Source organism: Octopus bimaculoides, chromosome 2 (assembly GCF_046866305.1).
Source record: "Octopus bimaculoides isolate indiv1 chromosome 2, ASM4686630v1, whole genome shotgun sequence".
Classification (NCBI taxonomy): domain Eukaryota; kingdom Metazoa; phylum Mollusca; class Cephalopoda; order Octopoda; family Octopodidae; genus Octopus; species Octopus bimaculoides.
In genome coordinates, this window is record NC_142929.1 from 108153249 (window position 1) to 108225337 (window position 72089).

The 72089-nt window shown below is 35.2% G+C and overlaps 2 protein-coding genes across 8 annotated transcripts in view; both read right to left on the bottom strand.

Moving 5' to 3' along the window:
- Positions 1-3257: 3257 nt before the first annotated feature.
- Positions 3258-52669, bottom strand: LOC106868118 (exonuclease mut-7 homolog). 7 transcript variants are annotated; one of them, XM_089347451.1, is made up of 18 exons: positions 51885-52669; positions 41751-41847; positions 36859-36947; positions 34566-34702; positions 32712-32800; positions 31671-31744; positions 31420-31455; positions 30490-30644; positions 28559-28733; positions 26722-26789; positions 24099-24235; positions 22901-23004; positions 20357-20486; positions 18203-18339; positions 12020-12238; positions 8342-8395; positions 6123-6251; positions 3258-3843 (listed from the first exon to the last, which is right to left on the bottom strand). In XM_089347451.1, exons 3-18 carry the CDS (start codon positions 36925-36927, stop codon positions 3418-3420), a joined length of 2139 nt encoding a protein of 712 aa, XP_089203577.1. In that variant the 5' UTR covers positions 36928-36947; positions 41751-41847; positions 51885-52669; the 3' UTR covers positions 3258-3417. The 7 variants fall into 7 exon arrangements, with proteins under 7 accessions (XP_089203577.1, XP_089203573.1, XP_089203576.1 ...); XM_089347447.1 differs by lacking the exon at positions 51885-52669 and adding an exon at positions 45830-45933; XM_089347450.1 differs by lacking the exon at positions 51885-52669 and adding an exon at positions 45575-45696.
- A 2574-nt stretch (positions 52670-55243) lies between these two features.
- LOC106868116 (beta-hexosaminidase subunit alpha) overlaps positions 55244-72089 on the bottom strand; it is a 46315-nt gene continuing 29469 nt past the window's right edge. Inside the window, exons 5-12 of the mRNA XM_014913245.3 lie at positions 70752-70860; positions 68349-68553; positions 66637-66723; positions 64435-64507; positions 64099-64270; positions 60578-60668; positions 57755-57859; positions 55244-55847 (exon numbers count right to left, since the gene is read on the bottom strand). Coding sequence (XP_014768731.1) covers positions 55793-55847; positions 57755-57859; positions 60578-60668; positions 64099-64270; positions 64435-64507; positions 66637-66723; positions 68349-68553; positions 70752-70860 — 897 coding nt within the window. The 3' untranslated portion in view covers positions 55244-55792. The remainder of the gene's footprint in view (positions 55848-57754; positions 57860-60577; positions 60669-64098; positions 64271-64434; positions 64508-66636; positions 66724-68348; positions 68554-70751; positions 70861-72089) is intronic.

The following is a 72089-nucleotide window of genomic DNA, read 5'->3' on the forward strand; positions in this document are numbered from 1 at the left end:
GCTTCTTTATTCGAGACTTAAACATAATTATCTTCCAAATAATAGGTAACTTCGTTATAACATTTTTAATGCCTAGAGAATTAAAAACTTAATTAGAAGTAAAATATTTGGTGACGAAAAACGACATTAGTCAATGGTAATTATTGTTTACAGTGTTTGTTAAGTAGGGGAGACTACTTCATACATGTGTCGATATTATTTGCCCTCATCTAAGAAGCATAACTTGCACCGTTCTTTAAAAGGTTGACGCGCTGTGTGTGTGTGTGTGGGGGGTCATTAATTTATTTCTCACTATTTTTTTTTTAATCTTTCTTTTATTATATAGGTTTACAGTAACTTACCTTCAATTTTTATTTATTTATGATGCAAATAGTGCCCAGACAGTAAATGAAACAACTGGCAATTGTGATATAACAGAATATAATCCCTGCATGTAAGCTTTGATATGAAAGGGAAATATCCAGTAAACTTTAATGGGTTGATGGCAAGACAGTCAAGCAAGATACATCCTACTTCAGGTTATTGAGTATGAGAAGAAATTTTTTGAAATTATCTCCTTTTTGGGAATCTCCCAAAAGCTACAGCCTGATTTTTGCTTTCTTCCTCCAAGTAGAAAATGAAGTTTTTGTTGCTTTTTTTTTTTTTTGCATATGTTATTTACTACATCGACACTTATCTGATATATGTATATCAAAATAAGCAACAAGGATATCCAGAGGTAATGCAGTACAATCTTTTCATGCAACTCCATTTAATTGAACAATGTAATCATTACTTCAATTTAAAATGCAGAGCAATCCTCAGCTGCACAAAGACAAAGAATTTAATTAAATCGACACATTAGTATAATCATACCTAAAATCTCCAAGAAGTTAAGGAGATAAACAAAGAACATGTTGCCTCTACTACAACATAGAAATTAAATGAATTGTCAAGCAGACTCTGCCTGTCACTGATTTTACTTGTTTTTATGGGGTCAGTTTTAATTTATTGACTAGTTTATCAAACCTTGTATATCTAAGGCTGAGAGAATAAAGGGCATTATCTGCTAGGGGTAGGGCTGAGAGAGCAGACAGAAATCATAGTTGGTATAGTCATAAAAATCATAAGGCTTGGTAAAGGAAAACCTAAAACAAGATGTTGGCTGACAACTAAGTGGGGTCGCCCACTATCAGACCATTGATAATGAAACAGGGGAAGTCTTATCATGTAGTACTATAGTTAAATGTTGCTATATTGTATACAGATAAAGTTTATGGCTATTCAGAAGGTTATTAAGAAGAATACATTAACAAAAGGATAGAAAATTTATGGATACTTTTACCACAATAGAGGGAGGAAAAGAAATTATTCAGAAATAGTTTCATATTTATACATATTGTACACTTAAATACTAACTCATCAGATGGTATCTCTGAATATTGATTAATTGGTATATACTGGTATTAATAAAGGAGTATTGAGGTAAAAGAACATTCTAATTATATATTAATAAAATTATATTCTAAGCAGTTTTTTTTTAATATGTAGTGAATATACCAGTATAGTTTTATATAAGCTAAGTATGAATTTATAGAGATACAAAGATTAGCTTAATTTTATGAATAAACTAGCAGTATAACCCAATGTTGTCCAGGTGTGACTTATTACGCCATCTACGATAAGTCTTGCTACGTGAAAATCAACTAAAAAAGAAAGCTTTACAACGAAAAAACCCTTATAATGTAAATATGTTCTGGTAGTAAGTAAATGCACTTTAAGAAAGATATTAAAAAAATTCAGTTTGTAATGAATAAATGTTTGACTGTCAATCGTATTTGGAAGAGACTGACAGGTATTTGTATGTATGTGTTTATTTGTATGTATGTGTGTATTTGTACGTATGTATGTATGAGTGTGTAATTCAAAAAAATGTATATTTACACTTTAAAGTTGGTTTTCACACCCAACCCTGTTCTGCAGAATCAGTGTAGCGACGGGAAGTTTGTGCCTATCTCTACGTTCTGAGTTCAAATTCCGCCAAAGTCGACTTTGCCTTTAATCCTTTTGGGGTCTAAAAAATAAGTACCAGTTGAACACAGGGGTCGATATAATTGACTATTCTCCACCTGCCCGAAGCCGCCCTTGTGGGAAAAATGTTAAATAATTATAATAATAATAATAATGACCTCTGCCGATCAAAGTCCCAACCCACAACTAAGTCTTAAGTGTATATATATATGGGCAACACACACACACACTAAATAAAAAAATGTTAGTAAGTAAAAGTGTTTTAAAAAAGATTGTTAAATTTTCAGATTAACACTCGCACGATTTTCACTAGTGTTAGAGTTAGGGTTTTAGGGTCAGGGTTAGGGTTAGGTAGGTAATCGTGTGGGTGTTAATCTCAAGATTTACGAAAAGATTTATAGAATAAATGTTTGTGGATCGTATTTGAAAAAGATGTGTGGTTATTTTTTTTTTTTTTACTCTCCAATCTTCATCAGGTGTTCTGGTGGAATTTTGTACCCAATCCTTTATTTGACTAATGGGGTACTCTGCTCTCATTCCTAAGGTATTCTTTTTTGCTAATTTTATTTTTTTCTGTTGATATTATTTCCCAACTCCCTGTCTAGGATTGAACTCAGAATCCGAGGGTTAATTGTCTGTGCTCTTATCCGCTATGCTATATGCACGTAGGCAATTGTAGAGTAAATTTTGGGGTTTATAAACCTAATATTTTATCTTTTCTTAATACTGGTTCCAATATTACATTCATATCTGCACTAAGTCAGCTTAGGAGGTTGTTGTGTCCTAGCATGTGTGCTGCCTCTTTTAATTTTCACATTTTCCAGAGGTGTTTTCTGTCTATTATTTTAGCTTTATCCCACAGGGAGAGGTGGTCTCTGTTTTTCCATACATGATCAGCTATACCTGCTTTTTCAAAATCCCCTCATGTCACAGCTTTATGATGTTCCTCTACCCTTATTTTAAGGGAGCAGCATGTTTCGCCTTTATATAACCTACTGCAACTGCATGGGATTGAGTACATACAGTTTTTGGTCATATTCTCTTGTATGGGTGGTTTTACTCGGAGGAGATATTTGCGAAGTGTTTTATTACTTCTGAATACAAAAGGTATGCGGCCTGTATGGCATCAGGACAGTATTCAGAAGTAATACAACACTTCTCTAATTTATTAAGTGACTATTTTAGAAGCTGAGTAACATTCGAATAAAAGCATAACAAAACAACATGTAATTTTAAAAATAAAACACTTTAGTTTAGAATTATTTTATTATGCTTTAAGCATTTCCATTACATATATTTTACATCAAAGATTGTTTTACTGTGTAGAATTTGTGACAGTTTGTTAGCTTTAGTTTGAAGTAACATAAACAGAATCAATACTTTTGCTGAATCCAAAATTATTGTTGGTTATGTCTCATCATCAACAGAGAATGGAATTAATTCATTTATCTGTTCCAACACACGCTTATAATGGCAACCGTCCCAATAGACTTTACCACAGCTTATACAACAGTAGAATATTTTGTCTTCCGCAAATAAAGTATTTGGGATATGTTCCAGCTGAATAGCTACACCATTAGTTCGGTATAAGGCAGTATCCATGTCAATCAGTTCTTCATTTTCCAATATAGGATAGGATTCCAGCTTATTTACAGGGTGTGTGACCATACTGCTAAATAGCATATCTGGATCAGGAATACTTTCTACACCTTCAGAGCCATTGGGATCTGAAATCCAGGATTTCTTTTTCGTTGATGAGGAACTTGGCTTCACCTCCTTTAACACATGCATCTTCTCAGATTCAACCAAGACAAAAGTCTTACAATTGCAAATCTGGAAAAGAAGAAATCTTTCTTATAATTTATTGTAAATACATACAGATTTTTTCATTAAGCACATAGTCAAGAGGAAAACTGTATTAATTAATCTGATTTCAGTGTATTATTGGTAAGTTATTTTAACAATGTTAGAATAAGTAAAGAGAAATCAATACTGACACACTTTATCTGTCTGTCTGTCTCTCTCTCTATATATACATATATGTATGTATCTATATATCTATATATATATATATATATATATATATATATATATATCAAAATAAGCAACAAGGATATCCAAAGTTAATGCAGTATGATCGTTTCATGCAACTCCATTTATTTAAGCAATGTGAATATTACATCAAATGTAAAATGCAGAGCAATCCTCAGCTGCACAAAGATATAGAAATTTACTGAAATTTCATTTCACCAGAAGGACATATTTTTGTAACTACATTTAAACTGTCCAAGTAGAAAGGAAAAATACAAAAAACCATTTTGACTTAGCCAGAGCATACAGGCTAGCCTGTATGGTTTGGCTAAGTCTGTATGGTTTACAAATATCATTGTGTTATTTCAACTGCTTGTAAATGCTGAACAAAGATGGCGCACTGACCAACGGTTTGCTAAATTATTTTCACCATATCCTAACCACATTAGTTGATTGTAAGATTGCATTGGGTGAACATTTCTAGTCATTTTCTGCAAGATGACATATTCAAGAGCAGTAAGAGTGGAGATTGTGGAAGTGTATGTGAGAACAGGTTCTGTTAAGCAAATGTGTGAAATCTTTGAAAGGCTTCCCAGCAAAGAGAATGGTACAAATGTTGGTTAAGAAGCGGCACTTGATATGTCCATGGAAAATTACTGGGTAGTTGTTGGCATATTTCTAGATGGGACGAAACGAAACAAAAGCCAGTTAAATAGGTGAGCAGCTGAGCTAGTTGCATTTGTCCCAGGAGAGAGAGAGAGGGAGGGAGAGAGAGAGAGAGAGAGAGAGAGAGGGAGAGGGAGAGAGAGAGAGAGAGAGAGCGCAGGTAATATATAGAGAACAGCCCAGGGAGGAGGAGGGGTTGAGAGAAGAGACATCAGGTAATGGTGGTGCGGGGAGAAAGAGATCCAGTGTAGATGGTGGGAAAAGAGAGATAGAGATATCTGGTATTGGTGGTGAGGTTGGGAAAAGGCGGACGCACCGCGAACAAAGTTTTTTTGGGGAGATGGTATGAGGAATGAAAATAGTAGTAATAATAATAATAATATACATTCAGAGTGTTCATGGGGGATGAGAATTTAAACCAAAGAAGCAAGAAATTAAGCAAACCAAGAAACAAGTAATTATCTTAACGAAATTACATGAGAGTTGAAAATATAATATTAATATCTCTTGGATATTAAAATATAAAAGACATTATTACTAGGAGAAAGAAGGCGGTGAGCTGGCAGAGTCTTTAGCATGCTGGGCGAAATGCTTAGCGGTATTTCATCAGCTGTTACGTTCTGAGTTCAAATTCCACCAAAGTTGACTTTGCCTTTCATCCTTTTCGGATCAATAAAATTGTAACAGCTATGAACTGGGGTTGATTTAATCGACTTAATCCCTTCCCCCAAATTTGAGGCCTTGTGTTTCCAGTAGAAAGGATTATTACTAGGAGAAAGTGATTAGTCTAAAAATGTTAAGGTACCAGTTTGCATCTGTGAAAAGACATCAATGAAAAACTTTCAATGAAACATGAATTTTAGGATAGGATAACAAAATTTTTCTCAAAAGTTATGAAGGTTGATTTGTAAATAGCAGAAGAGGATTAAATAAATAAACAAGAGCACTCAGAGCACAAACCTCTGCCAAGGCAACACCAACGTCCTCTCAACGGTTAGCCAAGGATGATTTTCAAAATGTGAATATCTGAAATAAACTTGATTGCTCTAACAAACAAGAATACTAGAAATGAACCCGACCTCTCTCAAAAATTAAGTATAAAAACAGGAAAATAATCTAGAATCCTTTTCTGGTACCAGATCAATCCCAAAATCTAATCAGTTCATGCCAGTCACAAGGCCAAACATCCCTGAAAGTTTCATATGAATCCATCCAGCGGTTCTTGAGATATCTTGGTCCATGGATATCTTGTCCACAAACAAACAAACATAACTGAAAACAATACCACTACCTTTGCTAAGGTGGCGGTAATGAAGTTAAGTAATTAAATTAACTTTCAAGTTAATGTGATATATAGAAAAATATGGAGGATAACTTCATAGTAAAAAAAATATAAACAGGGCTAAAACGTTTACCTGACATCTACTTAGAAGATCTTCTTCTTTTATCTTCACTTTAAAATGTGTTAAGACCTCCTTCAGTTGTTCTTTAACATTCTGGCTAGATACACTGAAGCATTTACTTTCACCAAGTCTTGAAGCAAACTAAAAATTAAAAAAAAAACAAAATACAAAAAAAAATAAATAATTCCATGAAATAAGGTATTTTGAAAAATAATGTCAAAATAAGAATTTAAAATGTTAAGTAATTAAAAAGCTCTGCTTAGGTATATCTGAAATATTGTTATTTGCTTTTAGTTCTGTTTTACCTTTTACTACTTTCAGTCACTGGACTGTGACCATGCTAAAGTTATATTTCAAGGGTTTAGTCAAACAAATAAACCCAATACTTATTTTTTAAAGTCTGCTACATATTCTATTGGTTTCTTCTGCCGAGCCACTACGTTATGGGAACATAAACAAACCAACGCCAGTTGTCAAGTGGTGGGGGACAAACACAAAGATACATGTGTGCACAGACACTCACACAGATGAATTCCCATAAAGTTTTCACCTACTAAATTCCCTTACAAGACAAAATGCCAAACAGTAGAACTGAAATTGAAACCACATGGCTGCAAAGCAAACTTCTCAACCACATAGTCAAGCCTACATTTAAGCTTTGTTCAGAAAATTTTAAAAACTGATTGGTTTTTCTTTTTGAATCCCTATCAACTTATCCTGAGTAAAATAAAATAACATGTTTAACTTATAAGCAAAAGCAAACTTTGTATGATTTGCAAATGATTTCAAACAAAAGTATGTTTTGTTCAAAGTTGCAACATAAGCTATTGTAACAACTAGATCCACTACAGTTGTCTCACGGCCATAACAATGAACTTATAGTTCCAACTGGTCAATCAACTAGAGTCTTTTTTTTTTTTTACTTTGTATATGTTTTTAACAAATTCTTCCAAGTTCAGAGTATTACCATACAATATATAAGGATATATTTTCATTAAGATGGGAGGGGGAAAAGACTATGTAAGATTTGATATAAAAAGAAACAAAAACAAGTAAATAAATAATGAGTTTAAAATAACAACTGAATATAAATACTATGTACTATAAATGAAAAAATTTCTTGTTTCAGCTTGCTTGAAATATTGGTTTCAAATTTTGACATAAGGCCAGCAATTTTGGAGGATATGGTAAGTGAATTACATTAACCCCAGTGTTCAACAGGTACATACTTTATTTACCCTGAAAGGATGAAAGGCAAAGTTGACCTTAGTGGAATTTAAACCCAGAACGTTAAGACTGATGAAATGTCACTAAGCATTTCGTCCAACCAGCTAGCCACCTTAATATAATTAAATAAACTGAACCAAATATATACCACCTATGCTTTTATATTATATGCTTGCATGAAAATATTGCCATATGACTTCATTGTTGTTTCATTTAGGGGGAAAGAAAAATAATGCTGGCATTCATTCTGTTTAGTTTCTGCCTAAAAGAATAGTCATTTTCTTCTAAAAGTAGCTGCCCAATACCAACAATGAAAAAAGTACAATGATGGAAGTTTGAATAATAAAACAATAAACATGAAATACTAGTGTCATGCTTATACACATGCGTAAACAATACGGATACAGTTATATGGGGGGGGGGGGGAAGCATTGAAAAACAAAAAATAATCAACAGAAGTCTAGTTGAGAAGGAAAAGTATATTTAATAGTATATTTAACTGTTTAGATGTTGATGATTTGGCCAGGCTTACTGGACATTCAACCTGTTTTTGGAGAGTTCTTTTTGGTTCTGGAGACAAATACATAAACACACAAGTGCAGAAATATACACATACAGATAAAGAGAATGAGAAAAAAGAGAGCGGGAGAGAGACATTACATATAAACATCTAGATGCTCACATACATAAACACAGAGAGACAAAGAGAGAGAAATTAGCTTGATTGAACACAACTAACAAAAATACTTTCTCTCTCCTCACATACATAAAGGAAAATATAAAGACATCTGATGTCAAACAAGTCAGCATTGAATCAGCGATGCCAAAACGTCTCCTACCCATTTAATAGGGAGGAAGGGGTTAGTATTTGTAGACTTTTTCAAAGTAAACTTCTCCATCAAATAAGACAACCTTATTGGTTAAAGTGAAAATGCTTTTATTCTTAATAAAGTAAAAGAAAATTACAGACAGACAAAAAGACAGGAAATAACTTGATAACTTGCCATTTGGTATACTCTCCCTGCAGTCAAAACAATACGATTTCCTTGCAGTGCCAACTGAAAAACAATTTTTTTATGTAGACTGCCGTTTGACTATTAAATACATGTAATAAAGATTATATCATGCTTAATACAATATGTAAGGGTAGTAAATCTGGCTGAATTTGCTAAGTATATACTCTATAAGAAATATTTCTCTTAAATTAGATATTAGTTGATCCTATCATTAAGTAGTATTCACTAAATAGAATAATGAAAACAAACTCACAACTAAAATCAGTTACTTGGTTTTATTAAAGAGAAGTAGGCATTATATATTTCACCATCACCACTTACTTTTGCACATGCAGAAGTGTGATGCTAACATAATGAATTATAATGGTTTATACAGCGATGACAAGTTGCTACTTTAATTAGTGAAAATACACTTGGAATGGAAATTAGTGATAAGATAAGTGATAAGTAGAATGGAGATTAGTAATAAGATATTCTTCATGTTAGTCACATACAAATACTAGGAATTGGCAAGGTAAAATATATCTTACTCATGCTAGCAAAGATAATATAATGTTGGCATTAGGAAGGGCATGTGGTTGTGGCAACGACACCAAAACTGACAGTAAAGCTTGGTACAGTCTTCTGGTTTATCAGCTCCTGCCAAACTGACCGACCCATGCCAGAATGAAAAACAGACATTAAATGAGGTCCAACCAAAGCCGGCATGGAAAACAGATGTTAAATGATGACAATGATGATGATGATGAAAACAGCAGAAAAAGAAAAAACATGCTACTTTTGAGCAACAACAGTAGATGAAGATTTAGAAGCATAATTAGAGGCAAGTGTATAGCAAAAATACTGTTGATACTTATTCAAATAAGTAAGAATGTATTTAAGGGCCACAAAGTGTAGCTGCAGTTAAAAAAAGGAGAAATATTTATTAGCTGTGTATTGAATATTAGTTTTTGTTATCTTTAGGTCTGATTGTTAAAGTAAGTACTTGTCCAAGCGTAACTTCTAGCTTTCTATATTCCATCAAACAACTCATCAGTGAAGACATAACTATGTGATCACTAGTCGAGTACTTTAACTTTACAGTCACTATGGTCTAGAAAGTCCTGTGGCTCACAGGACTTTCTGAATACCTTGAATTTTTTTTAGTAGTGTGGCCTACCTGATGATGATCCTTGTCTCATATGATCTGCTTCTCAAAACTGGTTGCCCATACCTGGTCCAGATGTTTGTTTCTTTTTTACCTGCATAGCAGCAACATCTCTTTTGTTAAGAGGGTAGGTAGGTAAGTTTAGTAATGAGATAGTGTCTGGTTTTAGGGTATTCAATAGAATCAAGTACGAAAGATATTCGATTGTAGACTAATCCTTGTAGCAAGAATGAAGTGTCAATTAATTAATGAATCCAGAGGATGTCAGAATGCATACCATACAAGTGTATTTCATAGAAAATTTTGTTCCAATAACAATAAATACCAACAACTAAAAGAATTTATGTGTTTTTTCAAACATACTTAGAGGTAATGTTTAAAAGTGCTGGTAGATAACTTAAGTATCATGTATGAAGACTATATCTATAGGCTTCTTATTTGTGTGCAATTTTATCATATCTATTTGTTTTAGTCATTGGATTGCAGCCATGCTGGGCCACCGTTTTGAAGGTTTTTTAAGCCTGGTACTTATTTTATTGATCTCTTTTGCTGAACTAAAAGGTTCCAGGGTTATAAACAAACCAACACTAGTTCTAAAGCAGTAGAAGGGGACACAAACACAACACACATACATTTATATATAAATGATATATATGTATATATATATATTTCGTATGTGTATTTCGTGTGCAAGATTCTTGATGTGGATACGTGTGTTGAAAGAAATACAATTAAACCTTGGGAGAGGCATTATGGACTGAACCAGTGCGTGTGTTTATTACCGGCATAATGCCTCTCCCAAGGTTTAATTGTATATATATATATATATATATATATATATATATATATATATACATATATATATACACACACACACACAGACATACATACACACATATATACATGTACATACATACACATATACAAAGGTTTCATTTAGTTTCTATCTACCATATCCATCCAGAAGGCTTTGGTTGGCCCAAGGCTATAGTAGAAGACACTTGCCCAAGTTGCCCCAAAGGGGACTGAAACTGGAACCATGTGGTTGGGAAGCAACTTTCTTATCACATAGCCATGCCAAAGTACCCAAGAAGAATCCTGAAGTTACAACACATAGCCTCAAAATTATCCTAGTTGCTGACTATAGTGCCTCCAAGCTTTTTAATTAGATCACATTTTTAATGTCAAATAGCACTGAGGACATGCTGGAGCACCACACTGTTGGGTTTTCAATTACATCAACCCCAGTACTTATTTTAGCAATTATTTTCTGTCATACTGATTAGTTATGGGACATCATTTTTTTTTCAGTGTTAACACAAAGACAGGTATAAAAACAAATAGATACAAAGATATTCACACAAATATTTGTATACATCCACCCATCATCATCGTTTTAATGTCTACTTCCTCATACTTGCATGTGAGAGTTTGTGGTGGCAGAGTTTTCTCTGGCCAGGATGTTCTTCCTGACACCAAGCTCATCTGTTTCCAAGTGAGTGATGTAATAATCTCCTAGTCTATTGAACAACAAACAACCAAGACATATTTATGCAAAGAACTAGAAGCAAATGACACCACATCAACGAGCCTTTTGTTTATAAAGATCATGTAACATGTCACGAAGCTCAGACATGCTTTAGTGACAGACTGCAAGCATATGATATTGTCAGCAAGGCTATTGTTTACAAGCAGTAAACACATATAAAGATAAGGGAAATATGAATTAAGTCACATGCAAGCAAGCATGTACACACACATCTTATCATTGTCATCATCATTTAGTGTCTGCTTTCCATGCTGACATGGGTTAGATGGTTTGACTGCACCAGGTTCACACACATTATATATTTATACATGCAAAGGACTCCTTTCAGTTTCCTCCTATCAAATCCACTCACAAGGCTTTGGTTGGCCTACCTGTTCAATTTCTGTCTACTAATTCTATTTGAAAGCATTGGTTGGCTCAAGGCTATAGTAGAAGATACTTGCCTAGGATGCCAAACAGTGAGATCAAGACCATGAGATTGGAAAATGAATTTCTTAGCCAACTAGTTTATGACTAGCTATCAAATAGTATTTAACTGGACATTAAAAATAAAGAAGATAAATTGATTCTTTAAAAAATTATCGACACTGTTTACATCAACTATTACATGTTACCTGCAGAATCTAGCTACAACATTGTGAAACATTGTAATTATCATAAAACTAATATTAATAAAGAAATTAACATAATTAAAACATTAGTTTGTAATAAGTGTCTAAAACACTGGATACCTGAGGTTTTAGTCAGTTATAAATAGTTAGTTCTAGAGGAAGGTGCATTATTTTTGGCCTGACTAGTTTGAAAATAAGCATGAGATTATAGTCAAGAGATTGGATTAGAAAATAAATTTGTAAGACATCTACGCTAAATAAATTATGCAGAAGCAATTATGCAGAAGCAATTTAAAAGAGAAAACAGATACCAAATGGTAAGGATGAAAAATAAAGTACATCCATGTTAAACTACTTACAGCAATAGCATCTTTATGATCTTGGTTGTTTCTCATAATAAAAGTATCAACACCAACACTGCGGAGGTTCCATCCCAAACCTTGAAGCATTGTATCAACAATAACTCGCAAGTCATGAGGGGAAATTGGAGAATTATTGCATTGATTCAAAGACTTATCACTGTCTAGGGAGCACACCAAGTCATTTTTATCTATATCACAGTTGACTGATTTCTCTTCCTGGAGAATAAGTTAAAAAAGTATCTACTGGAAAGTTGTTTAAAAATTAAATATGAACAAAATTATTAGGTATTAAATATTTATCTTTAAAAAACAATTTTGATACAGTGTTATTCATATTATTTATTTACTTCTCAATGTAAACATCTTTCATTGAATCACCAAGTTCCTGTTCATTTGTCTTATATTTAGTCCCAGCTCAGCTCTGATCAAGTTGCCCTGATAGAAAGCATTCCAGCTATGTCCACCTCTCTTATTTTTAGGCACAATGTATATAGGACTACATTATCCAATGTATCCATCTTTTTTTTTTTAAAGTGTAATTCGAGGGATCTGGCTACCATTTTTAGCAGGTTGAGTGACCATATTTTATGGTTCCTCAACTGATATGCTTCAGTTTTGTACTGAGGTGTATGTCTGGATTCCTTTTTATGTATTGCTTCAGGCATTTGTGAATGAATGCATGTTATGTATTAAGATCTTTTTTTATTTTTTAATGTTATTCTGCTATTTTCAAACCAGGCAGCAGTTTAATAAGTTGCACTGTGTTAATACCATATAGTTGGATTCAAAAATCTCCAAATTATCTTTACTCATGAGTCTCTCTCACATAAATGGTTTGAAGAACTTTTCATAGACTTACAATATTTCAAAAGAGGAAAAATTTTGTTTTCAATTTTTACAACTCCACATTTTAGCAGTTAGATCTCCAGTCACCAAGTGTCTTATTCTTAGATGTGTATATTGTATTAGAATGGATCCAATACAAACTGGGAACCTTTATTTCTAAACTAAGAATAATAATGATCTTATACAATAAGCTTCTGATGCAAGTAGATAATAATTACGGTTAGTTCAAAACTAAAGGTACCTAGTGTGAATCCTATCTAGTACTATGTACACATCCAAGAATAAAACATCCTGATGATAATCAGTGATGAAACCAATTAAAACCTTAAGACGAGGTTAACTGTTCAACAAATATAATTTTATTAACAACAGCTCTTCTCAGACATTTAGAGAACTTTCCAGTAACTTGTGTTATCCAGCAATCTGCCAGTATTTTCCCTGAACTTTCCAGGCAGTCTGACAGTAGCAAATTCTAAGCCAGTCTTCATGTTTCATATCCTAGGGATTTTAATTTGCAGGATTCTGTAGTTGAACAGTTTCTTCATGTTTTTGTTTGAGATCTTTCTTCAGTTTACATGTTACTCATAATGGTATATGTGTGCTTTTGACATTTTCACATATAAATAATTAGTTTCCATTAGGATGAGTGAACATGTTCCACAGAGTGACGAGTAGATTGCTCTTGGTTACTATCCTTTCTTTGCAGATTTCATTTTGCAGAGATATTATAGCCATATGTTGCTAGCAACAAAGTCTACCAAAACACAGCTAGTACTGTGCAGTGAGCTAAATGCAAAAATATAAAAAAAATAAACAACAGAGAAACAATATTAAGCTATCAACAAAATTGCAACACCAACTTTTCGCAACTTCAAAACATCAAATTCACAATAGCAATACAGAAAACACTTTAAAAACATTAGCTATATTTAACAGATCCATTGTGATTCTGCTCTTGTAGTATTTTGAAACTGCTGTTACTATGAAGAGTGGTTATGCTAGCTAGCCAACTCACACATGAATGCAATAATGCCTTGGACATATTATGGAATATGAAAGATGAAAGTAAAATGTTTAAAAAGCACTGATTATCAGAAGCGACTAAAATGATACTCTTTTACAAAATAACAAGACCCTCTCAGTTTCTACCTGTAAACAAGTATTTGTCCACAGGTAGTGTACATGCAATTAGACACAAAAAGAATGAATAAAAATACAACAATAATACAATTATAAAAAGTTCAGCTTAATAATATGACAGTAAAATTGTCAAAATAATACTCAACAGAAGCATAAAAAATTAAAAGACTGACAAAGTTTTTAAAATGGTACTTGATCTGGTGATTATAGATATAGCTAAGCCTAACTTAATTATTTCTTTTAACGGTATTTTTAATCAATGTAGATGCAAATATTACAAGTTTTCTTTTTTAACCTGTCGTTCTTTTAGCAAGGTATTGATTCTTGTCGACAGTATCCACAGATTTTTATCCAATCTCTACCTAGTTCTATTCCAAATGCTCTTAATGCTTTTTTTCAGTCTGATAATACATTTTTAGAGTTCAGCTTTGCTATCTTTCCACAGAGTTAATATCATTAGCAAAATGGGAAAATTTGGCATGGTCTGATTTATAATGGAGTTTCATGAGTTTGGATAAGTTTCATATTCCATGAGGAGAAAAGGAATCTGATATTCTGGGACTGACACTTCATCTGAGAAAAAAGAAATTTTCCATTTGAAAAGACAAAGAATCAAACCTGAAATGTCAGTTACCCCTTCTTTTCCAGTATACAAACATACTTTTACTCATGAACTTCACTGTATAATTTTTACAAACACAAACCACCAATAGTTTCCTTGGATATTGTAATTTATGAGACAATCATAATGTTTTGCAAATTGACTTTAAGCAAAACAGGAAAAAATAACTTTTTTAATGCATGCTTATTATTATATTTTTTCAAAAAATCTATTACATAACTATTCAGGAGAATTGTATTATTTATATCTTCTTAGAATTATTCAATTGCATCATAGATGGTTCTTGATAAACTTTACAACACAGCCATTTTTCAGTCATAAGGTAGATGGATGGCTTGATAATGAAACATTTGGAAATGTACATAACTGAGAGATAATATAATTTGACTTTTAGTAAATAAATGTGTGTTGTTAATTGTTAGATTATACAGTTTGAAGTAAAAATTCAGCATATTTCATAAAATATTTTGACTAATAGATCTTTTTTGTTTCATCTAGCTAGCAAACATATTTTCTCAGTAGTATAGTGGGGGCCTTGCTTATCCAACCTCCCCATTTTAATATAACTGGTTGCCACTATTCCAACTATTCTGACAACATATGGCAATGAGGGAGCTTCTATGTGGTTATCTGTGAAGTCCTAACCAGAATGTCTTGAGATGTATAATGTCAGTTACTGTGAAATTAACCCATTTAGAAGAGCAGTAACTGAATTAAAAAAATCTGCACGAAGATGTGGACTGTGAAAGCTGCAGCAAATGCAACCTGTATAAGGGCAGTAAATCTGAATAACAACACACTGTACAGGGTATCCTTGAGTTCTGACAGACAACCTCTCTAGAGCTAGTGGCACAATAAAATGCACCCAGTCCATGCTGTAATGGCAATAGGGAAAGGGCATTCAGCCAAACAAAACCATGCCAAAATCATGACAGTCACAAATACAAAGAAAAACCTTAATTGTGTACATAGGACTGACACTCACCATGTTAGTGCTGCCCATAGAAGTGGGGTGGTTAGGTGGAAACATCCGGCCACGACTGAGAGCCCCTTGACTATCAAACAATCACACCAACTCGCCTCGTTTCAGATGAAGAAAACGGACATCAAACATCCCACCCCAGCACTGGAAACTTTCTTCTTCCTGTCAGGTGTAAAACTTTGGTGCTGTCACCATCCACATTGGCATGATGAAAGGTAGGTCTGGTAAAATTGTAGAGATGTTAAAGTAGAGGCAAGTGGATATGTACTGCATACAAGAGGTAAGATGGAGGGTAGCTTCAGCCAGATTCCTCATCGTTAACGAACACAGGTACAAATTCTTCTGGATGAGTAACAGCATTGAGCTGAGCAGAGTAGGCATACTGTTGGCAGAGAAACGAACAGATAAAGTAATTGAAATAGTCAGAATATGTGGCAGAACAATCAAGGGCAGACTAGTCATAGGCAACACGACAGCAAAGGATCTCTGCATATGCACTCAAATGAAGCCTGAGAGATGAGGTCAACTTGCAGACTATTTTGACAACAAATGATAGCGACCTCATTATCATAGTTGGTGACTTAAATGGACATGTTGGCTACTCTAATAGTATACATGGGGACTATGGATATAGTGCACAGAATGAAGAAGGAAATCAAATTACTTTGATTTCTGTGATGCAAACGACCTAATCATTTGCAATACTAACTTCAGGAAATCTGCCTGCCACCTGATCATCAATTAATCAAGTGAACATGCAAGCCAGTTAGACTTCATACTCACCAGGAAATGGATAGACAGCTGGCTGTGAATACTAAGTCTTTCCCCAGTGAAGAATATACCACTCAATATAGATTAATGATTAGTGACATCAGTGTAAGTGCTAGATGGATTCAGCAATACAGTCAATCTGGAAAAGGAAGGTATGGAAGCTGAAAGAACCCATAACCAAATGTTCAAAGAAGTACTAGTTGAAGTATATCATAAGAAGGAGGGAACAAGAGACTTAGAGCATAAGGGTCAACTGGGAGTTTCTATGTGACAATCTGCTGCAAGACTACATACAAGAAGTGTGGGTGAAACAAGGTCTAACCAAGATAGAGGGCAAAACAGTACATTAGATAGAACTATAATAGCTAAAATAAGTCTTATAAAGATTGGAAGGAAGCAGCAATGAACAATATCAGGTAGTATGAAGAGACACTAGATTTCAGGTATAAGTTTGAGGTTTATAGATTGTGAATCAAGATGTTATTGGGAAAAGGTGTGTATGGAATGAGAGTGGTGCACATGCCCTCATTCATGCCAAGAAGAATAAAACATGGAAAGGCTACTACAATAGATTGCTGATTAAGGAAAATGCAAAGAAGAAATAGGGTCCATTGCAAGTAGAAAATACAGAGGGAGCAAGTTTTGAAGAAGAGAGCTATAGAGTTACAAGTGCCATTAAGGATATGAAAGCAGAGAAAGTAACTTGAACTCATTAAAATGCCAAAAATATCTAGCAAAGCAGTATATGCACTTGTCACTCATAATCAATCAGGTAGTACAAAAGAGTTAAATTTCCAATGATTGATATGGTAGTAATATCATCAACTATTATAAAGACATGCAGTCTGGGTTTGTACCTGATGTCCTAAACTGAGCTGAGAGCAAGCCACTATATCTAACATTCACTACTGACCTGGAGATGGCCTCTGACAAGCAAATACCCTTTGTTGTCTAGCAGTCATTAAGAAAATAGATGTAGATGGATGACTTGTGAGAGTAATGCAAGTTATGCGATCAGCAAGGTGAGAACAGCATTGAGTTCAATAATTTAACATGCTAGTAGGTGTCTAGTAAAGCTTAATCTTCAGTTTCCCCTCCCATGCAAACTGTTTATTGTTGTACTCCAGCTATTAACACAGGGATTTAAAACCAAATCCTTAGGAAGTCTTGTATACTGATGATCTAGTTCTTAAATCTTGAAGATTTAAAGAAAAAAATTCTAAATGTCGAAGCAAAATATAGAGTTGGAAGACCTCAGCAGAAACTTAGTGAGGACTAAAATTTTAGTCAGGACTTAACTTAACACTTGGAGGTAGTTGTGCCCAATAAGCGGAAAAGAAGTAAGAGCTCTGTACTAAGTGCTACATGTAAATTATTGGTGCAAAAAGGGTGTAGTGAGAACAAAGTCAGGCTTAAGGCTGATCAATATGCTACTGCTCCTGGCTGTTAATCTTTACTCTCCCTCCAATATTATGTTTCCTAACATGTTATACAATCTATCATAAATTTTAAATTAATTATTTCTGTCATCCTATAAGTTTAAACTTAAACATTTCAACTATAACATATCAATATATTTACTATGGTTTACTTATTTTAAAACTAGAACTTAAATAATTGATTGACTTTTTCACCATCATACCATTAAGGATATATGTGTGTGTATATATATATATATATATATATATATATATATATATATAATGTAAACATAGACAAACACTTAACACACATTCACAAGTAAATACAGTACAGAAACATTCAACACATATTTGCTAGCAAAAATAGTAGACATAATTTAACAATGTATTTTAGTTACCTCTTTAGTATCATCACAGTCACAAGGTATTGTGGTTGGATCATCACTCAAGGTAAGTGAGTTAACCGGGTCAGATGATTCTTCACCATTGTTTAGATTAATTTTATGGAGCTGCAACAACACATAGGCATCTAATGCTGCAATGATGAACCATTCAAACAGTTCAACAATGAAAAATGGAAGTGAATAACAAAAACAAATGTCTAATATTTTCAATCCCTCAGATATTATCAATGTAATATATACAATCAATAGTGAATTTTAATTTAAGAAAACCCAACTAACAGCTGATCAATATTTGCAGTGAAGTCTAAGATGACCAAAGTCAGTATATCTCAGTGTAATCAACAGCAATTCTCAAACATTATCATCATTTTAACATCCATTTTTCCATGCCTGCATGGGTTGGATAAAGTTTCTATGACCAGATGCCCTTCCTGTCACCAACCTTTACTTGTTTTCAAGCAGATATGTTTTTGCAGGATACTGGAAATGAATGCTGCTACTTGTATAATGGTGATGCTCATTTACATCATCAGGCTTTGCCAAGATAAGTACACACATGCACACACAATAAGCTTCTATCAGTTTTCTGTCTACCAAATCCACTCAGAAAGTTTCGTTAGCCCAGGACTATAGTAGAAAACACTTGCCTGAAGTTCCACACTGGGACTGAACCCAGAACCATGTGGTTGGATGGGAAGCAAACTTCTTAACCATACACTATGCCTGTATCTATATATAATGTTACATAATAATAAACAATTGCTTGATTATTGCTGTTCTGAGTTCAAGTTCCCATATAGACATAAATAATGGTAAAAATATTTACATGGTGGCCTTGTTTCATTTCTATTATCAACACACCAGAAAGTACTCAAATTTGTTGACTTCAATCTTCTCATCATAAAGATGTGACCAATATGAATATTGATTAATGTAGATTTGAAGACATGCACTTACAGTACAATTTCAGTACATTCAGAATCAATTCATGTTAGGTTTTCTAAAAGGATTTCTAAAGAATGTTAAAGTCATCAAAATTAAGCTTACTATATGTGTGCGAGTGTGTGTACAAATATATACACACACATATATATACACATACATATATCAACATCCATGATTTCATGGGTCAGACTAGATTTCCTGAGGCACACTTTCTACATCTGGATGACCTTCCTGCCACTAACCCTCACTTGTTTACAAACAAGCTAATACTTTCTCATAGCCAGACATGTTTTCACAAGAGATGGGAAATAAAAGAACACTGTTTGTATGATAATGACACTTGTTTACAACTCTTGTGAGATATCAAGTCAAGGAGATACAAACACACACATACAAACCTCTCTATGCACATGCACACACACACACATAGGTTTATATATACAACTGACTTCTCTCAGTTTCATCCATGAAATCTACCTACAAGACATTAATTAGCCCAAAGCTGTAGTAGAAGATGCTCAAAGTGGCATGTAGTGGGATTGATACACACACATATAAAGCTAGATAAATAGATAGAGAGAGTGAGACAGACAGACAGAGACAGAGAATATAGATATTCTTTAATGGATTTTATTTTTATAACTTTAAATCTATATTATGATTCCACACTAGAATCTGAAAAGATGTTAATCTGAGTAGATTATGTGTATTCAAAGATGCACCAAATCTCAAATTTACAAAAAAGAGGAAATGACGAAATAAGATGCTAAACAGATTAATATCTGCCAAATCAGATTGGAGCCTGGTGTAGCCATCTGGTTCACCAGTCCTCAGTCAAATCGTCCAACCCATGCTAGCATGGAAAGCGGACGTTAAACGATGATGAACACTATGCCACATCTTTAATGATAGAGTTTCTAAATATGTGTTGCTATTTTTTGTTTAACCATATTGAACAAAAGCGTTATTAACTTCACCACTTTACCTTTTATTCAAACATAATGTATATAGGATTGTCAATGCATCTGCTTTTAAGATAGAATGACATTTCATTGTGCTTTCTAGCAGATCACATGACTGAAGCATAGACCTTCATTGCCTGCATATGTGTGTGTGCGTGCATGCGTACATTGTTATTATTACTACCAATATCTTCAAGAAGTTATTTAAGACTATTTGTTTCAACAAGTTATTATTACATACCTGCATAGATAACTTGACATTTTCGAAGAGGTCGCCTTTCCCAACAAGAAATTTGATATGCTTTATTTAGAGGTCGACTAAAATGCTGTTCTACTAGTCCGCTAAGGCCTTTATGTTTAACATTTGAGGACTTCACAATTTGAATGGAATTTGATGGAAATAAAAATGAAAAATGAAAAAAAAAAAACAATTTTTAAACAAACAATTTTATGCAAAAGATTATTCTAAGAGAATTGAAGTTGTGATGTTTAAGTATTACCTATTCACAAAAACATTAAATATAAAATTGAAGTGAAGTAATAATTAATATACAAAGTAATTGCTCACAAGTGTTTTATATTAGTCAATTTAACCAGTAGAGTAACTGATTAAATGTATGGCATTATGTAGGTATATCTCTTTATGCCCTGAGTGCAAATTCCACCAGATTTAAGTTTAACTTTCATTTTTCTGAGAATTATAAAATGCACACCTCTCAAGTACTGAGGTCATTTAAATCAACAATATTACTCCCTTAAAATGCCTATTTTAGAAAACAATTACTTATAACACTGTGCATCATGATTTTTGTCCTTGAATAGCAACTGTTATTTCCTATTTGCTTACCCCTTGAAAGTATGAAAATGGCTAATATTTCCTTCAAACTTTGCTTTTGTTATGATATTTATTCAAACCCTAAAGAATCCCTCTCAACACATGGCTATAATATTCTCCCAATACTTCTGTTCATGATCAGTGATGCACATATCATCAGCCACTAAGGGACATGCTCAAGTGGTTGATGTCAAGCAACTGACAAGCAAATCTATGGTATTAAGCAGAATATTTGCTACAATGGTATTTCTTTTTCAGCAACTCAGTACTGTATCTGTTTGAAATGTAATGGAAAATAGGTCAGTTTCAAAACATTGATGTCAAGGTCTCAAAAGCAAAGTTTGAAGGGAATAACAGTCATTTTCTTTGATTTCTAGATAGAAGCAAATAGGAAATAACACTTACTGACCAAAGACAAAAAGAAATAAAAATTTTGTTTTACAGTATAAATTGCTTTAGGCTCAGATGCACGGTAAACAAATGACATCAAACAACAACCAGAAGACATTTCTAGATTTACTAGAAATCATTGCTTGATTTATTTGAAATCATTAACATTATTCTCTAATTTAAACATCCAGGAATTACTGTGCAGTTAAGAAGTTTATTTCTTAGTCATTCAACCACAAGCTTTTGGGTTTGATATCACTGATAGGTACCTTGGGCAAGTGCCTTCTTCAATAGACCTTAGCCAAATAATGCCTCATGAGCGAATTTGGTAGATGGAAACTGAGTAAAAGAAAGCTCATTGTGATGTTTGTGTTTCTCAGTGCTTCACAACTAGTGTTAGATTGTTTGTGACCCTATAACTTAGTGGTCTAGCAAAAGAGACTGATAGAATAAGTACTAGACTTAAAAATAGGTGCCAGAGTTGATTTTATTGACTAAACCCTTCAACACAATACCCTAGCACAATCATACTCTAATGACTGAAACAAGTAAAAGATTAAAAATAGCTTCCAGGGCAAATTATTTGCTCAGACATTATATAACAGAATCCTCATCTTAATTCCAGCTGTTGTATCAACAAGCAATCAAAAGTTCTTTAATTCTCTGTGTAAAGCAATAGTATTTGCAATGTTACAACATTTGTTGGAACATTGGCAGCATACAGTAGCACCGGAGGTAAGCACTTGATCAGAGATACAGTTCACCAAGAACTTAGTTCAACATTATAGTAAATGTTCTGCAGATAGAAACACAAAGGGTTGCCTCAGTGTATGATATTCTTTTATTTGTTTCAGTCATTTGACTGCAGCCATGCTGGAGCACCGCCTTGAAGAGTTTTTGTTAAACAATTTGACCCCAGGACTTTATTTTTTAAGTCCTAGTACTTATTTTATTGGACTCTTTTGCCAAACTGCTAAATTACAGGGACGTAAATACACCAACACCGGTTGTCAAGCGATGATGGAAAAAAACAAACACAGACACATAGATACACACACACAATGGGCTTCTTTCAGTTTTTGTCTACCAAATCCACTCACAAGGCTTTGGTTGGCCCAAGGCTATAGTAGAAGACACTGAACTCCGAACCATGTGATTGGGAAGCAAGCTTCTTACTACAATCATTTCTAATTTATCTTTTAAAAATAAACTGGTGCCTTCTTCCAACATCTCAGTAAAAAGAATAAAAACAAAAAAATATGTGCACTTCTGCACCTGGCCATTTTGCTTATACACACACATACATACAAGTTAATTTTTTTTCTTCTCATTGTCAAAAGACTAATATTTGTAGGGAAAAGGTATTGTGAATTTAAATGATTTCAGTGTATTACTGGTACTTATTTAATTGAATCTTAAATGGTTGAAAGTCAAAGTTAACTAGGCATTTGAAATCAGAACAATTAAGGAAGACATTACAAATAGTACAATAGTTAGCCCAGCACTCTACAGTTTCAACTAACTCTATCATCTTTACACATAATATGAAAATAGTAATACCTTTTTAACTGTTGTCTGAAGATCAATGATGTTGGAAAATTCCTTTGTATCAATAAATGGGAATGTGACTGCAATTATATTTAAATCTTGTGTGAAACTATAACCTGAAAGAATAAAAATTTAAGAAGTTAAAGATATTTGTTTCAAGCAACAAGCACAAGAGGTTAACAGAGAATTATGACACACATTTCTTAAAGATGCAATAAAGCAACTGGAAATTGAAATCTGATTGCAGACTTGGATTGTCAATAATTACTTCTATTCCTTGACAATCATAAAATAAATTTAAAATATCAACAGTAATAAAAGAGTCACAGACAATGAAGAATCAAATATAAATGATAAAATGCTAAGGCTGAATGAGCCAATGAAGGAACATTTATGTTACTGAACTGCTGTAATGCAGCAACCAAGTCTTTGCACCAAACTATTTTGTATATTTACAATGAAATTCATATACTTTAAGTTTCAGATCTGAAGACAGCTTGCAACTGACCATTGATAACATATTGATTAGACTTTGGTCAAATATTTTAAACTATAAATGAACTCAGGTATGACTGATTAGGGATATTCAAAAACTCCTCTTTTCCCAGTCCACCTCACTGTAAATTAAATAACAGAAATTGTAAATTTGACATTCTCATCATCATTGTTTAACGTCCGCTTTCCATATTAGCATGGGTTGGACGATTTGACTGAGGACTGGTGAAACCAGATGGCTACACCAGGCTCCAATCTGATTTGGCAGAGTTTCTACAGCTGGATGCCCTTCCTAACGCCAACCACTCAGAGAGTGTAGTGGGTGCTTTTACGTGTCACCCGCACGAAGGCCAGTCAGGTGGTACTGGCAACGGCCACGCTCAAAATGGTGTATTTTATGTGCCACCCGCACAAGAGCCAGTCCAAGGGCACTGGCAACGATCTCGCTCGAAAATCCTATGAAGGCCAGTCAGGCGGTACTGGCAATGGCCACGCTCAAAATGGTGTATTTTATGTGCCACCCGCACAAGAGCCAGTCCAGGGGCACTGGCAGTGATAGTTAAAAAGCTCTAAGGTCAAATGTTACCAAGACCTTTTGGAAGAAACATTTCATTTAAAGTGTTTCAGGGGCCAAAAAAATGATTTAGAACATGGGAGGAGAACAGATAAAAATTGTCTCTTGAACATATAAAAATTAAGAAAAGAATACACCTACCTAATTTCACGACGGTTTTATTATTAAAAATTTTGTTAAAAAAGTGTGTCCAGTCATCTTTGGAAAGAATTTGTGCCAGTGTTATCACGTCAACAATGTAGATGCACTCAAGCAGTGCAAGTTGTATGAGTGCAATACTAAAATGAACAACGACAAGAAATTATATGGCAATGGAAAACAAAACAAAATATTTCATTTAAGAAAATTGTTACTCTATATTGAATAGGATTATGTACATTCTTGTTTCTGCATATTTGCATATAATTTTTCATAAATGTTTTATTCCTAAATACCTTTACATACGAACAATAACTGCTCACTTTGAATGGTATCTACCTTAAGTTAAATAATTTAAGGCAAGTAAAGTACATTTTCTTTCTTAGAGAATACAAATTTATTATGTGATTTAAATCTAACATCTAATAAATGTCTAAGCTTTAAACCCTACAGTGACCAATAATTAAGGACAGTAAATTAAATATGGTGCCTTACAATGATTTGAATCCATTTAATCTTATTGGTCTAACACTTTCATCACACATCTTGCTATTCTTTTAACCCTGATATGAACAGTGAATTAAATATCATCAACAATATAAAGTAAAATGACAGCTTGTGAATAAAATGGTGAATTAACTGAAAGCAGATCAAGAGCAGATGACTGACATCATCATAATCATCATTGTTTTATGTCCGTTTTCCATACTGGCATGGACTGGATGGTTTGACTGAGGTCTGGAAAGCCAGCGGCTGCACCAGACTCTAATCTGAACTGGCAATGTTTCTACAGCTGGATGCCCTTCCTAATGCCAACCACTCCGAGAGTGAAGTGGGTGCTTCTTATGTTCCACTGGCACAGGAGCCAGTCAGCCGGGCCTGGCATTGATCATGTTCCGATGGTGCTTTTTACGTGCCACTGGCATGGGAGCCAAAGGCTTATCATCTATTTTTCAGTCTGATCACAATAATGCAATTAATAGTAGGAGCATTGTTAAAAACATTTGCTACCATACAGTGTATCTGGATAAAGTTAGCCTGCTGAAGCCAATTCTCTTTATAAGAGAATTTGTATGCTAGCATGCTAATGAAGCATTTGTCAGTGTTACTGCTGCTTGTAGCAATGAATCCACTACCGTGCTACCTTTTGGTACCTATGCAGAACTAGGTGGCTTTAGCTAGTTAGAGTATGTTGGTCATCAAAAGAGACGTGACACAAACAGTCAATTCTTTGGCTGTTAGAGCAATACTAGATTAACTTAGCTCCTGGTAGCTCTTTTTAAATAAAACAGAGATGCTTCTTTTAAAAGAAAAATAAATTCAATTCCAAAAACTAGACAAAAGACAATATGCATGTCAAAATGCCAGGAGCAAAAGTAGAGATTGTGTAAGAAATTTTGTCAGGAATTTGATGTTTCCTCATTCTACTGATGTAGATAAATAGGCATTAGATAGTTTGCTACTGAATTAATCAACAGTTCAAGTGAAAAGTATGAATCTGAATACTTAAGTACCTGTTTCAACATATACCAAGCATTAAAAAAGATCAAAAGCAAAACAAACAAAAATAATAATATAAACTTACCTATAAAAATTATAGTTTTGTAAAACATATCTAAATAAAATGTTCTTTTTATAATAATTAGCTTTTTAATGTTTAACAACTTTCTTGGAGGTGATGAGTTAAACAGAAAGATTAGCATTAAATCTAGAAATTAAAGTAAAATATTTAAATTGTTTAACCCTTTAGTATTTAATACAGACATATCCGACCCAAAATTTTCTCCATGTTTTATGTTCAAACTGATCGGATTCGGTCTCTCACATCCACCTAACAATGTCATTGTAAAAATATACAATCACATCATTGAAATCTCAAAGCTACGAGATAATGCATGATTAATTCAAAACAATCTGAATGAATAGGTATTACATTTGATAGAATAATAATCATCATCATCATTTAGCATCTGCATTCCATGCTGGCATGGGTTAGACAGTTTGACTGAAACTGGTTAGCTGGAGAGCTGCACCTAGTTCCAATCTGATCTGGCATGGTTTCTATGGCTGGATACCCTTCCTAACACCAACTGCTCCTGGAGTGTAATGGGTGCTTTTTACATGCCACTGAGATAGACACCAGTTACATGACACTGGCATTGGCCACAACTTGGCTTGACAAGACCTTTAGGCAATATACCATGCTTGAGCATGGTATTTTGCCAAAGGTCTTGGTCAATTATCACCTCTGTGAGGCCCAACATTTGAAAGGTGCTTTTTACATGCCAGCAGCACAAGTAACTGTTATGTGAGGCCAGCATCCGCCATGACTATGGTTTGCGAAAGGGTTACACTGAGTTTCGCACAAAGTTTACTAAAAAGCTTATAATTTACTTTTAATTTAATTTAGCTAAATGAAAATACAAACCACTTCCACTTCAAATTTTAGTGGCTGTCATTACAATCAAATTACTTGCACCAACATGCATACAATACCAAGTTATTTAGAACCTATATTAATAACATGGTAATCTTGTCAAAAATAAACAAAAAACTGTCAAATTACTGAAGACCTTACTATAAAATTTAAAATTACAAAAATGGGTTGATGGTTACCATGTCTTACCTATCTCGGTTAGTTTCTGAATTAAATAAAGTTTGCCATTCTAGATCAACACCAACAATGGAGCCAGGCTGGAATGAAATTGTATATCAAATTGAATTTTTATCTCAACAGAGTTTTTCAGAAGTTTTAAAGTTTATTATTCTTTTACTGGCTTCATTTTCTCAACTGTGGCAATGCTGGAGTACTGTTTTATTGAATGGTTAAGTCCTCCTTGACATAAAAACTCAGAATAAAATGCTCCAAAGTATGTTAGTTCAATGTTAGCTACACACACACATGTACACAATGATAACATGAATTTTGACAGAAATTTAGATGAAAGTACAAAAAGTATAGTATGGATGATCTCCCTACTATATTATTTTGATAACTGTGAATAAGGGAAAATGGAGCACCTGATAAAATTTGAATGGAATACTGACCCTTTCATGACCATGTTTCTAATGAAATATATTGTTATTGTTTCAATAAATTTATAAGAACTTTGTAAAATAATTTACTTTTTCATCATTTAGATAGTTTGGAACATAACAAAAAGTTTTGAATTTAAATTACAAAGAAGCTCTTAGCTAAGAATAGGCCTTTGTACCTAACATTCGTCAGCCTAGGAAAGGCTTGGTACTATGCTCTGTAGTCTGATGGTTGCTAAGAAATCTTAATACAGAGGAACAATTTGTGAAAGCCATGGAAAGATGTCATCAAAAAGCTGAAAGTTAGTAATGAGTTCAACAAAGAATTTAACATACAGATTGATGTCCAGTAGCCATGTTGCTCAATTACCATCTGTTTTTTTAGAGTTCTCTAGGCCATAACACAGGACTTTAAGACTATCTGTCCAGGAAAACTCCTGTATACCAATGACCAAGATCTCATACATGAATCTGTTGAATATTTAGAGAAGAAATTCCAAACATAGAAGTAAAGCCTAGAATCTAGATGATCAAAGTAAACCTAGCAAAGAAAAAGGTGTAAGCAGGGAAGAAGCTTGGATGCTACAACCAACAAGGAAATGGCATGCTCAAAATGTAGAATGTAAGAACTCTGTACTGTGCACCAAATGTAAACTATAGGTGACTGTAGGATCACAGGCAGATCAATAGAAAAGAAAGACTTTATATCAAATAGATGCACAGGAGTAGTTAGCAATAACTGCTTGTCAAATAAATTCTTTCAAATGTTCTGAAAGCTCTGTAGAAGTAACCAATAGTATGCATGATCTAGGTGACAGAATTAGCAAAAGAGGATGTGCTTAAAGCATAGTACTCGGAATAAGTATAGAGTGAAAAGTTAAGGGAGTTATTTGCTCTACAAGCAACAGAAAGGTTCTCTCGTCATGTGCAGTGCAGATTGTATGATGCTTGTATATAAAGTACAATGCAATATAATAGCAAACATGGGCACTAAATATTAAGGAAAGTTGGGAAAAACATGAAGCAAGTACAATACACAAGAATATAATGTTAGTTTGCATGAACAACAGAGCACAAAAAAGTTGAGAGAAAATTAGGTACGAGAAAATTCAGATATAGTGTGCTTGAGGGAAGACATTATTGGTACAGATATGTGACGTGTATGTAGGATGACGGTCAAGTAATGAAGTATTAAGCAATTTGAGTGGAAGAAACATTCAGAAAAGGAAGGCCAAGGAAGACACAGAAAGAAGTGATAGAAATTGATTTCAAGGGGCTGGACCTCATAAAAGAGATGACAAAGGACAACATGGGGTGACATAGAGCTACGGAAGACCCAATGCAAACACAGAAAAGAAGGAGTAAAATTGACGATATTGGTGGCAGTAGTAGTATTGGTGATGCGGTGGTGTTGGTGGTGAACTCACTTGAGATAAATGTTCTATACACTGCTGGAATTTTTCTTTATTCTTTATCATCAAAATCTTTGGTCGTGGGTGTGGAAAATAATAGTATGGATGGGTGGAATCTTCAACTTCATCACTTTCTTCATCATCTGTACTCCATAAAAGATCATCTTCTGTGACTTGTAACGGTTCATTCCTGAAAAAGAAATTTCAGCTGTTTTAACAAATTAATTAATACAACCACATAAAACTTAATTATAGTTATTGTTGTTAAATAGTTGCAAACAATTGTGATCACTTAATTAATACATTAATCAATACTATATATCATTATCTACAAAAGAGAATTTTTCATAAAAAAATGAATATTATGTTGAATGTAGTAACAATCTGAGAAATAGTTAAGTGGCTACTGAAGAATTATAAGCAATTAAAATCAGGCATATTGTTTCAATAAGAACTAAGTATTAATTTCTTTTCTTTCTACAATACAGGGTTTTCAGGCTAAATTTGATATTTGTTTTATGTCTCCTTTTTTCAGGAACAGCTTGATATATTGGTGAAGAGTCAACAGTGTTGGAGAGCATAAGGGATTAAAGTTGTAGTTGAGGAAAAGTTAGCTGACATGGAAGACTGGAAGTCGTCTGACTATTGGGAAAGAGTGACTTGTATCATGATGATTCATGCAAAGTATCAAAATCTCAACATCACAACAGCTACTTAATGCTCTGTGAACGCTGTAAAGACTGTAAAACATGACAAAGACTACAAAGTCATGGCCATTAAGAAAAATCATAGCAGGTGTTCTGACTGCATCGACATACCAGAATTCATCCCCACATCTTTGAACAACATTATAGGCTCAATTCAGATGGCTATGTAAAGCTGCTGGAGACAGTGGTCAATCCTTGGTTGGAGAGGGTTGCTGCTGGAAGGCTATATGTGTGGCAGCAGGATTCAGCTCTTTGTCATGCCCCCAGAAAAAGTCAGAAGTGGTTGTCAGAGAAATTCTACGACTTCACCAGCTCAAATTTCTGGCCTCCTGAATACCTCAATTGAAAACCTATGGATTACTACGTGCAGAGCACAGTTGAGAAAAACACTAATCATTTTGTGTGCAACACCAAGGCTGAGGTGATGGCCAAGATCAAGAAGGTGCTTGAAGATACTTCCCAGGGACACTATGAGGAATGCATGCACCAACTTCCAGAGCCGTCTTGAGGCAATGGTGAAAGCTGGGGCGACTACTTTGCGTAAACTGTTATCTCCTAACCATAATCATCATTATCATCATTTAACACCCGCTTTCCATGCTGGCATGGGTTGGACAGTTTGACAAAAGACTGCACTAGGCTTCAGTGCTTGTTTTGGCATGGTTTTTACTGCTGGATGCCCTTCCCAACCCAGCCTCTTTACAGTGTGGACTGAGTGCTTTTTATGTGGCACCAGCAGAAGCAAGGTCAGTTTTGGCATGGTTTTTACAGCTGGATGCCCTTCCAGATGCCAACCTCTTTACAGTATGGACTGGATGCTTTTTACGTGGCACCAGCACTGACAGGGTCACCAAGTAACTTGCAACACAAGAGGATATTGGTGGAAGTGATCTTGTGCCAGGTGATGAGAGGTTAGAGTGTGACAGAGAGGCAGAGACAGGTGTCTAGTTGTTATGTTTTGATTTTTTTAAATGTTTTATTTATGGATGGGATATTGCGTTTTTTTTTTTTAATGCAAATTATCAAATTTAGCCTGAAAACCCTGTAGGTATGACTGAAATTTGTTCAACTGGAATTTATTTCATCAACCCAGAAATGATGAAAGGCAAAGTCAACCTTGGGCAAAATTTGAACTCAGAATGTAAAACCAGAAGAAATGCCATCAAGCATTTTGCCCAGGCATGTGAATGATTTTGTCGGCTCAATGCCTTTAGGAACTTTGAAATAAAAGAAACCTACAAACAACGTTGTCGCTCTTGTTGTAAATCAATGGGCCAATCTTCATCATCAAGGTTGAAATCATTGGCAAATCTTGCAGCTTCTTCTATCATCCCTAGTAAACAAAGTTTCTGTACCACTTTTTTCTGTGTACTTATACAATCTGCAGAAATATACTTCAAGAGGAAAAAAAATAGCCAATTAAAATTAATAAAAGAAATAATCATCATGTTTTAATTATTTTACAGACTCAATATATTAACAAATTTTCATCTCAACTGCGAACATCAGTACTATTAGTGGTTTAACATCCATTTTTCCCATGCTCGTGTGGGTCAGATGGAGTTTATTAAAGCAGATTTTTCTATGGAAGAATTCCTTTCCTGTTGCCAACCCTCACTTGTTTCCAAGCAAGAAAAATATTTCCCCATAGCCAGACATGATTTTGCAGAATATTGAAAATGAATGACACGGCTTGTATGACAGTGATACTCATTTACAACTATCACATGATGTCAAGACAAGGAGATATAAACATACACACTCTCACACACGGGTATGTGTATGTGATTTAGTATGTGTATGCATACATATATACAATGGGCTTCTTTCAGTTTCTGTCTATCAAATCCACTTACAAAGCTTTTCTACAATAGTAGGAAACACTTGCCCAAGATGCCATGCAGTGGGGACTGAACTTGAAATCATGTGGTTGAGAAGCAAACTTTTTAAAATACATCTAAAACAATGCTAAAATATCATGCATCAATATCATGTTTCTTTCTAATGTATGCACAATTACCCATTTTCTGTATGGAAACATACTTGACACAAAACTTACTAAACTAAATATTTCTCCATTGCTAAAAATAAAAGTTATTTAATAATCTCAATCTTGTACAAGTTTAACTTATTCACAACATAAAAAATAATGAAAAATTGAAAACTTACCACAATCAAATCTCTCCAGTTGCAATAACTTGTTACCTAGAATTGAAATAATAAAATTCACTTAGTAAATTAGAAGAATACAAATTAATAAAATTGTTTCACATGACTTCAGGAAAAGTTGTTCAGCTGGATAATTCTTTCAGCTATTTTTACTTCAAATTAAAGAAAAGAAATCATTTGGAAAAAACTGTAAAGAAAAAAATAATTTACAACACCAAGTTAATAAAGCAAAAATAAAATTTTGAAATTACCTTTTTAATATATAAATGTGAAACGTATGAAATGAAGCCCATTCTGTGTGATAATAACAAGTTGGGACAAATTCCTAGAAAAATAATTAAAATGACTTTAGTACCCAGTCTTAATATCCACCTCATCTTAGGAGGTGCTATTAACACTAAAATAGGAGATAAGTTAAATTTAACACATTAATTTAGCTATGATTAGGTAGAAGTCAGATGATCTGATAGGTGCAGAAATGGTGATGGTTTGGTAATGACTGGGTTTAGAAGTGAGAAAGGAACCATAGATGAGAAAGGGGATGTTAGCAGTTATTGGTAGAGTGTGAGAGAGTTGAACTTAACAAAGAATTCGTTCTACACTTACAACACTGGTATGGGAGTTTGACAGCCAAGAAGGGTTGTGATTACTGAAATCACCAAGGGGGATGAAGTAAGACAGAAGACTTCAAGGCAGGAGTGAAAGGTTTTACAGTTGCTGAGGAGTTCAAAGAGTGGCAGTGACAGCAGATGAATTCATAAGAGTAACTAGAAGTCCTTCTTATAGATTTCCAGGTGGGAAAGGTGAATGAAGGGTAGAGTAGACAGCACCTTTCAGAAATTAGACTACAGTGAATAACCTGGGAAAAAGAGACAGACTAAAGAAAAAGAGTGAGTGGTTTATGTCACAGGGAGGAACAAAGTTTGTAGTTTTTGTGTTAGTAAAAAGTGATGTGTGGGATCCAGATTGGACTGAAGTTCATGAATGTTCATAGACAAGAAAGGGGAATAGTCCAGAAGATTAGATGATTGTGAAAGGTACTTGTGGCTAAAAAGGACCATAAGAGATAGGGAAAGAAGTGGTACAAGCAAACTAGAAAGTGTTTATGCTTCAGACAAAAAAATACAAGTTAAAGATGAATTGATATACAGTCTAATACAGAACAGTCTAACTTAGCCAGCATGTAAAAATGAATGTTAAAATACATATGATTATAACAATGATGTGATGATTTTAAATTATAGCTGGTAATTTTATTAAGTAGAAACTGAAATATAAGGTAGCTAACTCACCTTTAGGAAATTCATACAGTTTCACAATCTTACCCAACCACTTTTTAACAATATTTCGAGAAAGTCTACCATGGAAATGTGAGTGTCTCCTACAAATAAATAAGCATTCAACCTTGTTAGTGATTGTGAAGAAAAAAAAAAAGAGAAAATATCTCTGACTAAAAAGATGAAAACTGGTTATGGTATATTCAAAAATACATGTACAATGTTCTTAACAAACATATCATACTGTTTACAAACAATTGTGTTTCCTAATCTACTAAACAAATTGTTTTCCAAACAATTAAAATATTTTAGAATCAGTTTACAGTAAAAAAAAAATCCCAGATAAATGCCCACAGCTGAAGTACAAAACTATTTGAGTTGTACTATTTAAACCTTGTTTATATGACTTTAAGGATGCTAAAATAATAGATGAAATGGAAATGAAAGTCTTGCATTAAATACTCTCCCTACATATGAATAACATACAGCTGAAACCTTCAAACTAACAACCAACAGTAAGTCCCCAATATATATATTCTCATGGCAACCTCATATATATTTCATTACCAAAACTACATCACAAAAGTTAGGATTACTCAGATCCTTTACAAAAATCTAGAGCACTGCAGAGAGTGCTACTGCTAATATACAAACACCCTAAACTATCAGTTTCATGTGTTAGTCAATGGCAACCATCAGCTCTGGTTTCCCCTGATATAAATCTATGATAAGAGATTTTACTGCTCTGAACAAGTAAACTGTGTAAATTTGAGTGTGGTTAATGCCAGTACCGCCTGACAGTAGCACATAAAAAGCACCCACTACACTCTCAGAGTGGTTGGCATTAGGAAGGGCATCCAGCTGCAGAAACTTTGCCAGATCAGATTGGAACCTGTAGCAGCCTTCCGGCTTACCAGCCCTCAGTTAAACCGTCCAACTAATGCCAGGATGGAAAGCGGACGTTAAATGACAATGATGATGATGATGATGAATCTAAGCTTTATTGTACTCCTTCACTGTTCCAATGAAAAGTTAAAATTTTAGTTGAACACATTCACAAACACAAATACGAGAATCTTTTCCAAATCTTAAAAACAAAAATAAAGATACTAATCTGACTACTTTAAGCAAAAGAGATTCCAACTGCAAAAGGGTGCAGCATTGTAATTTAGACAATATTACCATCTCGATATCAAATAACCCCATAACCAAAGTTATACCAAATTATAATTATACAACTAATTATTAATACTTACTAAACCTAGATTCTTTTAAAACCATATTTTCATCATCATCATCATCATCATCGTTTAACATCTACTTTCCATGCTAGCATGGATTGGACGATTTGACTGAGGACTGGTGGAACCGGATGGCAACACCAGGCTCCAATCTGATTTGGCAGAGTTTCTACACAGCTGGATGCTCTTCCTAATGCCAACCACTCAGAGAGTGTAGTGGGTGCTTTTACATGCCACTGGCACGAAGGCCAGTCAGGCGGTACTGGCAACAGCCACGCTCGAAATGGTGTATTTTACGTGCCACCCGCACAGGAGCCAGTCCAGCGGAACTGGCAACAAACTCGCTCGAATGTCTTTTCACGTGCCACTGGCACAAGTGCCAGGAAGGCGACGTTGGTAACGGTCACGCTCAAATGGTGCTCTTTACGTGCCACCGGCACGAAAGCCAGACAGCTGGTGCTCTGGCAATGATCACGCTCGGATGGTGCTCTTAGTGATTTACTGGTACTGGTGCCATCACGATTTTCTAATCAAAAAATAAATATTTGGTATCATATGTTTGTGTATATTGTTTGTATCTGTATGAGTGAATAAATATATATATATAAAATATATGAAGGTTCATTACCTGAGAACATCAGCTTCAAAGTCTTCATCAAGCATGTTGTCAAAGAATCGAACAACATTTTCTCTGTTTGATACATCTTCCTCCATAAACTTACAAAATTTTCCCCACATGTTTTTCAGTATAAAATTCAAACATTTCTGGATAAAAGTATATAAAATAACATAACTGAGATTAACAAAGTAGCTAAATCAGATTTATAATAAAACTAAAACACAATTACATCAATTTAATGAAGCAAAAATAAAGTAACATTCATTGCCAAAGACCACAACATGATGGTTATCAATAAATGAATCTATATACATAAACCAGTAACAGAAAACTCAAAGAGTATAAAAAGCAGGATAGCCTGATTAAATGTAAGTATAGGGAGGCTAAAAAGACCTGGATGAATGAACAGTGTGAAGAAATTGAAAGGCTATTCCCAGTAGGATACAAGGTGCATCAGAAGATAAATGAGATCTCTGGGAGAAAGTCAGGATGCACAAAATCTGGATGTATCAGTAACTTTGCCTAGTTTTCTTGACTCTAATGAGGGTCCAAAGATCCTGCCATCAAAGCTGCTGGGCCAGATGCAATTGTCATTGGTTTCACATTTTGGCACAAGGCCAGTAATTTCAGGGGAGGAGGTAAATTGATTACATCAGCCCCAGTACTCAACTGGTACTTTACAAAGGTCACCCATGTCCACAATGTAGGGCATGGCATTAAAGAGAGAGAGAGAGAGAGAGAGAGATATTAAAAAAAGCAATCTTGATTAACAACATCATCAATCCAACAATCATCATTATCCAAGAAAAGAAAACATCTCAGTATTTAGTCAGAAAAATCATTTGTAAAAGTGCTCATTATATGTTTCAAACAGACTGCAGACCCCAATATCCATTTAGAAATCTTAGATTTCATAAAAACTGAAAACCTATCTCTTCACTAGTTGCGGACATTATTTTCTGAATCTGAACTAAATAGCTGTATGATTTGTCCATTACAGCAGCTAAATTTGCCTCATAAATTTTCTTTTGCATTTAAAATAGAGATTAGCCTTACAAGATACAAAACAATATCAATTATATTGGTACCATGATAAAATGCACCCAGTGTACTCTATAAAGTTGTGGGTGAATGAGTGAAGACCTTTTAGTTTTATCAAAGACATGATGTTTCTATTGTTGGTGATAGGAAAGACATCCAGTCATAGAAACAACCCATCTAGAAGAGCAGTAATTTTGAATATGAAGTGATTTGGCTCCTGAGAGCTGGCCAACCCATGTCAATGAGGAAAATATGAGGTCCGATCAATAAGTATCCGGACTGTTGCCATAATAATGAAGCTAAAGCATGCAGAGTGAAGCCACTTGGCACAGATTGACCTTCACCTCTGCTGTGCATACACACTAAGTTTTAATGTTCTAGCTCACTTCCCCTATTTACAGCAGTGCTTGGAAGTAACGTGATTTTTGCATTGACCATCACAGAAAAAGTTGTCATGATGATACCTGCTCAGAGGCCTACACAAAGTTGCAGAAAGTGTATGGAGAGGAGTGTATGAGTGACACACAAGTGTATGAATGGTTCAGACATTTCCAAGATGGCCGAAAAAAATGTCAAAAGTGATGAACGTTCTGGGAGACCTGCAACCAGCAGAACTGAGAAAAACATTGCAGATGTGCATGCAGCTGTGAGAGGAAATTGTTGAATCACCATCTGTGAGTTATCAGGGGCTGTGTAGATTAGCTACAGTTCAGTTCAGTCCAATATCACTGAAGATTTGGGTATGAGATGCACGTCTGCCATGTTTGTAGCAAAACTGCTTTCAGCTGACCAAAAAGACACTCAGGTTTCAGCTGCACAAGATCTCTCTGATTGTGTCGAAAACAATGAAAATCTTTTGGAAACTTTGCATAGGCCTCTGTTCAACTTTCTCCGTCATGGTCAATGCGATGATCACATTACACACATTACTTCCAAGCACTGCTGTAAATAGCAGAAGAGAACTAGAACGTTAAAACTTAGTGCACATGCACAGCAGAGTTCAAGGTCAATCTGTGCCCAGTGGCTTCACTTTTTGTGCTTTAGCTTCGTTACTGTGGCAACAGTCCGGATACTTATTGATCAGATCATGTATATGTAAAATGACAATGACAATGATGATGATGATGGGGGGAGCTGAATGGAGGATGGCGATGATGATGATGATGATAACAACACCAACAACAATGACTATATATATATTTTAAATAATAATTTTTGAGATAGTATTTAACAATAGACAAAAATATAATCAAATGCTTACTTCTTCAAGACTACTTGGTAACAAAGACGTTTCTTCCTGTGTTGGCTTTTCATTGACTTCAGCAGCCATTTTATGGGAAGAATAAAAATCTGAAAACAATAATAATTTAGTCTGAGCTAAAGGAATAAGAATTCTTGAAACATTACTTGAATCAATGATGCATTAGTATCTTAACACTTCACTCATTATATCTCAAGTGAAGTTTTGAATTATATTTAATGTGATTCAAAATTCCACTTGACATTGACCAATTAGTATTTCTCCAATAAACAGGACCTTCCTGGTGAAGTTAATAAGATTGATAATAAAGGATTTCAGTTCCTGTTGGTTGATGTGTGTGATAAATAAATTTAAGCTGAGATAAATTTCAGAGGAGTGCAGTACTGGGTAAAAAGGATTGAATAAATGTTTAGTGAAGGGCATGAGAGCAGTAGAGACATGGTGTGCATATCAGGAGATTCAGAGTAGCAGGAAGAAGAAAATGGGAGAGAAAGAATGGAAATAATGTATTTGTGAACTGGGGAGTGAACCCTTGCCAATCAGCGAGATGAGCTTTTTTGACAAGTATTTATGATACTTATATGTTTAAAGAGTCTGGCACTCAGCTTAACAGCAACTGCCTGTGATTTGGCATGTCCCTGAGGCTTTGCATCCAGTCATGTCATCATAGTGCTGGCCATGTTCCACACCATGCCACCCTTAACAAGATTATAATAAAGCATGGCCTGGATGCTGCAGGCTTCCCTTCCCAGCTTAAGCCAGTGGGGCTAGACTGAGGGAATGGTAAAAGGCCAGATGGTATGACAATTTTCCCATTCCATGATGGCAGGCCCCTCATCTGGGATATCACATTCTGTGACACCTTCTCCAGCAGCAACTTGGTGTAGTCAGATACCAGCCCAGGCTCTGCTGCTCATCAGGCTACCTAAGTATCAGTCGCTCTCCAACTGGTTTATAACCGAGCCTGTGGCAATGATGACCTCCAGCTTCCCCTGCTCAGTGCTATCAGGATGGAGTGGCTGTTTCAGCGCATCTCTCTTGCCATCATCTGGGGCAAATCCTTTTCCATTTTCTACGGGGCTCACACTTGTTTAGCCATAAGTCAGCTTTAATCATGCAGCGCTATGATCAAACATTTTCAAGTGTCTATGGTTACATTGTCCAGTGTATCTTTCTATACTTAAGACAGTAGGGTGTTATTTAAGAGCATTATATAAGAGAGTACAATGTGATTTGAGAGCAGTTTGGTAGCTATGGGAGAACAACTTTACTGAAGAAATTAATGACTCTTCTCCTTTTCCCTATCTCCTCCGTTATTCCACACAACGCTGTTTCTTCCATTACTCTCTCAACTACAATCCTCTCACAACAATAAATTCATTCCTCCCATCATAGCTTAACTCCTCTCAACATTTCACCTAAAGTAACTACTCTCTCCTATTTTCTCTTTCACCCTGCAAGTTGCAAGATGACCTCAGTCATACTGGTGTATGAAAGATGCACCTAGAAGCTTTGTAAAGAGGTTGGAAAATCAAGCTGTAACATCATAAGATTGAGAGGACTTCATCATGAACAAGATACCTTCACCAGTGTTGGGCGTCATGGAAAATTGCACCCAGTACACTCTGTAAAGTGGTTGGCGTTAGGAAGGACATTCAGCCATAGAATCAATGCCAGAATCGAGACACTGGAGTGAAACATGGTCCTCTCACCTGTTGGATCCCATTGAACCATCCAGTTCATGTTAGCATGGAAAGTGGATATGAATTGATGATGATGATGATGAAGATGAAATTACTGTTTTGGTCTTAAAACTTAAATTATTTGTGTTTCAAAATCAGATTTTAGAGACTTATCAGCAAGCAGTTTTGAATTTTAAATATGGGCAAAATTTTGCCTGAGAGTAAGAGGTTCTGCATACATGGCATAGAGGCTCTTTGTTGGCTTGAATAGATGGTGTACTTTATAAAAGTACAAAGCATTTTCAATTAAAGCTGCACTTGAAGAGTATAAGCAAGGAGATGAAGTGAGAAGAGATTAATTAAGAAAACTGCTTATTATTAGAGGTATGCTACAAAGAAGGTGTTTTACTTAGGGTTAGGGTTAAAATTGAGATGGAACTGAAGCTAGGATTCTTGCTGGGTTCAAAAAAGAGTAAGACAATTTCTAATAAAAGGCGAAACTTTAACAGAAAAGAAAAGTAATTATTCAATCAGTAACTTATAAGGCAAAGTAGAATTCTTAACAGTGGAGCACTTCTACCATAAGCATCCTGAAATAAACAAAGAACTACAATCAGTGAATGAATTTCTACAAGGTTACATTGCTCAACATGCTAGAAATAGCATACTTACTTAACATACTACTCTCTTTAAAAAGAATACAATTAGATAATATAATTAGAACATTATGCCTGAGCAAAAAGATGGCCTAGTCATGGCCAGAATGCCTTTGATTGCAAGTCTGTTCAATCAAGGCTAACCATCGGTTAACAAAGTCAATATTATTGTTTGCTTTTTCTTTTCTTTTAAACATGGTTAACTAAATCCCTGTCTAAAGGTGCTGACTTGGAAACTTAAAAGACAATTAGTAAAAGAAAGTTAGCTTCTATCTTCTGCTTTTCTTACACTATTTCTTTCATATTAAAAATCACAGAACCTTGATTTTTGTGGATGCTAAATAAATTTAACCTCTGAAATTTTTCGATGTATTAAGATTTGTTTCTTCTATGCTGTTTTTTTTTTTTTTTTCCAATGGGTTAATATGTATGAAAAACTCCTACGACGATCTCTAAAATTTCAGTCGTCCTCATTTCTTTTTCCCTCCACAGAAAATACAGTGTATGGCTACATATTTAAAGTGGGCGATCTTTCGAAGTATGTATATATATAAGATGGCAAAGTGAAATATATTGCACTGAATTGAAAAGTAAACAAACGACCGTCAATAATCGGGAATGCGTTTGATAAATACGTGAGTGTATACAGAATGTTTTCGCATTGTACAAAGAAATCTATTGATTTAACATTCTCTTCGGCGATCTTTGGTTTTTTGGTAAATATATTTGTGGGACTGACAATGAAACCAAGACAATATAAGATACAAAAATAGACTATTTACAGGAGTTTACATGACCACAACACATGCAAGAGAACGTTTATGTGATTGACGCCAGGCTTATCACACAAAAGCATTACACATCATTATACTGTATAATTATTTGCAGTTTACTAATTGAAAAATGGAATAAATCATATGCAATCGGATTTTAGTTATCACTTTGTTACATCAGGTATATCATTTTATACCACTGACGATAATTTGTTTAAAATTTTTGATTCAGTGTAGTTTGTTTTACTTTATTCATCTCTATGCTAGCTTGCGTATTCTCATGTGTGCGTATATGTGTGTGTAATTTGATATGTGGTTGCTATGTCTAGCAGGTGATCGTCTCCTAAATGCCCCAGCCTCAATTGTGCTTCCTTTATGTTTACTATAGGAACATGACAAATTAATTCCCCTTGTTAAAGAGTCCATCACCCCAAACTTTGTCTTTTTAAATATGTTTTTTACACTGCGATTTCTCATATTCTACAGAGTTTCGTATTAATTCGTTCGAAAAGATGAGGCGGGTTATTCATACTTACTATACGTTCAAATAAAAGTATCGAGTAAAGTCGAAAATACGAATATTAACAAATGAATATATGTGCATGGATATTGTATCACTTGGCAACTGATTCACACATTTGTATTTGTGCGGTTCTCTCTGTTTTCATCACCTAAAATCGGAGATTACTCAACTATTAATTTAAGGCTTTATAAAAAAAAAAAAAAAAGTGGGCAACCGTTTATGGATTGCTAAACAGGGGGACAATGGAAAACTGTTTCTGGTGATCTTGCACAAATCGAGCAAGCTTAAGTAATTTACCACCAATTCACGTAATTGCTACATCCAATACAATTATTGCATTAAACATTAATAGGGTCAAGAAATTTTCGATAAATGTGTAAATTGAACATCCTGCTAGCATGTTGCGTTTATGTTCCATCGATTGTAATTTACAATCAATGACCCGAGTGCAACGGATTCGCTTTACCTAGACTTAGCAAAGTTATCAAATAAGAATTCTTATTCTACCAATCAGAGAGGTCATTATAAAATTGCTGGATGTTAGTGACCGATCATGAATATGAATTATTGAGAAGATCTGTTTGTAAACAAATTATTAACAAGGACATGAGCAGTGATATACTTACAGCAGTTTCCCCCAGACAAATTACGAGCATGCGCAATTGCTACAACGTCGTATAATAATAGTGGCTCACGTGGCTGAAATGTACCCTTTGGGATTTTGTTGACAGGTATCGATGTGATGACTAAATTTGCTCAGATCTATCGAAGTGCAATTATATCTAACGAGTAGGTAGGATTTCAAACAACGAAGATAGCAGGACGGTTTGAAATTGCGAAAAACGACCTATTGTTGTCATCGTTTACCTGCAGTTCCATGGATATCGAAATAAATGAACTAAAATATAAATGGATGTAACCAAATGCATTTTAAGCGATTTGTGTGATTTGGGCATGAAACTGTTCAGCTTCCCTCATGAGAACTATTTTCTTATGCCAAGCTAGTATAACGAACGCAGCATATGTTGGTTAAACAGTGTACTGCTCCAACATAATTTATGTTTTATAACGAAGTAATTTTTTTAAAAATACGTTATATGTTAATGTTTTCAAAAGAAGTAGTTCTGAGTAGTTTTAAAACTAAACCAAAAGCAACCCTTGTTATTTAATAACTGATGCTGATTTCTAATTTTTTCTTCACACACACAATATTATCTTTTTCACTTTTAATTTCATAATTAAGCCGAAGTGGACTTACCTTTTCATCTTTTACGGAATCGATAAAATAAGTACCAGTTGAGCACCGTCGTCAATGTAATCCACTTACTCTTCCCCCAAAATTTCAGGTCTTGTGCCTATAATACAAAAAAATATAGGTGGACATTGGAATTAGACACTGAGGGAAAATGGCTGTAACTTTTTTATTTTTTAATTTTGGCGATTTTCGTTTTCGATAATGTGTTTTACATGTCACGGTCATGCGATTCCCCCATAAAAAAACGTTGGACCCAACTAACCCCCACCCCCCACACACGGGGGGGGGGGGTATTTATTATTTTATTTAGGCGATTTTCATTTCTGACATTGTGTTCTACATGTCCAGATCGTACCCTAACCCTAACCCCGTTTGCCAAAGCGCATTTTTTCCTTCATATTTATTTCATATAAGGTGCACTTCAACTACTACACTATTTTTTTTCCACTTTTTCCACCGGGTGTGGATCTATATAAAAACCGGGGGGGGGGGGGGATCGAAATTTTGAATTTGAGATTTTTGAAAGTTTTTTTTTTCACAATCGGAATCTCCATAGCCTAAAACGTGGGATTCCGTAAAAAAATAATAAATAAGGGGGGGGAAAGGTTCAGATTACATATAGTCCATCTGGACCAATGCAAGATTTGGATTGTCCGCGTTTAGCTATTATTTCTAACATATCAAGTTTCGTGGTGGGGACTCCACATGTAATCCTTTTTATGTTTCAATATAAATGTAAGCCGTTCATTTTCACATCTAAGTTGCGAGAAGGCTACTCGTACGACCTGGACATGTAGAACACAATGTCAAAAATGAAAATCGCAAAAAAATATATATACCCCCCCCCCCCCCTTGTGTGTGAGGTGGGGGTCCAAATCTTTTTTTAGGGGGAATCGCATGACCGTGACATGTAGAACACATTATCGAAAACGAAAATCGCCAAAATTAAAAAATATAAAAGTTACAGCCATTTTCCCTCGGTGTCTAATTCCAATGTCCACCAAAAAATATATATTACTAGCAATATAACCCGACCTTGTCCTGGTGTGACTTATTATGCCATCTACGATAAGTCTTGCTAGCTGAAAATCAACTAAAAAAGAAAGCCTTACAACGAAAAAACCCTTATGATGTAAATATGTTCATAATTCAAAAGACGATGAAATTAATAGGGAAAATCTGAAGGCTGTTTTGCGTAAAATTATTAAGCATACGTAAATTTCATCCGTGTAATTGGCTATAGAAATGCTTGTGCAAAACAACTTTTTGCGCTGCCCTGATTATAAATAGCAGGGTAATCCCTTTTCACAGGAGCTAGGATGGCAATTTGTGATGAAGCAATTGCTGTCGATCTGTTGCTAAACAGTTTTGCCAGAATTCTATCAGATTGGGCAGAAGGTGTTGATGCACCATTTTGCATTATGTTCAAAGTAGCTACTGGAATGTGGTGAATTGCTGCAGTCTGTGGCTGTCATTCCCCAGCAAACTCTCTTCTTTGGAGGCATAATCTATGTATATATTAAACAGAACAAAAGTTTTAATAGATGGCAGGGTCGGTACTTTTCACATATCTGTAATTTTTCAGATTAACACCCGCACGATTACCCAACCCTAATCCTAAACCTAATCCTAACACTAACCCTAAACCCTAACCCTAACCCTAACCCTGACCCTAAAAAACGTAACCGTAACATTAATCCTAAACCCTAACCCTAACACCCTAGTGAAAATCGTGGTAAATTTACAAAACATTGACGAACATGAGTTATATTTTACTGAATGTATGCTTTTGAGAGAGCGAGAGAGGAAGAGGTAGAGAGAGGGAGAGAAAGGAATAGGGGTAGTTAAAAGTTTTCTTATGACTGCTTCTCTTCACTGCCTATTAGTTCATTAGAAATTTAAGGATGCACATAATAGAGAAAAATGAAACAAATATGGACGACTTGCTCCGAAACACCACCGAGTGGGGAACACTTCTCAAAAATAACCTGCAGTTGTTTCCTTCAAAATTCCTACATTTTTTGAAATGTACATACATCAAGGTACATTTGTACAAAATTTCATGAAACGATATTCATTTTCCTGGAAGTTAAGAAGAATTTAAGTGGAATTTCCGAATATTGTACCCCACCCCCTTCCAAAACACTTTCACCGAAATTTTTTGTATATTTGGAATCTACATAATAAATAATATATGCATAGAAAATTTCATTAAAAAATATTCATTTTTATGAAAGTTATGACCTTCCAAAGTTGGGGTATACAACTCTGTAGTTATGCCATCAATGTTTTGTAAATATACCACGATGTGAATGATTGTGTTCACTCGCACGTGTATACGTTTGAGAGAGCGAGAGAGAAAGAGGGGGAGAAATGAAAAGAGATTGAGAGCAATGTGTATGTTGTTGTCACAGGTCTAGTATGTGTGGTTGTGTGTGTTTTTACGTATCTATGTTATGAAAAATAGGTAAAGAACACTGAGATGAAAGTTTAATCTATGACGTTGTATGTATCACTTTCTCTGTCTCCCTCTCCCTCTTTTACTCTTACTCTCTATATTTTTATGTTGAGCGCGTGTGTAAGAATGACGTTCCAGGTAGCAGGGATGAAATATAAAAGTTGCTAGAAACAACAGCCAAATCTCCCTTAAATCACACAAAGTAAACGGAATTTTAAAAATCTAATTACTGCACTGGAAAGTTCAGATCGAGAAAATTCCATTGATGTAAAAATTTTACGAAAAAGTGGAAAATGTGGATTTCTATAAACTTTCAAAAAGGCTTCACACAAACACACAATTTCAGATTTATATATTAAGACTAGCAGTATAACCCGACCTTGTCCGGGTGTGACTCATTATGCCATCTACGATAAGTCTTGCTAGCTAAAAATCAACTAAAAAAGAAAGCCTTACAACGAAAAAACCCTTATGATGTAAATATGTTCATAATTCAAAAGACGATGAAATTAATAGGGAAATTCTGAAGGCTGTTTTGCGTAAAATTATTAAGCATACGTAAATTTCATCCGTGTAATTGGCTATAGAAATGCTTGTGCAAAACAACTTTTTGCGCTGCCCTGATTATACATAGCAGGGTAATCCCTTTTCACAGGAGCTAGGATGGCAATTTGTGATGAAGCAATTGCTGTCGATCTGTTGCTAAACAGTTTTGCCAGAATTCTATCAGATTGGGCAGAAGATGTTGATGCACCATTTTGCATTATGTTCAAAGTAGCTACTGGAATGTGGTGAATTGCTGCAGTCTGTGGCTGTCACTCCCCAGCAAACTCTCTTCTTTGGAGGCATAATCTATGTATATATTAAACAGAACAACAAAAGTTATAATAGATGGCAGGGTCGGTACTTTTCACATATCTGTAATTTTTCAGATTAACACCCGCACGATTACCCAACCCTAATCCTAAACCTAATCCTAACACTAACCCTAAACCCTAACCCTGACCCTAAAAAACGTAACCGTAACATTAATTCTAAACCCTAACCCTGACCCTAAAACCCTAACCCTAACACCCTAGTGAAAATCGTGGTAAATTTACAAAACATTGATGAACATGAGTTATATTTTACTGAATGATTGTGTACTTGCATGTATATGCTTTTGAGAGAGCGAGAGAAGAAGAGGTAGAGAGGAGGAGAGAAAGGAATAGGGGTAGTTAAAAGTTGTCTTATGACTGCTTCTCTTCACTGCCTATTACTTCATTAGAAATCTAAGGATGCACATAAGCACATAATAGAGAAAAATGAAACAAATATGGACGACTTGCTCCGAAACACCACCGAGTGGGGAACACTTCTCAAAAATAACCTGCAGTTGTTTCCTTCAAAATTCCTCCATGCTTGAAATGTACATACATCAAGGTACATTTGTACAAAATTTCATGAAAAAATATTCATTTTCCTGGAAGTTAAGAGGAATTTAAGTGGAATTTCCGAATATTGTACCCCACCCCCTTCCAAAACACTTTCACCGAAAATTTTTGTATATTTGGAATCTACATAATAAATAATATATGCATAGAAAATTTCATAAAAAAATATTCATTTTTATGAAAGTTATGACCTTCCAAAGTTGGGGGATACAACTCTGTAGTTATGCCATCAATGTTTTGTAAATATACCACGATGTGAATGACTGTGTTTACTTGCACGTGTATACGTTTGAGAGAGCGAGAGAGGAAGAGGGGGAGAAATGAATAGAGATTGAGAGCAATGTGTATGTTGTTGTCACAGGTCATGCATGTGTGGTTGTGTGTGTGTTTACGTATCTATGTTATGAAAAATAGGTAAAGAATACTGCGATGAAAGTTTAATCTATGACGTTGTATGTATCACTTTCTCTCTGTCTCCCTCTCCCTCTTTTACTCTTACTCTCTATATTTTTATGTTGAGCGCGTGTGTAAGAATGACGTTCCAGGTAGCAGGGATGAAATATAAAAGTTGCTAGAAACAACAGCCAAATCTCCCTTAAATCACACAAAGTAAACGGAATTTTAAAAATCTAATTACTGCACTGGAAAGTTCAGATCGAGAAAATTCCATTGATGTAAAAATTTTACGAAAAAGTGGAAAATGTGGATTTCTATAAACTTTCAAAAAGGCTTCACACAAACACACAATTTCAGATTTATATATTAAGACTAGCAGTATAACCCGACCTTGTCCGGGTGTGACTCATTATGCCATCTACGATAAGTCTTGCTAGCTAAAAATCAACTAAAAAAGAAAGCCTTACAACGAAAAAACCCTTATGATGTAAATATGTTCATAATTCAAAAGACGATGAAATTAATAGGGAAATTCTGAAGGCTGTTTTGCGTAAAATTATTAAGCATACGTAAATTTCATCCGTGTAATTGGCTATAGAAATGCTTGTGCAAAACAACTTTTTGCGCTGCCCTGATTATACATAGCAGGGTAATCCCTTTTCACAGGAGCTAGGATGGCAATTTGTGATGAAGCAATTGCTGTCGATCTGTTGCTAAACAGTTTTGCCAGAATTCTATCAGATTGGGCAGAAGATGTTGATGCACCATTTTGCATTATGTTCAAAGTAGCTACTGGAATGTGGTGAATTGCTGCAGTCTGTGGCTGTCACTCCCCAGCAAACTCTCTTCTTTGGAGGCATAATCTATGTATATATTAAACAGAACAACAAAAGTTATAATAGATGGCAGGGTCGGTACTTTTCACATATCTGTAATTTTTCAGATTAACACCCGCACGATTACCCAACCCTAATCCTAAACCTAATCCTAACACTAACCCTAAACCCTAACCCTGACCCTAAAAAACGTAACCGTAACATTAATTCTAAACCCTAACCCTGACCCTAAAACCCTAACCTTAACACCTTAGTGAAAATCGTGGTAAATTTACAAAACATTGATGAACATGAGTTATATTTTACTGAATGATTGTGTACTTGCATGTATATGCTTTTGAGAGAGCGAGAGAAGAAGAGGTAGAGAGGAGGAGAGAAAGGAATAGGGGTAGTTAAAAGTTGTCTTATGACTGCTTCTCTTCACTGCCTATTACTTCATTAGAAATCTAAGGATGCACATAAGCACATAATAGAGAAAAATGAAACAAATATGGACGACTTGCTCCGAAACACCACCGAGTGGGGAACACTTCTCAAAAATAACCTGCAGTTGTTTCCTTCAAAATTCCTCCATGCTTGAAATGTACATACATCAAGGTACATTTGTACAAAATTTCATGAAAAAATATTCATTTTCCTGGAAGTTAAGAGGAATTTAAGTGGAATTTCCGAATATTGTACCCCACCCCCTTCCAAAACACTTTCACCGAAAATTTTTGTATATTTGGAATCTACATAATAAATAATATATGCATAGAAAATTTCATAAAAAAATATTCATTTTTATGAAAGTTATGACCTTCCAAAGTTGGGGGATACAACTCTGTAGTTATGCCATCAATGTTTTGTAAATATACCACGATGTGAATGACTGTGTTTACTTGCACGTGTATACGTTTGAGAGAGCGAGAGAGGAAGAGGGGGAGAAATGAATAGAGATTGAGAGCAATGTGTATGTTGTTGTCACAGGTCATGCATGTGTGGTTGTGTGTGTGTTTACGTATCTATGTTATGAAAAATAGGTAAAGAATACTGAGATGAAAGTTTAATCTATGACGTTGTATGTATCACTTTCTCTCTGTCTCCCTCTCCCTCTTTTACTCTTACTCTCTATATTTTTATGTTGAGCGCGTGTGTACGAATGGCGTTCCAGGTAGAAGGGATGAAATATAAAAGTTGCTAGAAACAACAGCCAAATCTCCCTTAAATCACACAAAGTAAACGGAATTTAAAAAATCTAATTACTGCACTGGAATGTTCAAATCGAGAAAATTCCATTGATGTAAAAATTTTTACGAAAAAGTGGAAAATGTGGATTTCTATAAACTTTCAAAAAGGCTTCACACAAACACACAATTTCAGATTTATATATTAAGACTAGCAGTATAACCCGACCTTGTACGGGTGTGACTTATTATGCCATCTACGATAAGTCTTGCTAGCTGAAAATCAACTAAAAAAGAAAGCTTTACAACGAAAAAACCCTTATGATGTAAATATGTTCATAATTCAAAAGACGATGAAATTAATAGGGAAAGTCTGAAAGCTGTTTTGCGTAAAATTATTAAGCGTACGTAAATTTCATCCGTGTAAATGGCTATAGAAATGCTTGTGCAAAACAACTTTTTACGCTGCCCTGATTATACATAGCAGAGTAATCCCTTTTAGCAGGAGCTAGGACGGCAATTTCTGATGAAGCAATTGCTGGCGATCTGTTGCTACACAGTTTTGCCAGAATTCTATCAGATTGGGCAGAAGATGTTGATGCACCATTTTGCATTATGTTCAAAATAGCTTCTGGAATTTGGTGCATTACTGCAGTCTGTTGCTGTCATTTTAAACCGGTTGCTGTCTTTCCCCAGCAAACTCTCTTCTTTGGAGGCATAATCTATGTATATATTAAACAGAACAATAAAAGTTATAATAGATGGCAGTGTCGGTACTTTTCACATATCTGTAATTTTTCAGATTAACACCCGCACGATTACCCAACCCTAATCCTAACACTAACCCTAACACTAACCCTAAACCCTAACCCTAACCCTAAAAACAGTAACCGTATCATTAATCCCAAACCCTAACCCTGACCCCCTAGTGAAAATCTTGGTAAATTTACAAAACATTGACGAACATGAGTTATATTTTACTGAATGATTGTGTACTTGCACGGGTATGCTTTTGAGAGAGCGAGATAGGAAGAGGTAGAGAGGGGGAGAGAAATGAATAGGGGTAGTTAAAAGTTTTCTTATGACTGCTTCTCTTCACTGCCTATTACTTCATTAGAAATCTAAGGATGCACATAATAGAGAAAAATGAAACAAATATGGACGATTTGCTCCGAAACACCACCGAGTGGAGAACACTTCTCAAAAATAACCTGCAGTTGTTTCCTTCAAAATTCCTCCATGCTTGAAATGTACATACATCAAGGTACATTTGTACAAAATTTCATGAAAAAATATTCATTTTCCTGGAAGTTAAGAGGAATTTAAGTGGAATTTCCGAATATTGTACCCCACCCCCTTCCAAAACACTTTCACCGAAAATTTTTGTATATTTGGAATCTACATAATAAATAATATATGCATAGAAAATTTCATAAAAAAATATTCATTTTTATGAAAGTTATGACCTTCCAAAGTTGGGGGATACAACTCTGTAGTTATGCCATCAATGTTTTGTAAATATACCACGATGTGAATGATTGTGTTCACTCGCACGTGTATACGTTTGAGAGAGCGAGAGAGAAAGAGGGGGAGAAATGAAAAGAGATTGAGAGCAATGTGTATGTTGTTGTCACAGGTCTAGTATGTGTGGTTGTGTGTGTTTTTACGTATCTATGTTATGAAAAATAGGTAAAGAACACTGAGATGAAAGTTTAATCTATGACGTTGTATGTATCACTTTCTCTGTCTCCCTCTCCCTCTTTTACTCTTACTCTCTATATTTTTATGTTGAGCGCGTGTGTAAGAATGACGTTCCAGGTAGCAGGGATGAAATATAAAAGTTGCTAGAAACAACAGCCAAATCTCCCTTAAATCACACAAAGTAAACGGAATTTAAAAAATCTAATTACTGCACTGGAAAGTTCAGATCGAGAAAATTCCATTGATGTAAAAATTTTTACGAAAAAGTGGAAAATGTGGATTTCTATAAACATTCAAAAAGGCTTCACACAAACACACAATTTCAGATTTATATATTAAGATTGATGTTGGTCGATAAATTAAGGAGCAGTCAAGTACTGGGGTCGATGTGATCGACTTTCCCCTCTCCCGCCAATTTCAGGCCTCGTGCATATAATAGAAAGGATTATTGTTATTATTTGGCTGAATTGTCAAATCGGATAAAATGCTTTTACGTTCTAAGTTCAAATTCCGCCGAGGTCGACTTAGCCTGTCATCCTTTCAGGGTTAATAAAATAAGTACCAGTTGAGCACTGGAGCCGATGTATTCGGCTTAGCCTCCCACACACATACACATCCTGAAATTGCTGGCCTCGTGCCAAATTTGAAACCAATATGATACTGTGTCTCATAAGAGCCAAATTACCAATTTGATTTCATATTAGAGGTAGAGAATCATCGAAAATGGCTGAATAGAATAGAATAGTTCTTTCTCTTTGGGGGCTTGGAAGAGTAAAATCCGTTTTGTGGTTAGTGGGGCAGTTATAGACCGAGAGTGGAGGCGCAATGGCTCAGTGGTTAGGGCAGCGGACTCGCGGTTTCGATTCCCAGACCAAGCGTTGTGAGTATTTATTGAGCGAAAACGCCTAAAAGTTCCACGAGGCTCCGGCAGGGGATGGTGGCGAACCCTGTTGTACTCTCACCACAACTTTCTCTCACTCTTACTTCATGTTTCCGTTGTGCCTGTAATTCAAAGGGTCAGCCTTGTCACGCTGAATATCTCCGAGAACTACGTTAAGGGTACACGTGTCTGTGGAGTGCTCAGCCACTTGCACGTTAATTTCACGAGCAGGCTGTTCCGTTGATCGGATCAACTGGAATCCTCAACGTCGTAAGCGACGGAGTGCCAACAACAACAACATAAACCGAGATGATATTCATGAAGAAACCACTCGGGCCAAACCCAAGGCAAAATTGTTAGTTCATCAGAGTTATGTCCCTTGGATTTACTGAAACTGTTGGTCATGTCTTGCATTAACATGGATATGGTGATAAGAAATTGTCGGTGAAGTCAAGGTCCATAAGTTATCCCTATCTCTGCTGGATCCCCGTGAAATCCACTGTCACCATGCAACGTCAGAAGACGGCAATGTGCTATGCATGCTCATGAAAATACCAGTGAGAGACACTCGAGTGGAAATTAGAGAAGGAACATAGGAGGCAAAGCCCTGTCAAAATTTGGTTGAGGACCGTGGAAGAGTGCCTAGGAGATATGGGTTTGGCTTGAGAGTAGGCTTGTGACTCTAATAGGTGGAGATCACTCATCGCCTGATACTCCATGGATAACCGAGAGAACTTTAAGATTGTCAGTTATCTGTCGTTCTGTATGTCTGTCTATCTACCTACCTACTTACCAACCGACTCACCCACTTATCTACCTATTGATTCCATAGATAGGTAGATATGGATAGGTAAATAGAGAGAGTGTGGGAAAGTAGTAGTCTGGGAATGTGCTTTGTTGACACGTAAAACGCAGCACATAGAAATGCTGAGATCAGTGTAATCAAATATTAGCGCGTGTGCAAGTGTGTGTTGATGGACGTATGCGTTTGTATGTGTGTGTGTACGTGACAGACTAACATTTTCTCACTATTATTACTTTTGAAATCCCGGATATTCCGCGCATTTTGTTAGTGATGGTGAAGATGAGAGCAAAATAAGGTAGTATAGAATGCATTAGAATAGATAGATAGATATACGGAGTTAGAGAGGTGGGGATGAGTGATAAACGAGGAAGTTGTGACAAGTGTTAGCTGAGATGGTAACAATAAGAGAAAAAAAAAGGAAGGGAAAAAAACGAATAATCGAGACACGTTATAAATACCCACACTCGCGCACGTGTGTACACATACACATGGTGATTGCTCTATCTTCACAGATGATTGCCGTCTCTCTGAGCTTCCATGTTGTCAATGGCATTTTTGAGATTCCGTCTGTGACCTCTCAAGTGACGATTCAGTCCCGCTGCAGATCTGTATAGTTTGAAGCATAAATGACAGACGAAAGTTTTAACTTCCATTGGATCATTTAGTGAGATATGATTCTTGTGAACAGCCATAGGTCTCTGCAGGTCCGAAATCGACTTGCAAGCCCTTTCACACACTACATACGTTGAATCACCCGGTGTGGGAAGAAGGACGTTGCATATGTCCTTCATGGGATCTTCCATGGGACTTCAGATGGTTGATGTACATGGCCTAAGAAAGGAGTACACAGCCAGACGTTTCACACTTCCAGCACTTTATGTTCCCATTGAGGCTCTGAAGCACGCACGCACACACACACACACACACACACACACAATGTGTTTGCAGTGCCAGTATTCATATGAACATTTAGGCTGCTTGATTGGACGCTTAATGAAATTCGAGCCATTGATGTGAAAACCCGAAAAATACTAGCACAACCTCAAGTATCAAAATATTCCCTATACTTTATCCTGGCCCGTTGTTTGCGAAGCTTCCCTGTTTAATACTAATCTCCGTGTTTGTAAATTGTGTTCAAAATCATTCGCTGTCCTTCCTCACCAAGTAATAACTCAATAGGTTCTCTGACGTAATCTTTTCATGCAAACACCTCTTTGCCCATTATGCAGTGTCTATAATTCCTAATTACGATTAAGCCCCGACTTATCACTTCCCTCTCCCCTCCCTCCCTCTCTTCTTTCCATATCTCAGCATATCTTCCTTCACCACTGCCTCACCCTCATTCCTGGAATTCTTTCTTTCCTTACCTCTTCCTGTTTTTATTTCAGATCCCATCCCTAATTGTTTCGAAGATTGCTCTTCATTACTCCCCTCGCTCCTTACCACTGTCTCAGCAGCACCCCAATTCCGCTACCCACCATTCCTTTATTTCATTTCTTGCCTCTTCCTCTCTTTCTCTTTTGCCAGCGATCTCCATGGTTGATTTAACGTCTGCTTTGTGACATACCCAACCACCAGTGGTGCCTCCTTTCACCATACAGACCTATCCTACCCCTTCCCACTTTCCTCTGGTTCTTCTATTTTTATTGATCCCCCATCCTCCATTACTGACCTCTCCCACTATCCCTCCTCCACCTTGTATTTTTTCTTGCTCTTCCTCTACTTTTCTACGACTGTTTCCTAAGCCACCTGCATCCTCCCTCTCTCTGTTTTTTAATCCTTTCTTCTTCTCCCCTTCAACCTTTAAATCACTCACAGTATGATGTGAACCGGGAAGTCTGCTGCAGAGACATTGAGCATGCTTTAGCAAGCTTAAAGGGATAAAGCAACGGGTTGTATGTAATGTTTCAAGTGGCATGGATGCTTTAAAAGCAGAACATCCCTGGAAGACGACAATCGATCTGGAAGACCTGTCATGAGCATCACCCCTGGAAATGTGGAGAAAATTCATCAGTTTGTGCATGAGGATTGTCGGAGGACAACTAATGATGATTTGAAACATTTGAGGGAGGACATTCAGTAAAAGCAACCAGATCTGTGGAGCACAAAGAATTGGATTCTTCATGACAATGCACTGTCACGAAGGTCTCCTCATTCTTGAGTTTCCACCAAAAACAACATAAGTGTTGCTTCTGCACCTGCAGACTTCCATCTCTTCCCCAAGATGAAAATGCAGCTCAAAGGTTGCCATTTTAAACCTGTTGTCAGGATCAAGAGTGAATTGCAGAGGTCCTTGACTCACTTGACTCACAGAAAACGACTTCCAGGCCACATTCCAAAAGTGTCAGGAATGCTAGGACCGGTCTATTGCTACACAAGGTGACTATTTTGAAGGAGACGATGTTAAAAATTAGGTAAATAAGTTTTTCTTTATAAAGCATAACTATTCCAGGAACTTTTTGATACCACTTTGTAAAACTGAGACAATATAAGGGAGTGCTGAAAAGTTCCTGGCTTTGGGTAAAAGAAAATTTAGGAGAATCAAAAAATTGTGATTTTATTCAACATATCCCCCTCAGGTGGACAGCAGGTGCAGAAAGAAGGTAATTGATGAAGACAGTGGGTAAGGGAGGAAGGTAACTGGAGTGGGGGAGTAAAGGTGATTGAGAAAGCAAGGGAGTGTAGAATGTGCCTGTTCTGCTCTTGGATGATAGCGGAAGTGATGGATGTTAAGGAATGAAATGTGGGCGGTGGGAGGAGGTTGACAAGCAATACCAAGGTGGTTCTGGGATATCAATTCCATTAGGATATTAATTCTGTTGTAGTGAGTGAGTCTTGAGTACAAGGTGTCATATACCTCAGTCCTTTGTCGTCGTCTTTGTAAGGTTCAGTGTTTTGAGATTGGCCTTCAATACTTCATCCCATGTTTTCCTGGGTCTCCTTCTTCCTCAACTTCCCTCCACTTTAAGTGATTGCCATTTCTTTATGCAACTATCCTCATCCATCTGCATCGCATGGCAAAACCAGCAGAGTCTTCTCTCTTGCACACAGCATCTAATTCGTCTTATGCCTAACTTTTCTCTCAATACACTAGCACTCTGTTGCACACCCAGTGGAGCATACCAGCTTCCTTTCTTTCTAGTCTTTGCATGTCCTCTGCATTTAGGGCCCATGTCTCACTACTGTGTAACTTTGCTGTCTGTCCACATGCATCAGACAATCCTCCTTTCACTTAGAGAGAGAGACCTTTGGTTGCCAACAGTGGTAAAAGCTCTCTGAACTTTCTCCATCCTAATCTTATTCTAGCAATTACACTTTCAGTACATCTTCCTCCACTGCTAATTAGGTCACCTAAGTAACATGAATTATCTACTACTTGAAGAACCTCAAGGACATTTGAGGAAATCAGTATTCTGTGCATCTGTAGTCCTTAAGGCTCCTGTATGTCTTCCACATACAAACACTACTTTCTTTGTTAACCTTCCTATTATTCCACTGCACCTTTTGTGTTTCCATTACTTGCACCAGGTACACCAAATGGAGTTCAAGCCTACAACTTTTTTACATATTGAGCAGGGCTATTTACCTGAAATGGTGGGTAAATCCTATTTGAGTTCTTGCTTACTAGGACCTTAGCTTTTTTGCTAAGTTAACTTTAAGACCCTAGTAAATAAGATTTATTTATCAAAAATTTTTCCTTTTTTTCCAATTTTATAAACTTAAATTGAAATTCCATACGAAAATTTAATTCAAATCAAGAAAAACATTTGTTTTTTGAAACCAAACTTTGATTCAAGTAAAAATTTCAATTCAAAACAATCTTTCTAATTGTTTCTTCTTAAAATATTTTAATGAACTAACATTTATTTTCATTAATTTGAATTTAAAATCTTCAGAAAACAAAATAACAAAATGGGAAAAAAATTGAACCAAAATTTTTATAGGAATCATTTAAAGTATTGTAATATATAATTTCCATGGGAATCTAAACAGTGTTGGTGGTGTTTGACAGATTTCCAATTTATTTTAATATCATTTGGAACTGACTGAAAAATCAGAGACAAGGAGTATTTTGCTTGTAAGACAAATAAAACACTTCTTGATAAATTTTAAACCTTACATAGGAATGATATAGAGTCAATGTTTCAATACAAGTGTTGTCTTCTTTGAGTCAAACAAATATTGGTTTCTCATTGCCAATTCATAAAGTCATTATATTTTAGTGGAAAGGAAAATAAATGTGATGAACATGAAACCAGACTTAAATTAATCAAATTATTTTTGTTCTATTTGTTTTTCATTCTTCTAAGAGTAAAATAATGAAGAGTAAAGTATCGAAAGTTATCCATTGGATATTGTTAGTAAATGTTCTACATTGCTCTAGGGCAGTAACCTGGACTCAAAGGTTCAGCTGGAACACCACGCCTAAAATAAAATAAAAACAATATTATAAAAAAAGCATTAACTTTATTTTGATGTTTTAAACAAGAAATTCATTAAATTGAATTGGGATATTTACAAACTCTGAGAGAAAAAGTTGTATCGAAAGCATGAGGAGTATTACTAAAGTTGAAACATGCCAAAACATACAAAAAAATTGAATATTTTGTTCAAGCGGCATCATTGTTTAGAAGCTGGGCCAGTCAGATTTTTAAATCTTATTTCCCACCCCAACATTTCTCTTTCACTGCAAATACCTCTACATCCACTTTCTGTCCAACCAAATAACCTATTCTTTCCTTTTTTGATTTCTGCCCAGCAATTACTTGAACACTACATTTGGCTGAAAAGCCATTATTTGAAATCTTAGCTTTTCTCACTTCTCATGGCAACAGAACAAACTCTTCTTTACTATTGTTATTGTTGCTAACCAATACTATAGTCAGAAGTTTTTTAGATTCTGAAATTACTCCAGCCAGTTTCATCCCTAAAGGGTCATGAGTCAGCTACTTGTTTTTTTTTTATTTGTACTTAAAAATTGTTTTATTTCAGTTACTTATATTCTGAAGATATATAATCACAGATATAAGAATGCTACTTCATAAGCCCAATTTGAAATATAAGTGAACTGTGCCTTTTGAATTTCTACTGCGCTTTAAAATATATTTTCAATCCTGAAAAGAACTCTAAATTTAACAACAGTTTCCGCCTGACTGGCCTTCGTGCCGGTGGCACGTAAAAGCACCCACTACACTCTCTGAGTGGTTAGTGTTAGGAAGGGCATCCAGCTGTAGAAACTCTGCCAAATCAGATTGGAGCCTGGTGTAGCCATCTGGTTTCACCAGTCCTCAGTCAAATCGTCCAACCCATGCTAGCATGGAAAGCAGACGTTAAACGATGATGATGATGATGTGTAAGGTAACCAAGATGATCAGTTTTAATATGTGCAGTATAGAAAAGGGGATTGAAAGCAACACATTTCTGTTTTATCCTTTCTTAAGATAAAAAAATATATGCTTAACTATTGTTTAGATAACAATATTTCTGCCTCACCATTTTTACTAGGTGTCATAGTGTACAGGAGCTTATCCCAGTTTTCTAAATGTTAAGAAGATAAAGTGATGCTAGTCATTTGAAAGTGTTGCACATGTAAGAATTTGAGTTCAAGAGAAAAAAGTAAAGAAACATTCATAAGTTAAACTGTGCTCTTCTATACTGACAATAATTAACAATATCTCTTTATAGTATTTATTTATTCAGTAACAGACAGACAGATAGATGGAACTGTGTCATAGAGAGTTTAGTTGATAAGGACTAACTAGGACTATACAATTACATTGGCAATGAGGTCCTCGGTAAGCCCTGATTAACTTAGACACATTCACACTAGGTTATATATAAATAAGTATCATAAAGAGACATTTTTAATCACTGACACTGACCTTTAGTCACTTAGCTAGCAACAAATGTCCTTCTCTGATAAATGATTTCTATTGCTGACATGAAACCACACATTTTGAGGGGAAAGGTATAGTTGGTTAAATTTATCTAAGTAGTTGACTGGCACTTCATTTTACCAACCTCAAGAGTGAAAAGCAAAGGTGATCTTGACAAGATTTGAACTTGGAACAAAGAGCCTTAACTAAACACAGCATGATACTGTGTATGGGGCTTTTATTATTTTGTTATTCTACTATAGTTAACAATAAGAAAAATTAATGAAGAATGTTGTGTGATATGGTTGGGGTATAGGTGATGGTAGTTGGTGAAGCATTATTTCCAAGCTATTTTTCAGGTTTTTTTATAATATGCAAATGCTAATTCATACATAATTTGTGTATGAAGCAAATTTAAATTCAAGAAAAGATAAGTATTAAAACAGTAATTCTTACTTTAAAAGCCGACATCTATGAAATTCTAAGCGAGTCTCTGCAGAAGCTATATTTGTTACACTAGCATCACTCCATAAACGTTCAGCAACAGCTGATGCTCTTGGCCTGTAAAAGAAAAAAAGTACTAACTCATATATACAGAAAACTCCAAGACAGTATGTCTTCTGTAGTTGATAGGGAAAAGAACAAAAAAAAAAAAACCTAGAAACAAGTAAACGATATTAGTAACAGACAAAACAATCTGGAATAGATGAAAAGTAAAATTAACTTCAGCAAAGATTTAATTCACAACAGTTAAGTATCAGTGCCAAAGATATATGCTAGTTATATGCCAAGAATATATGTGCAAATGCATTTGTAGTAACTGAGTAGTGACAATGCAAGCCTTGAGAGAGCTCTTTAGAGTTACTCATGGTAAGCCACTATCTAGAGTACAGGTGCCACAAAACATGCACTCAGTACACTCTATGAAGTGGATGGTGTTAAGAAGGGCACCTAGCTATAGGAACCAGGTAAAACATGAGACATTGCAGTAAGGCATGGCCTTCTAACCTGTTGAATGCTGTCAAACTGTCTAACCTATGCTAGCAGAGAAGATAGATGTAAAAATAATGATGACGATGATGATGATTTATATATTTTTGTGTAAGCAGTACACATATGGTACACCGTGCACCTGTTCAGACAACATTAATTTGATGGAGAGAGTAAGCTAATGTGTGGCACAAACATTTTTGCAAAAGTGAACCCTCATACATCGTCTTCAACAGGAGAGTCTGTCATATATATATCACCATCATCATCATCATTTGCTAGTTGTAGAGATGATTAAAATATCTGGGCAAGTGGAATGCAAAATTAATCAAGTCATTCGAGAGGGCATCATTCCCAAGACTGGCATAGCAGTATCATTGTAAACTGATACAAGGACAAAGGCAATGCCTTAATGGAAAGCAACTATAGAGGAATCAAACTTCTAGGTCATGGAGAAAATCGTAGCCCAATAGACCTGGATGAGATGCAGTTTGGCTTTGTTCCAAGAAGAGACACCGCAGATACAATCTACCTAGTGAGGCAACTGCAGGAGAAATACCTAACCAAAAATAAGCTGCTATTCCTAGATTTCATTGATTTGTAGAAAGTATTTGACAAGTTATCACATTCAGTAATTTCTGAGGCTATGAGGAAATTTGATGCAAACAAACAATTTGTGTGAGCAGATCAAGCTATGTACAAGGATGCAGTATTTAAGGTGAGAGTTGGCAATAACTTCAATAATAGATTTAGCATGAAGGTAGGAGGCTATCAGGGTTGGGTCCTTAGTCCTTTTCTATTAATCATAGTCCTTCAATCCATCACTGAGAAGTTTAAGACTGGCTGTCCATGGAAACTCCAATATGCTGATGATCTAGTTCTCATAGTTGAATCTATTAGCCAAATGTGCCCAGGAGTTAAAAGATAATAGGGTTAGTTACGATTTGTATTGATTGGTACTGGGGCATACAGTAGCTTACCAGGGCAGTGGGAGGCCATGTGGGTTATGTACCAGGGAAGGAATTATTTTGGCCAATGGTAAGTACATCATTAATAAACATAGAAAAATAGGGATCTACTCCATCCACTGACAGAGAAAACATTCTGTTGTTACCAGCTGGTGATGTGTGATAGTATGCAAATGACCTCTCTAGCACAGAAGTTTGATTACTTGTATCTCGCATTTATCAGACTACTGATCTAATCTCCTTGTACTTTCTACATGTATACCATTGGATACCTTCTTGTCTCAGAGGTTTGCTCATTTGCACAATAGGGAAAAGTGTACATATTTGGAGCTTCAACATAGATTGTTATATTTATGGTGGAACACTGATGAGGCAAAATGCATGGCTGCATAATGTTTCTACCATTGTTATGCAATTATTCCAACATGTTGCTGAAATGTGTGTGTCTTATAAAGTTTAGAATACCACACATGGTTTCTGCTAATTTTTTCTATTATTTGGCTTGTACTTCACACTCTGGTCTATCCAGAGTTTGGTGTCCTTTTTTTTTTGGTATCCTGTTTTTTGTGCAAGATCTCGCTGGCAGCCATTACCATGTCTGAGACAAGAGTGAGATCTCGCCAACAACCATGTTTGCCATGCACGAGACCACAGCGAGACTCTCATGAGCAACATTTATTTAAGGAGGTGTATTAAGCAATTCGTCCTCTTTCTAGCATTGGCGCTCACATTGAACAACACTGCAAACTAGCAGCTCACAGCGGATTCTTAACCCACTCTAACTTTACCTGTTATCTCCAGAAGTAATGTACCTCACGTGAACGGAGCTACAACGAACCACGCGCTGCCATACAGATGGTCGCCGGGAGCAAACCCCATGAAATGAGAACTAAAATAAACAACCATTGAATTGCATCCGCTTGTAAGCTTCTTCTTCTTCTTCTACAGAAAATAATTATAATGGGAGAAGGAGATACTCTGCAGGTATCATGAACCTTCGAGACCCATTATATATATATATATATATAATCTTAGATATACACACATTGGTCTACTTCTGTACTCCAACCAACACTACTAATCATTTTATTTCTCACTATAGTTATTGAAACTTTTATCAAGTTCTATAAGAGAAAGATTAGATGAATAGCTTAATGGCCATATGAAAATGAAAGTGAAAAAAGCTTGGCAAGTTTTAGAGCAGCTGTTCACATCAGCACTATTGACTATCACACTTTGATAATCCAGAATTCAAGTGAATTAAACATTAACAACAATATCAGAGATGACAGTGACAAAAACAAATAGATTCAATACCTACCAAAGTCTGGGAGTAAGGTTGGTACCATCAACATATTCTCCCCACATACATACTTCACCTCCAATTACCAGTTCTTTCTGTTTAGTAGAACCTATGCAAATAAATAAAAATACATAGTTTAATTAGAGCAATTTATTGTCATAATGACAGGATCTGTCAGTTCATCACACACACAAGTGTGCTTCTCCCCATACATACAGAGTTCATTTCATTAATCGCAACGGTCGGTCGGTCGGTCGGTCGGTCGGTCGGTCGGTCGGTCGGTCGGTCGGTCGGTCGGTCGGCCAGCCAGCCAGCCTGCCTGCCTGCCTGCCTGCCTGTCTGCCTGTCTGTCTGTCTGTGAATGTTTACGAAAAAGCTACATTGAGCTACAGACTGTGATGCTGCCATTTCTGGTTGGCATCATCTGGCGATATTTGTTGTCATTTTCTATCAATAAATTTTCCACTAGCTTTCCACTTTTGAATTTGTTTGGAATAGAAGAAAGAAACTGCTTTAATTGAAAAACAGGTAAAGGTTGACAAAAAAAGGTGCTGCTGCCAAAAGTCCTGCTTGAATTACCTTCCTTCTAAACTATGAAAACACAGAAAACAGATGCTAAACAAAACAACGATTGAAAGACATTGTGTGTGTGTGTGTGTGTGCATGCACACATGCATATATACACACATATATAGCTAATAGCTAAAAGTAAGCTACTGTACTAGCATTCATTGACTTGGAGAAAGCTTCCGATGGACATTTGATCCCTCATCTGGTGGTCCCTGAATAAGATAGGAGTAGAATGTCATGTATAAGCTATACAAGCCATATACAAAGGTAAAATATGTAAGGTGAGAGATAACAATGAGTATAGCAATGAATTTAGTGAACAGGCAGTAGTTCACCATGGCTTAATTCTCAGCTACCTCCTATTCGTTAGTCCTCCAGGTCATAACAGAAGAAGTTAAGACTGGCTGTCCTTGGAAACTATAATGCTGATGACTTCATTCTTATAGTAGAATCTGTAGTAGAATCAGAAAAGAAATTCCAGGTGAGGAAGCAAAACTGGAAATCAAAGAGCCTTAAAGTTAACAAAAACCAAATTTCGAATAAGCAGGAAAACAAACAAGATTCCACTCGCTTCAGAAAATGCCACAACTTGATAAGTAAGAAAGGAGTAAGAAGAAATTCTATACGGTGTACCTAGGGCAGGATATGAATGAACAAGAAGTGCAAAGGAATCATAAGAAAGTTAATGGAGAAAGTAATGTTTGTGTGTGGAAGATTAAAACATGGGAAGTAAGTATCTCAAATGCTCAGGAGATTCCCAAAAGGTAGTAAATATTGGGTTGGCATGAAAGTAATTTCGGTTTTTTAGTTTGAAATAAAAGTCATTTCTTTTCATACAAAGAATGAACTTTAATCAATTATATATTTCCTGTTTTGTTTGATGAGTTTTTGCCATCTTTCTGGCAACTTCATGTTTCCACGCTCATAGAACTTCTGGTCCTTATCAGCCAAAAACTGAAGCAAGTGCAATTTCAGGTCATCATCATTATTGAAAGTTTTACCATTCAAAGAATTTTTCAAATTTCGAAATAAATGGTAATCTGATGGTGCAAGGTCAGGGCTATATGGTGGCTGTGACATCACTTCCCAAGTAAGCTCCAATAACTTTTTTACAAGTTAGCAAAGATGTGTGCGGTCTAGTGTTGTCATGATGGAACACAATTCCTTTATGATTTTCCAATTCTGGCTGTTTTTCTTTGATTGCTTCCTCCAGTTTCATTAGTTGTTGACAGTAAACATCTGAATTGATCGTTTGGTTCCTTGGAAGCAGCTCAAAATACACAACACCTTTTTAATCGCACCAAATTGACAGCATGACCTTTTTTTGATGCAATTCAGCTTTCAATGTGGTTTGTGCTGGTTCATTATACTTGAACCATGATCATTTTTGATTGATGTTATTGTAGACAATCCATTTTTCATCACCAGTGATGATTCATTTCAAAAATGGTTGATTTCATTGCAATTGAGATGCATATTACAAATATTGATTCGTGTTAAGCGACTCTCTTTCAATTTGTGCATAGCCCAAATATCGAGCTTCTTAACGAGTCCAAGACATTTTATGGCTTTGATTTGGTCATCATCAACTTCAGTAGGTCAACCAGAATGCTGGTCATCTTTGAGTGAATAATCTCCACAGCACTCACCACCATGGACAACAACCTTCCCCACCACTGCTGCTAACCTATAGCCAGTCTTCATTGTCCTCAATGTGACCTTTACAGCACCAACTACACCAGTATTTGGGGAACTGCAACTACAAGCCAAAGCACCAGACTATCCAAAATGGCAGGATCTATGTAGATACACATTTCTTTGACTGTATTCTTCTTAAGATAGGCCTTTGCACCTGAACTATAAAGGTTTTTTTAAACTTTCTGCATTGTTAGAAGCTTCTTGATTTCTAATTTCATTCATTTTTCTACTTCTGCATTACAATGTTTCAAGCAAACTACAACACTCTTAAACCAAAACAATATTTTTTTTGTTCATAAAACAATGGGTTATGTAGTAGTAAATGCTAAATATTTCAATGAATTAAAGTGGTCCATAAATCAAGTTCTTTGCTCTTGCCAGAAATAGTTGCCAAATCTTCCTCAAAGCACACCTGCCATTTAAAAAAAGAAAGAACATGTGTACTGTAGTCAGAGTCAGGAGGGCCACAGATGTTACACACTTGATCATATGCCATCTGGATCAGGATAACAACATCTACTTGTATTTTCTAATCAAGATCCTTATGTCACTTTGAACATATTGTTTGTGTCAGAGTACATCAGAAAAATCATTTTAGAAAATAAGAATTAATGTTTAAATTAAAACAGGCTCAACTTCTTTTTCTTTTTATTCACAAAGTTTTGTTATTCATTGGGTTGTAAGGTATAATGGAAAAAATAATGCAAGAAATAGAGGGATCCTTCCTTCTCTCAAAACTTCAAAAATATGCATGCACACACACTCCTAGGTTTTTGAGAAACACTTGTCCTTGCAATAAAACAATAGGAAATTATTCTGTATGAATCTATAGCTAAATCAGTCATTCATTTCCAGTCATAGGTAAAAACTGTCAGCGATCAATTTATGAAAGTTTGTAATAAGTAAATCATCATCATCATTTAACTTCTGTTTTCCATCTGGCATGGTTTCTATGGCTGGATGCCCTTCCTGATGCCAACCACTTTACAGTATACTAGGTACTTTAATACTGCACCAGCATGGGTATGTTTATGTGGCACCAGTATGGGTACTTTTTACATGGCACCAAATGTAATTAATGATTTCTATCAATGTAGCAAGATTACACATTTATTGTCATATAGTATGGTTGGATCAACTCCAGTATATAATTGGTATTTATTTTATCTATGTCAAGGAAATAAAAGGAAAAACAAAGTTGAAGCCTAAATGATTTGAACATAGTATGTAAATAGATGCAATTAAAAACTGGCGTTAAATTAATTCCTTACCAGAAAAATTTTGAGGATCACAAGTATAATATTGTTGCCAGTCAGATCCATAAGAAATATAGTTAAGATACCAGCATGAGGAAAGTAGTGTTTTATAACCCATGCTTGTAACCTTTGCTAATTCTTCCTTGAAGCCACTTTTCCAGACATGGACCACAGTATCATTTTGAACCTGAATAGAAATTGTTCATGCATCAATGATTACGATTAGATATTTAAATCAAAGTAAAATGTTTTTATCTTACATAAGATGAAATGAAATTAAATGAAAATAAAGGAGGAGGAAAAAGGAGGAAGGAAAGAGAGAGAAGGAGAGAAAGAGAAATTTATACAAACTGTAGCTTTGTTATCAATGACTTCTTGCCAGATCAGATAGTGTTTATGGTTATATGCAACAAGGTCTAATAATCTGTAACATAAAGATAAAAACATTTGGTCAAGCATGTATAACAGAAAACAATAGTGATAAACAATTTACATTACTTATAGAGAAATATGTTTATCTACTGAGCGGAAATAATAGTATGTACAGCTCTGCATACACACAATGTAGATGAGTATGCATTACACGCACTTATTTAAACATGTATCTATAAATACACACACACACACACACACACACACACACACACACACACACACAGGTTTATATGCATTTGTGTTCATATATGTTTATGCCACCTATGAAAATCGAGGCATATGGGTAACTATGATATCTATTTTTTAATTCAATAGTATTTTTTGGAGTCAGGTGACTTATGATATATCTCATAAAATTTTCCCTTCTGAATCACATCAATTGATTGAGAAATCAATACACCAAAATGTCTACTTATAATCAGCTATTGTTTGTCAAGTTTCAATCAAAACATTACAGAGCTTTAAAGTTTGATCATTTTTACCCAATCAGAAAACAGGATTTGTACTTAATAGCTGTGATAAAATGAAAGTAAATATTAGAACACCGGGTTTTAAACAAAATGAAAGAAATGCATGAGAATTAATACATATACACAGAGTAAGTGTCAAGAGTATGGTAAATATAGAGAGATATAGATTGATCGTGATAGGTAAAGAGTGGGAAATTTTTCTTGAGGATGCACTGTATCAGAGCCTTTTGGAGCTAAACACACATACATAACCACATACACTTGCATTTGTATAATAGACATAAGTTTTATCACATATACTGACCACTATATTGTGACCTATAATAGGAATTTCATGAACCCTACATGCAAACCTCATCACTTAAAGACAAAATATTGAGTCCTTTTAGTTTTATACAAGTAAGAAAATTAAATTGCATGAAAGATATATTGGAAGAGGTAACTGATAGTTATGTGACTGTTGTTTGCATGTGTGTGTATGTGTATGTGTGTGTGCATAATTATCATACCCAGTGTGGGTTATACAGTTTCAAAATGCCTCCAATTTTAGCCATATTTAAGAAAAAAATTACTCTTATACACTTACAGCTGCATGCACTCACTTCACTTAACTCTAATGGACACAGTTTTACTGTATATCTAGTTCCTGAAAATCATTTCCATCATTGGTATGTGCATGTGCTTGTACATGTGTATGTGCTTGTGTGTATGCATGTAGTTCTTTTACAGTTATTATTTAATATTTAAGGCTCATTGAATCCATAATTAATGATTTGACACAAACTGGATTGTTTGCATTTTGCATTCTGTATTATAATCTTTTTCTGTAGTTTGATTTTGTTAGTTGTTAATCTGTTACTGTTGTCATTGTTGTGCTTCCTGCTGCTATTTCTGCTGTTGTTGCATCTTCGACAATTTTTTATAATGAATTTATTCTTGTATCTGCATTGTGACATCTTCTCAGTTCTGTTTAAGAAACATATTCATTGCATAATTATATTATATTTTTCTGTGGTGCATAGTAGGCACATCCTAGAAGCATTATGCAAGGGACAATGCAATCTATTATTGCCAAGTTTGTTATATTCATTTTTATGCATCCCTCTTTTAAGTCCCAAATGTGCTTTGATAGAGACACTGCATTTCTTCTATCTATGCTGTGAAATAATAAGTGTAGTGTATATGTAGCCTTGAACAGTCTGCTTATTACTTCAGTGTAGTTTTTATTTGTCCTTCTTGTCATATTGCTTTGTAGATTACCTTTTTTTAAAGGCAGTTTTCATTTAACATGAATTATTCAAAACACTGCAGAACGTGTACCATCTATTTTACTCATCTTATTCATCATCCTCATATTCTTCAATCGTATATAAACAAATCAGACAAAACAAATTCGGCATGCTTGACTTCCATTCACAACCAATCCCTACATAACAGTGTACATGTAATTCAAGATCCTCCTCAAGCAGATCATATCCAGAGTGCTGGATCAAGAGATTACTTTAAAATGTTTTATTAGTAACTTTCTTGCTCTTACTCTGCACAAGTTAAGCTGATCAAGAATTATTCATTATCAAGAACTAATAATATAAATACATGAAGAACTAAAGGTTATAAAACAACATTATGCAACATACAAAATACTTACTTCTCCATATAGTATTGTTCTAACTTATAATAAGATGTTCCAAATTTCATATTTTGCATGAATTTAGTAATATCAGGATTGCTTTTCCTATAAAAAGATAAAAACAAAGTTCAGAATATATTGTAGTAAATGATGATTTAGATAGGACCTGTCATCAACTATTAACAAATATGTGAGAGCTTCTAACAGCTTTGTCTTCTGTAATATAAATTTATTAATATTCAAAACATTTTGTAAGAAGCACGCTAAGTAGATTCCAATATTAAATTATCAAAAAAGAAAGCTAATACTGAATATAAAGGATGTAGTATGATCCATTAGAGAACAAATATTTATAACTTATAAGAAATTTCAGTAAGAGTCTTTTTGTTGATCTATTTTAAAATCTTATTGAATAGATGATACAAGCAAATGAAAAATATAAATTGCACAAAGAAAATCACTAAGATGCTAACATAATTTCTGCTTTGTATGCTTTCTGTATTCTAGTGTGTTAGCCAATTCATTATGATGTAACAGGTCATATTCAACTTGTTTTACACTTGTCACTGCATATGTGAGGATTGGTTGAAAAATTCACAGGCTGACCAAGATTCTCTCATGGAATGTGATCAAACGAGGTTTATTTTTCAACATAGTCCCCCTTGTAGTCCACACACTTCTTCCATCAGTGTTGCAGTGCTTGGATCCCATTAGTGAAGAAGCTTTCAGCAAAAAAGTTATCAACAGCAAATATGATGTCATCATCACTGCAATACTACTTCTCAGCCAAGTTTCGTTCTATGGTGGGGAATAGATGATAGTAAGATGGAACCAAATCAGGAGAATAGGGTGGGTGATCAACCAGTTCAAAGCCAGTCACACACAGCAGCCTTTGAAAGAAAAGGACTTGTATGCTGGAGCATTATTCTGATGAATTAAGACCCCTTTGTCAGTTTTCCTGAGAGTGAAGTGGGAGTTGATCTTGATAGCCTTTCATAACTGCCTTAGCAGTTTCTTTCTCTTTTGTCTCTCTCCCTCTCTCTCCCTCTCTCTCTTTGTCTATGATTAGAGCTCTATAGCTTAACAATTAGAATTATGAAATGATATATAGTAAAATGGGGTTCCTCTACAGGATGAAATGATATATAGTAAAATGGGGTTCCTCTACAGGATCTCTGAAGTTATATTACTTGACAAAGTATGCAGCCTGGAGATCAGGGAGTCTCTCTCCAGGTCAAGCTGCTACTTCACTGCATTGTGAGGTCAAAGCTTCAATACTTGTGATTAGAATGTTACAAGAATCACAAAATAGATTCTTAAATCTAAACCAACTAGCAGAAGACCTAGGTATTAAGGGGGTTGGATAATATCCAAACACTTAGTTGGTTACATTTGGGAATCTAGCTGGAAAATTTAATGCTTTAGTTTCTTTTCTGATAGGACCCTAAGGAAGCAATGCCTGAGGACTCTACTCCTATGATCCCACTGCCAAGAATACTGGGCAATGAAAATAGATGGATATATATAAAGTAAAATTTTCTTCTTTTCCTCTTATTTTGGTTTAATTTATTCTCAACAGCATTACCATAGTTTTCCAAATCACTGTTGAAAAAAAATGTTACAAAAGACTGCAATTCAAATGAGACATACCAAAATTATTAAAGAGCAAAACTTGAATTTAATATAAAACTATCAAACATGATTATGACAAACTGAACAACAATACTTACCAACAATCAAAGTTAACCTCATCTCCCCCAGCATGGAAATATTTATCAGGAAACATCATGCTAATTTCATAAATAAACTTCTTCATAAAGGCATATGTAGAATTCAAAATTGGATTGATAGGACCATATTTACCATTCTTAGACGAAGAATAGTAACATGGAGTAAGAAGTTCTTTCTGAGATTTACCCCAGGATAAAGTATGGCCTAAAAGAAATGATTACATATAAACAGAAAATGCATGAATTTATGAATTCTACCAATAAATTTTAAAATCAAATTGATATGACAAAAACAGATTTAGGTAATCAGAATCTATTTATCTAGCAGCAGCACCCACCATCATCATCATTTAATGTCTATGTTCCATGCTGGCATAGGTTGGGTGGTTTGATAGGATCCAATGAGTCCAAGGGCTGCAACATGTGCCAGTGTCGGCTTTGTCATGGTTTTTATAGTTGGGTACCCTTCCTAACACCAATCACTTTACAGAGTGTATTGGGTGCTTTTCTATGCCACTGACAATAGTGAGGTTGTCATGCATCTTGCATGACTATGCCACCCAAAAAATAATCAAAATTTTTATTCATGATAATATCTGGCTTTTATTTCAGAAAGATCAACATGGCAAAGACAAAATCACAAGCAAATAGGGGAGAAGACAAAAGGTAAATGTTAACTGGGAAGTTAGTATTGTAATTTTGATACTTTTTGATTGATATTTAGGAAGGACATAATCAAGAATTTGATGTTGTGTTCAAAATGCAAGCAATGAGTACAAGAAAGATGCAGTGGGTCCCTGGCACTAACAGGTAAAAAAAAAGACTTCAGAGTTGATAGATTTTAGCATATGATGGGTTGTTGTATGAAATGCAATGCAATGTGGTTTAAGGCTTGTTAATGTTAAGTCTTTTGGTTAATATAAGTCAGGATAGATATCAATAAGAAAATACAAAGGCAAATTGAAGTTGACCACACTGCAACATTTATTACTGTTGCTAAAGTGAATAAAAGCAAACTGATAGAACATGAATAATTGCCAAAGGTTTCTAAAAGTTGAAGATGAAATGTTGGAAAGACACAAAGCATAACATCAAGGATTCTGGATACAATTATGGTTTGCTGAAGCTGCAAATTGGAATACACTGCTCTCATTGTTGAAGATCCAAAACTTGCTCATAGCAAACTCACCTTCCTAAGGAATTAAGGAAGAAAATCGTCCCTTAAATAACTGATGTTGAGACACTTGGCTAGTCTATCACGCTAAGGGATGGACAGTTTGTGTAAAGGTAAATGAACTTGACCATTATGTGATGACCCAAAAATAGGTAACCAAAAGTCAAGAGCCACAATGTGGGTAGCCAAAGGTAAAGAGAGATCATGCTTCTGCTACAGCTGTATAGAAGTAGTTAGCGGAAGGCTCATCTATGAAATGAAGTCTACAAGTTGCTCAAATAACTCATAAGATGTAGTAAATAGTCTCTACAAGCTAGATGACTTGCCAAAAACACAAAAGCTACAATACAGAATTATAAGAAATTAGTCAGTTTTGGAAGTTGTAGTCTTTGTTGCTAACAAACAGTTCCTCACCATATGAAATGTAGAATAAGAAGTGTGATATTTCAAGTAGAGAAACATCTTTAATCCAGCAGAACATCTAGGATGTGACAACTGGGGTATTGAACTTATGAAATCTTACCCATTATAACTCTATATTTATACAGAAGCACAAAATACACAAGAAATAGCCATAAGTTTAGAATGAGTGTTCTTATAAAAGAGATATTATTCTAACATGAAGGCAGTACCTTAGCATGGTTTTAGCTATGACATCTAAAACAATATAAAGAATAGACATACAGCATAGTTATTAACCATTGGTAAACATGCAAACACACTCCTCACATACACAGGGACTATTTGATGCACATGTTAGCAATCTCCAGCTAGTTGAACCATCACACATTCAATGACAATTTCATGAACATATACAAGAACATATAGACAACAATGACACTCATAAAGAAATATCAAATTAGTCAATAGCAGTCACATAAAATACACATGCAAGTCAGTGAGTGTGTCTTTATGTAGTCAGCCAATCTACTACAAATAGCAGCCAAATCTCTCACTAATTACATGCTGTTATTTTGAAAATGGGTACACACATGAATAAGCAACCCTAGGTGGACAATGCTCTTGAGGTCATGATGATCATCATTGGACTGTGGTATGCTCAGTTAGAGCTGAGAGCTAAACAGCAACAACAATACACACAACATGCATGTGTATACACACCCACTGTTTCATGCAGACTCATGAATGCATGTATATACAACAACACACACATATATACATTCTTACAGACACCATTTGTGATTTATGACTTATTTAAAAACACGTACCTGGTGTATCAAATTCTGGCACCACTCTAATGCCTCGCAGACGAGCATATTCAACGATCTCCTTTACATCAGACTGGGTGTAAATATGTGTCAATGGGTTAAATGCTCCCTGTTAATGAAGTCAGAACAAAAATACAAAACATTATTATTGTTATTATTATTATTATTATTATTATTAAGGTGATGAACTGGAAGAATTATTAGCATGTCAGACAAAATGCTTAGCAGTATTTTATCCGTCTTTACATATTGAGTTCAAATACTGCTGAGGTCAACTTTGCCTTTCATCCTTTCAGGGTCGATAAATTAAGTACCAATCATTTATTATGGTCAATGTGATCAACTATCCCCCTCCCCACAAATTCCAGGCTTTGTGCCTATAGTAGAAAGGTTTATTAGGGTGATGAACTGGCAGAATCATTAACATACCAGACAAAATGCTAAGCAGCATTTTGACTGTCCTTACATATTGAGTTCAAATACTGCCGAGGTCAACTTTGCCTTTCATCCTTTAGGGGTAGACGAAATAAATACCAGTTGAACACTGAGGTTGATATCATCAACTAGCTCCCTCCCACAAAATTTTAGGCCTTGTGCCTATAGTGGAAAGGATTATTATTTTTATTATTGTTTTGCTATTCTTCTCAAACACACAGATCTTTTACAGTTGGGTTGTGTATACTTATGCCTCAGCTCCTGCCAGCAGCTCAGAGTCATAACACCTTCCTAAGCACATGAGCTATTCCAAGCACTGCAGTTATTTCTGTACTGCCTAAAATATCTGGTATGTCAAAGATATCAGGTATTGTATCCAGATTCTTTGAAATTGTTCTGAGTGAAAAAGGGACATTTTTGATTGTTGCTTGATGTATTTCCTGTACTAAGCTTGCCAAATCCTGGCATTTTGTCAGCTCTCTGATAATTTGTTAGATAGGGACAAATGATCTCTTAAGTGATATGATCTCCTAACTCTGACTTCCAGTGCTGACGAGCTGGAAATTTCTAATTTCGCTTAGTTATTACAGAAGGACTTGATGTTTTTTTATTGAATTTTATGACCCGTCATAACATTTCTATTTAGATTATATACTCATGTGAGTCTTTGTGCACAGTTATGATATCAAGACAATTATGCTCCACACACCTGTCTGTAAAGACAGTCATGTTCCACATGACTTTCATTTGCTCATTCTCAACCAACGCCTGTGGAATGTGGTCATATCATTTTTCTGTGCACTGAAGGTTGTATTTCTTGTAGAGTTTTAAGTACACTCTAAAAGAGACCTTGTCATATCGACATCTGTACTCCTTTTGTGCTAACTATGAGCAACCACTAAC

Coding starts and splice junctions, on each gene's coding strand:
- LOC106868118 (XM_089347446.1), bottom strand. CDS start 41,148: ATGCTCGTAATTTGTCTGGGGGAAACTGCT. Junction 34,703..36,858: donor TACCAAGTAGTCTTGAAGAA/GTAAGCATTTGA, acceptor ACTTTTATCCAG/AAATGTTTGAATTTTATACT. Junction 23,005..24,098: donor TAAAACCGTCGTGAAATTAG/GTAGGTGTATTC, acceptor TTATTCTTTCAG/GTTATAGTTTCACACAAGAT.